This window comes from Meleagris gallopavo, chromosome 4 (assembly GCF_905368555.1).
Source record: "Meleagris gallopavo chromosome 4, MGAL_WU_HG_1.1, whole genome shotgun sequence".
NCBI lineage: Eukaryota > Metazoa > Chordata > Aves > Galliformes > Phasianidae > Meleagris > Meleagris gallopavo.
The window spans coordinates 57,024,495-57,085,442 of NC_139407.1; the positions used below are offsets into that span (position 1 = coordinate 57,024,495).

The window sequence follows — 60,948 nt, forward strand, 5'->3', positions numbered from 1 at the left end:
GTTTGCACTTTAGATCTGACATTCATTTTAAAAGACTATTTTGGAAGACATGAGTGCAACCTAACTACCTATCATTTGTCTTCTCCAGGGACTCAAGAGTTCAGTTTGGCCTGGAAATGGACCCCACCTTTCAGCAATGGCATACTAAACAGGAGACCAGAACTTCTGAGAGGACGCTGAGGAACCAAAGTGAATAGCACGGAGACAATCCTCAGCGGCTAGACTGTCTGTTTCTAGTCCTAATGCATTTAACTGGAGTGGAGAATACTCTGCTGGCCCTGAATGAATATGCATTAAGTGCCATTTTCAGTACATAACAGCTTTTTAGACAGCTGCTCACCCTTATTTTCTTGTGTGTTGCAGTTTCCTGTCCACTATCTATCCTGAAAAGTTAAATATAGCCATCTGAGATGTAGCAGTCCTGAAAAGGTACCACTTGTTGGATGTGGTATGTTCTTTTATTCTCATCAATTCCTCATTCTTTTTGAACCTGACGTATAATCCCTTGTAAATGGCTCTCTTTATCCTGCAATTTGGAACTGTTCCACTTGATAATTTATGCTATCGTCACTAGTTAGCGTGATCCCTAATCTCAGTAGCTTTTATCAAGCTTTTTTATCAGAGGTAGTGCTTTGAATTGTTTGTATTAATAATAGCTAAGAGCACTAGCTAAGAGCGGTGCTGTCTGCTGCCTCTGCCCAGCCTCTCCAGGCAGTGACCTTCTCTCCTGTACAGAGCAATGGCTAATGAAAAAGCACCTCCGCCTTTTCTTGTTTTCAGGTTCACACATCCTTGAACATATACTAGTTTAAAGTTTGTTTGACATCTTAGATCAGCTGAAGGTTGTAAGTAATTTAAAGTCATTCATCTAAGTCAGCACCTAAAATGAAAGAAGTAATGGTTCATTCCATAGGGAGTTACTTGTGAGCAGCTAAAAGTGTGTAACAGTCCATTGCACAGTGCAAAGCCGACCTCAGAAGAAAGTAGATGAAAACCTATACAGAGTTTAAAGGGCATCTACAAGTATTCATTTTACCCCAGACAGTCAGTACAGGGGCCACTTGTCTTTTTATCAACAGTATCTGATAACATGAAGAAATTAATAATTTACAGAGGGCAGGCAGTACTTTTCCATTACAAGCTGTGCGCAAAGGAAGAACTGCTGGCACACAGCACAGTGCTCCCTGCAAGGTCGTTCTGCCTCACTGCTGCAAATCTGTTTCTTTTTAACCCCTTCATAATAGTGAGAAAATACAGCTCCACAGTACATGTATATTTAGCATTTATTAAGTCCAGAAAACAACCCATAACCATTTAGGACTCCAGTCTTGGAAGCCATGCAGATCAACACCTAGCAGTTCGTTGGATGTGAGATCTCATGGAACCCTGAACGCTTTGAGACAAGCCAACGACTCCATTCAGCCCAATGGAGCTAGCAACCCAAAACCTAACAGGTTATTCAGTGGGTAAAAAAAGTGATGAAACTTGGCTTCACGCAAGATCTGCACCCTTCACCAGTCTTACCCACCAGTTTTACCCTTCCACATCAATGGACATCAATACAGTGGCTGCCAGCTCAGTGATGCACACAATGTTCATTTGACTGCTGCCAAAATGGATGTATCATAGCAATCTCCAACCATCCTTTTTCTCTGTCCCTCAGATCAAATACTGCCCTTTGTGTAACATCTGGGGTTACAGCTAGCTCTCAGCCTTCAATGGCTCTTTCCTGTTTGGATGGGAGTACTTGAGGGAGGATAGTATGGCCAAGCACAGCCACTACATAAGGACAGAGGTTTGCTGCATCCTCCTAGGAAACCAGGCTAGAACGATAAAAAAGCTCATTCGGGACATACATTAATTAAATATAATGGTGACATACTTGAAAGAGCAGGAAATGATAACATTATGATTCTCACAGAAACAGCAACGTCTGCTACATGTTCAACATACTCCTTGATTAAATCTGTTAAATCTGCAGTCTACCACACTTCTATTCATGTTGTTAAACACCATAATATACAAAAGGTACATAATTGTGGAAAAGCATTTGAACTTCTATTGTTTACAGTTAGAAAAATTAAATAGATGCTTAGAATATGCAGAGCCTGTCAGAAACATGGAGACATACTAAAATGGCATGATAATCAGTTTTATGAATACACATGATTTCTTTGTGTTCTTGGTGAAAGTATTTTTGAAAGACTGTCCTGAAAATGAGGTGAGAAGGGGAAGGAATCCAAAGAATTGCCATGCACAGCATTTTTCAACTTATTTCTTCATTTTGTTTAATTAAGTCACGCGCATCTCCAGAGGAGTTTTTAATGCAAACTTTTTTAACAGCATCATCAGGCAGCATGGGAAATCTGTGGAGATACCACCATGAGTGGGGCAGGATTCCATCAGGTTCAGTTAGAAATCTCCACTGATGCTGTCTGAAAGTTCTCAGAAGTGCAGTCACTTATAATTTTATAATTGGCCAATCAAGGTGTTTTTTTTCTTTTCTTTCGTCAATCTTCTATATTGAAATGTACTTCCCTGATTCATGGAACATTCTTTATCTGTCAAGTTTTTCCCTGATGATATATCAGGTTTCCTTGCAGGCTTTCTGTATATCCATCTTATTTTTCTCACTGTGGATAGAGGGAAGAAGGAGAATTATGAATGTACCGGGCATTGCTCCAAAGTTGAGGCTGAACTGAAGTTTGTACTTAAAGGAGTTCAGTCACTCCGTTGTGCACAGAAGTACTGCATCACCGCTAAATTTACAGTACTTACTGAGAATTTACATGTAAACCCATTAATTAAAGCTAATTGAAAATAGGTCCTTTTGCACCTTCTGTCAGGCTTTTATTTATCTCTAATGAATTCTGTTATAAAATACAGACCCTTAGTTATTCATATATCATCAAAATTCTTTGAAGCCTTTCTGCAGGACATTTTTGAAGCAATTATTTTAGGAGTTATGTCTCTTTCTGCTATTACTGCTCAGAGCTGTAAGTTTCTCATTTATCAGTGAGAGAAGGGAATGGAGCAGCAGGAGAGGTCCTCAGGAGGGCTCTCCATGGCTGCCTCCCATCTGGGGTACAGGGACCCTACAGGCAAAAATGAACCATCTCTGAGTCACACACATTGCAAGGCCTTGGTTTCCCAGGTGATCTGTATTGCTATAGAACACAGCCACCAGCTCTGATACAGCGCTGGGTTACTCCTCAAGCACCTTCTCAATCTGGTATGCTTACTGATGCTAGGTTCTGCTGCTGTATGCTAAAACAAAAGGAGAAAAGGCTTTGGAACAAATATGGTCTGAGGTAACCCTGCCACCCTGTCATCCAGTCTACTAATGATGTAAATTTCAGCCATTTCTCCCCATCCAGGCTTCTCTTCCAAGGGAAATTTAAAGACATTCTCATTTTCATTTTGAGTTTCTTTTTGTTTTCAAATTTTAGGTCCTCCCACAGAACACAGACGTGAATTTCAAAGCAGCTGTATTTAAAGTTGGTCAAGATTATAGTGCAAACAACTTTTTTTCAGTAAGAAAAGAAGAAATGATAGAAAATTAAAATACAGCCAGTGATTGTTAAAATATTAGATCATCACATACATTTGCATTAATTACACAAAAACTGAAAGTACTTCATTAAATACTCTCATAACACTGTAACCTCTTTCTGGGATAAGCAAGTAAATAATTACATACTCTCTGCCCCATGTAGTTTTATCTGACGAAGAGAGAACAGAATGTTACAGATCAAGAGCGCACTGATTTTTGATTAAAAAGAACAAGCATTTTAATAATGTTCATCAGAAAAGCTGCACATATATGAATTGTGTGTTCAAGTATTTGAGGATTTGAGTTCCTAAACTCAGTTCAGTATGGAAAAATCAAGTGTATAAATGATATATTGTTAGGAATCAGTACTGAAGGTAAGAATAAGAATGGGAATAAATCTGATTAATTTCAATCTAAATGAGCAACGTGATACTGCATGCAATTTTGAGGATGTAATTGGTCTTTGCAGGTCCCTGTTGCCAGTCATACTGACAGCTTTGTATTCTGCAAGGAATTTTATTTTAATGAATGAGTTTATACACGGTGCAGTTTCAAATTAATCTTTGTTCTTAGGAACCTTTATTACCACAGTATGTAGGCATTTCTCACTAACTAATACTCTTATCCCCATAACTATAGGCTGGCAGACAATTTTCCATATTATAAAGAAGTTACAGTTTACAGAACATTTTCATTTCTGAGTGTGAAGAAAGTCTCAAACTTGTGAAAAATCAGTCAGAGAGAGCCACTTTGGAATAAAACATAGAATAAGTTCACTGGGTACCATTAAGAAGCAGTCTGGTGGAAAGGATTCATTCCAAACATGATGAAGAAATGGGCAGGTTGTGGGAACAATTTCCCATTTCTCTGTTTATCTCAATAAAAACTGTTATTTAGCTAAACACCACCACAAGAAGTTGGGAGTGTGCAACTATCTCCAGTTTTAGACAGGACACTGAGGTGAGCAGAGAATATATGCTGGGAGCACAGATTATAGTTTTCATATGAGACTATGAAGAGTCTACAGCAAAACAAACAAAAAATGAACTGGGTCTCCCAAGTTCTGGCCATAGTTCTGGCAGTCTTTGTTCTCAGGAAAGGAAGGGAAAACATTACAGTTGCCCAGTCATTCAATAGTAACTCAATAGTCACTCAATAGTAACTTTTCTGGAGCAATACAGGAAGACTTTCGTATTTCCAAATTTCAATGGAAAACCTCTTTGGCTTTCAACCAAACAGGTTCTTCTGTCCTTCACTTCTGTATTTTAAATCAGCTTTCTGGAGTAAGGAGATGTTACTTGAAAGGATGCTTTTGAACATCTTTGTTAAGACTTAAATGGTGTTGGTTGGAGGAGTTAACTTTTAGAATGGCCATTTCAAGCACAATCTTAATGCTTTCAGTCCAGAAGGATGAGGAGTGGGAGAGAGGAAATCTGGAAATAGAATGAATGCTTTGGAAAGGGAAGGTATCAGGGTATATTTACTCTGTAGAAGCCCCTTACATATCTCAACTACAGTAGTAAACACTCAAAAAGTGTACAGCATACTTTCCGTTTTCAGTATGACTTTTAAGTCACAAACATGAATGTCATTTCATCTGTGAATCTATGATGAAATAGTAACGTACACTAGTTAGATAGAATTGCCATGCCTTGCTTAGTGACAGCACAACAGTAAACAAGAGGTGCACCTCAAGCACAGTTTCCTAATTAATGAGGATTTGAGAAATGTCAATGTGCGTCATTCACTTGTGTTACTCTTGGAGAGTTCATGTTTGCTTCTTTCCTACCTGTAAAAGATTTTTCTTTTCTTTTGGTAGTGTTTGCCCTCTCACAAACCTGGCTCACCTTTCTTGCTAAGTCTAATGATAATGACCCTGTTCTGTTAGATTTGTTATCTCTCTCTTCTAAAATACAGCAAGTAAACATTCACCTGAAAAAAATGAAATCGTAAAACTGCAGATATAGTCATCAGAGTGTTAATTAATAATTTGGCTGCTGCCTTTTTGCTCCATATCTCCACTTTAATTGTAAAACATGGTGGGAGGAAGTATCCTAGGCTCATATTTCACCTGGCCTTCCCAGGAGAGTGAGCATAAAGCATTCCTTCTGTGTCTGCATAGAATCCATGCTGCCTCTATGAGAGCAGCACAGAACTCTCCTCCAGCAGGGAAATTCTTGCCCAGTGTCCCCAGCCCATGGAGGTGTGTGAGCAGTGGACATGGTGGCAGAGGAGGTGCAAATGTCTCTTTCTCATTGCCAGCAACAATAGCAATGGTACAGAGCAAACTCTGATGTCATCTTTCTCTGTGTCCCTCTCTCTTCACCCAACTCTTTCTTCTTCCCAGCCACAATCAGGATATTCCCTTGGGTCAACTCTCATCTCTATATATTTGATTGTTGGTTTTTCATTATGTTTTATTTATTTTACATTTTTCTTGATTACTAGATAACCATCATTCATTCTAGCTTTGCAACAACCTATTAAAAGGTGGCAAATTTTTTCAAATGAGGCAATAAAGACACATTCAAACTTGTTATAATATAGCGCTTCTACTGTCATTGTAGCCATAATGTTGACTCATGCTATTTGTGTATAAAACTTGCATAACTGATGAATTAACCAATTTTTGTACAACAGTGACCAAACTATACAGACGTGAAAATTTAATGTGGTCTACCAGAAACTCTTTCCTGTTCTATGAATTAAAAGATTTGCCTGAATATATTCATTGTATTAAATCTACTCTTTGGGTTACTTTGTAAGTCCTGCGACATTTGCATCTGTTTGTTTTAATGTTATTTAGCCATTCTTATGGCAATGGAGAGAGAAACAGAGCTATGAATTTAAGCAAGTTCCCCTACATTGTTTATAAAAAGCAAAGAATGAATCTTCTTCTTAAGTGAAAATCAATGTGCTCTTAATAGCACCTCCATAGTTAAGCTTTTCTGAGTCTGATGTGCATTTAGACTATTATTTGTCATTCTGATAATATAGGGGAGATGTTGCAAAGGGGCCAGAGAGTAATGACAATAGGAGCCAGTACATGTAAATTATGTAGCTCTAAAAAAGATGTCCTCAGTTTCAAAGCTGCAACGGAAATTTTTGCTGAAGTAAAGCTAAAGAGAAACAGAAAAGTAGGAGACAGATTCTAATGAAAGAACTTGTCAGATCAGCTCTATTAATTAAGCATAAAAAAGAAGATTAACAATACTTTAGATGGTCTTAAATCCTTCTTAGACAAAACTAGTGGTCACAGAAACGTTTTTCAACAATATTGGATAGAAGTTTCTTCCAGTCTAGTACATAGATCACTCCAGAAGTAATGCCGCCTATGTATTTCCATGGAAACTACTATAGATACAAAGAGCACAACAACACTACTTGATAGAGCAAATTCTCAGCTATAAAACACTATTTTTTAATATAATCACCACCATTAGCTATGCATTTTCACCAGTGATGAACAATTGCCATGCTTGTAAAAATCTGCATGGTCATCTGGAATGTGGCTTGTCTTTCACATCACCATCACTGCTATTACACCACCCACCACCTCACTTTGCTCATATCCACTGTTCAGTCTCATAGACATTCAGCAAGTATTAATGAATGTCAGTGGGTGCCATTTTTTCCACATGGAGGAATTCAGTGTCACACCTTTGCTTCATCCATACTTCCATGTCAGGAGCCATTTTGTCAGACTGCCCCTCTGCTGCCATCTGTCACACAGCAAGAACATGTAACAGAACTTTGGTGGGAAGGTTCAGCCTCTACTGCCATACCACCAACATCCAACTCTGACACCATGGGCCAGTGTAATAAAATAGGAGGCACTGCTTTCAAAGCAATCACCGTAAATATTTCATATTCTCTAGACAGCACAGATTGTGGACTTCTGTCTATGTGTGCTTGTGAGTGAGTTTTCTAACCAAACTTTTCTGAGTGTGTAACACTCGATATACACATACAACAAGCACTCACACAATACATGTCCAATCAATATTTCATGTTTACAAAATGATTCTTTTTCACCAGTCCAACACTAAATTTGCTCTAGTCCTTCATCCTTACTGTCAAATCCCTAAAACAGAAAAGTCATCTTTAAATTAAGAAGTCATGTCTCTCTCCTCTTAGATACAGTAATAGTTTTCTAGCTGCTATGCATTACAAATGGCATGACTCAGTATGTAACCAGCCCAGCAATCAGCAAACAAGTGCCTCTCGCTCTGCTGTTGTGCAGTGACATTGCTATGCCAGCTTTGCCAAGCACCCTGTGGCTTCCTTGATCTTGGGCAGTGAACTTTTGATCAACCCTGAGGGGAAAATAATAATGGGATCTGAGATCTTCACTTGGAACAAAACCTCCTCTGGGCAGCAAAAGAAATAAACTAAAAGTAGCAGCAAAAGAAGTAGCTTCTTATCAATTCCATTACAAAGTCATATACAAAATCTTTATCTGAAATGGTAGACAGTCTTACCACTATAGAGACCATGGTAGAAATGAACATTACAAATTCAGGACAGCTGAGCCACACACACTTTGGATCAGAGGATTGCTCAGTGTGCTGTGTCACATCTTATGGCCAAATGGTTGAGTGGGTGGATGTGTTTTCAGAGAGCAAACAGGTCTCCCAGGTGCTCCTGAGGGCAGTCTAGGAACTACAAGTCCTATGGCAGTACTCGGCACCTCAAAGGCGTGGATGGAAAAGTGAGCCAAATATTTCTTCTCCTTTCAGTAGTCTGGACAAAGTGGAGGAACACACACATTCTCAGCTGTTTGGCTTTGAAACATGAGTGAAAAAGCTTCTCTTGGCAGAAATGACAAACAAAGCATATAAGGGCTTGATATTTTTTTTATGAGGATATATAATTTGTTATTTTTTTCCTTGAGCTTAACTAATAAGTGCCTGTGTTTTAAGGATCTGAAAAACTACTGACAATCTTCCAAGTGTGATATTATCCCTGGGTCTGTGGTTTCAGTATTTAGCTGTGGGTACACTGTAGCACACTGTCTTGCAAATTGACTTTTTCAGCAGTGACTTAACAGGTTAGGATGTCCATAGTGCTCCAGTAAACATTTAGTCTGACTACTTATTTGCAGTATTTTCCACCAATTCTCAATTATGATTTTTAAGAATACAATACCTGATACAAAGTCAGATTGCAATAATGCTCTTAATTTGGTTAAGGCCTCTGTTACGACTTAGAGCATCTTGCTACAGAGAGCAGCTTAAAAGCAAAACCTTTGTTTTGTGAATTTTAATGCTTAGGTTTCATCCACATTACAGTGAAAACCCAAATTCTGTAAGCAACCTCCTAAAATCACTATTTCCCTTTCTTTTTTTTCTCTTCAAACATGTCCAGAGGAAAGATCTTTAATCATAATTTTCAGTATCCACCTCATGCAGAGCCAACTATTGGTAATTACCCATTTAACTTTCGAGTGTCATGAAAAATATGCTGGCTTTAAATATGGCAGAGATAAATGAAAAATTGACAGAACTGCAGAAATCTGAGTTTGCCAAGAGGTTATATTTAATGCACCACATGAGCAGGCCATCATGAGATGGTTTTGTTAAGAATTCATTAATTTTTGATAACCTAAATCCATGGTCCTCTAATGTCAGTAAATTCATATAGCGAAAAGGGTAAACTTACTTCATGCTTTGGTGCTCAGTGTTAATCTGATACATCCAGAAATAATTAATGCCACTGAAAGGGAATTCAGAATACTTTAGACGGTTCAAAATATGTGATGTTTTTCTTGTAAAGTTACAAATACTCTTCCATTCTCATACCAGAAAAAAAAATTACCCATAAATAAAAAGTAATTTAGGTTTTTAATGATATTTTCATCCACTCCAATATACTTTTTTGTTGTAAAAATGACTTCTTTAATCTCATTTGAAGTAGGTCCATTAAACCTAATACACTTAAAATTATGCTATCAGAATAAATAGGCTCTAAAGAGCTAGACCCTCTAATGAAAAGTCATAATAAACTAAGTCATTAATTCACTGTATCATCACCCCTCAGTAGCTAAACACTTACTGTGCAGTATAAATTTCTGTTGCTTATTTTATCTGTCTTAGCTAATCTAACTGGCTCGAAAAAGGATAAGGGTGGGATAGGGTTTTTGGAAGCTCTTTACTATCTTTAAGAAATTCCTCAGAAATTGGCAAGTGATCAGTTTAACAGTTTAAAAGTAATTAAAATCTACTCTTGGGTCAAATGCCAAACTTCCATGACATCTTTCTTATATTTCTATTTGCTCTTCAAGACTGTGAAACAGTCACATTTACTGTCAGAGAATGGTGAAAATTCCTGCATAAAACAAAGCAAAATTGAAAAGGAGTCAGTAGAACTGATTTAGAGAGTATAGCTTGCCTTCCTGCAATGTTTTTGCCTGTTGATTCTCATTTGTTATGAGCTGTTGGAGCTGAAGAAACCTCGTCAGACAGATCAATATTTAAATTTATGTAATATTGTAACTACTGCAAGTGTACTAATATTCTCCTTAGAATAATTTGTTTGCATTAATGATGGTTATTGATTCATTATTGGCTGTGTCAGTGTTTTCTTCTAATGTGCATATATGTGTTGGTGTGTGCACACTAAGCATGTGCATGTATGTGTAAAATTAGTGATGCAAATATGATGGAGCCTCATCCTTCATCTTTGTATATCAAGACAGCAATGGTAGTGAAATGGCAGACAGATTAAGATGAAAGTTGATGTTCCGAGGCGATACACCTTGTTATTTGGTTGTTCCCCAGATACAATGACAATTCAATGTATTTGGTTTGGAAAGATGGTGAGTTAGACTGAGACTTAGTCTACAGGTCACTCAAATGGCAACAACTCACTCTGGAGTGGGCAGTAGATAGCATCACACATTCATTATTTGAGCTGTTGGATGACATGCTTGCTTCCTGGCAAGGCACTCAGGAAAGAAGGAAGCAGGAAGAAATTGTTAAGGTTTCCTGCTTTGTTCCTTCTCAGTGGTAACCATAAACACTGGTATTTGGGAGCATAAATCTTCTTTCAGTTGTGAAGTTGAAATAAATTGTGTAATAAATCCGGATTTGGGGAGGAATCTTTATCTTGTGTTATGTGTTTCATTGGAATTTGTACTGTCATTGTTCAGTTAGCAGCTTTGCTACACACAGCCTTGAAACTTAGGGCTACTTCTCTAAAGGCCACAGCTGTTGTGGTGCTAGCTGCTGTGGTGCCAATTTTTAGACCAACAATTGAGGAGATAAGTCTTTTCTTTTAACAAAGACAGTTAAATATTTACAGGACTTTGAGATATTGACACTGATGCTTATTTTTCCCAAGTAGAAGGGATAACCATAACATAGCCCAGTTATGTAGAATGGAGCAATGAGAACAAGAAATGTCCTTCAATTTCCTCCAATTAATACCCATCAACATTATATGGAATTATATTCAGTAAGAGAAAGAGAAGACAAGGTATGACTATGACTGTATAGGGCCCTCCCCATCACACAGAGAACCTAGATTCAAGTTTCTTCTCTGTAATTTTCCTTCTATGTAATTTTGCAATTAACATTCAGTGTCATTGAAAAACTGACCTCTGTCTGATACCAGCTATGATACCTTGTACAGGTATATAATACATTTACAGAAATAATACAAATACACTTCTGGCAGTTCCTCAGATATTGCTGTACTGGGAAACATGCATAAAAAAGACTAAATAACAACAACCAGGGGTAATTTACTGCTTTTAGTTTGACTCACATGAGCAGTGGTGAAAGGCCTGTAGAAGTCACGGTGTGAGCACTTGTCACAATTTTCTTACAGGCAAGTTTTTCTTTTCTTGAGACTGTAAAGAATGGGTGACATCAGTTTTTGTTTTCTTATGAGTTTTTTGTTTTCTGAAGAGTCAGAGCATCTGTACTTCAAACAACACCCTTCAAAAAGAAGAGTAATAGGAAGCTGTGAGCTGGTGGCAGACAAGCATTAGTGTGTGTTCAGTGGAAACCTAAGTGGTGAGCAGGATTCTTTCTGAACATAGCTGGCCCAGTTTCTATTCTCCTGCTGACAAGACAAGTGTCAGAAACTTTCAGGAAACCTGACTTCACTCGGGGAACATCAGCAGGAAATTTAGCAAATAATTAGCAATCAGAGTTTTCTGTGAAGAATCAAGTTGTGCAGACATTTTTCCATCTGAAGGTTATCAAGGCTTGATAATAAGGACTTCCAGGCTGACACAAATCTCTGCTATCTCATCACCTCTCTGTCAGTCTGAAGGTTACAACTTAAAATGTAATATTAACAATTAAAAACCTTCTTTCATTTTCCCTGGCTTGATTTTTTTTTTCCACTTTGATGAGGACTCTCAGCATGGCTACCCTAATTATTTTCTTCCCACTGTCTGTTTTTGGCAGCCAAAATAATACGTTTGTCTATATAATGGTCCACAAAAGCCACTTACTCTCTGCATCTGACAAGTTGGTTCTTTCCAGAGGGCAGCTCCGAAAGGAGGTCAGTTGAGAAGTCAAGCACCCACAGCTACCATTACGTTGTTAGCAAGATAAAGGTGTACGTTGTCTCTCAAAACAAGACTCTCTGTATGCAGCTCAAAGCTTGATACCTGAAATTCTGCCAAGTGCATCACTCTCTTAGCTAAACCTCATTAAGCGCTTAATTGCTTTCAGCATTCACCCAAATCTTACCAGAAGAAGGAAGTCACAGCTAAGTACACTTTAAGCCACATCAGAATTTTGATGTTGTTTGTAATGGAAAGACTATCCATAAACCTCGCTTGTCCAGAGAAACTAGCAGGGTGGGAAACTGTAACCAATATGACTGATGGTGATCAGCTTTAGGAATCATAGAATCATAATCATAGAATGACTTAGATTGGAATGGACTGTTAAGAACATTAGGTTCCACCCGCTTGCTATGGGCTGGTTGCCACCCTCCAGATCAGGCTTCGCAGTGACCATCCTACCTGATCTTGAATGGCTCCAGGAATGGGACATCCACAGCGTCTCTGGGCAGCCTGTGCCAATGCCTCACCACCCTTTGAGTAGAGAATTTCTGCCTGAAACCTAACCTGAATCTCCCCTCTTTTAGTTTAAAGCCATTCCACTTTGTCCTATCACTATCAGACCATATAAAAAGTTGGTCCCTCTCCTGCTTGAAAGCTCCCTTCAAGTACTGGAAAGTCACAGTGAAGTCTCCCCCGAGCCTTCTCTTCTCCAAGCTAAAGACCAATTCCCTCAGGAATGATGAGAGAAACTTATTTCTAGTAAAATCTCAATCATTTATGACAGGACAAGATTTCTGCAGATATGCTGACATAGCAGGCCCCTAAATTATAAGAAAAGATAATAATGACTGCATATATCTATTCTAGACCCTTGCCTTGGAGTTAATGGGCTAGTTATAGAGTGAATACCTATGAGCAAGGTTCATTTCCCATAAAGTTGAGAGCAGTTTGGGTTAGGTTTTGCCTAAGAGAAGGCTAGGTTTACTGGGATGGTGGGGTCACCTGGAACATGTGTTCAGTTTTGGGCCCCTCACTACAAGAAAGACATTGAGGCCTTGGAACGTGTCCAGAGAAGGGCAACAAAACTGGTGAGAGGTCTGGAGCACAAGTCTTATGAGGAGCAGCTGAGGGAGCTGGAATTGTTTAGTCTGGAGAAGAGGAGGCTCAGGGGAGACCTCATTGCACTCTACCACTTCCTGAAGGGAGGTTGTGGTGAAGAGGGGTTTGTCCTCTTCTCCCAGGCAATGAAGAGGACCCAGGGAAATGGCTGCAAGTTATACCAGAGGAGGTTTAGATTAGACACGAGGAAAAACTTTTTCTCTCAGAGTGGTCAGGCACTGGAATGGCTGCCCAGGGTGGTGGTGGAGTCACCATCCCTGGCAGTGTTCAAGAGGCGCCTGGATGAGGAGCTCCAAGATATGGTTTACTTTGTGGTAGCAGTGGTAATGAGAAGATGGTTGGACCTAGATGATCTCATAGGTTGTTTCCAACCTTGTGATTCTATAATTCTATGATTCTATGATTCTATGCTGCTCCTGTCAATATGTGTGGAGTAGAGCTATATAAAGTACAGTTTTCTGTCATTCACCTGAGGAGCTCAAGTGCTTCACAAACCTATCAGTTCTGGAAGGCTTGTTCCTTGCTTCTCTCATCCAACCTGCCGGTCTACAACCCCCACATTGTCAGTTTTCAAATATATATATGTATATATGTATATATACAATATATATATGTATTTATCTGTGTCATTTAAATATTAGTTAACTTACGTCCATGTACATAACTTCAGACTGCAAGGTCCTGCGACATCATAGATATTGTAGAAATAAGTAATCAATCTAACAATGTAAGTGATCCCTCTAGATGTGAGGAAATGAAAAGCCTGGCTCTTAGTTAACTTACTGAGTACTTAATCACACAGCCTTGTAGGCTACTTGAGCATACCCAATATAGCTGAAGCTGCAATCTGAGTCATAAATTATGGAATGCATAATGGTTATTTTTAATATTCACAAGGCCAGTCTATTCATGTTCAGAAAACCACTCTCTTTACATGAAATAGAAGTAAATGATCCTTTGGATACATGACAATTTTTATCATTAATCTAATACATTTCCCAGGCACATACTGCTGAAGCATTGAGGACCAGAGGTTTCATCCAGCAAAGTGAATGGAAAGAACTCCTACTGAATTACAGAGGATTTGAATCATGCCTGAAGCCAGGTAGGGAAACCAGGCATTGCTTGACCAGCAAAATACTGATGTTGCTTTCCAGCATCTGTCAATATTCATCATTTTTTTAAACTTTTTAAATGATGCTGACACTGCTGTAGCACCATAACAGTGTGAAATCTCCATTCACGCTTTCCATTCTAGAGTTGTTCTTACTGAGTAATGCCTGTTGCTTGAAAAGGTAATACGGAAAGAAATCATATTTGCATTAACAGAGTCAGTGTGAGCTGGTAACCATAGAAGGTGTGAATCCTGCATGCAATTTTTTTTCAGCCTATTAATTATTGATTTTTTTATGTTCCCTGCATGTATTTTTAATAAAATTCTTCAGTGCTCTTACTCTTTCTCTTGTTTGGTATCCTGCTTCTGCATGTCCTCAGGCACTTTCCTTCCTTCACTCATTATCCTTCCATTACAGAGGACACACTCTTGTTCCCTGATTCACAGTTTACAGCAGATGCACGAAATCTTTAATGAAGAATGCACATTTTCCTAGACAGTTTAATAGATCCGAGTAGATAAAGAGAGCAGAGATGCAGAATCTAACTTAGGTCATTAAGAATTTGAAAGGTATTTCTTAATCATTATTAAGGATGTGAGACTTGCATTTCACAACCTTAAATGACCATATGTAATGACCAGTATAAATCCCAAGTTGTTGGCATGGGAAAAATGAAGAAGACTCATTTGGAAAGTGGGGATAGTTGTCACAAGAAGTTATAAAAGCCAGCCATGAGACCCACCATGAAAACTCTCACGTAAAACATCTGACAGAGAGAGTGTAGATCAAAAGGCTTTAGCATATTAAATCTGCACGTAAACTTTGTTTCCTCTCTACTTGAGGTGAGGCCTCACTTATTTTGAAAATCAAAAATCCAGAGCTTTTAGAAAGCTTCTGGAATAAAATTCCATTTTCTCTGTTTTATCACATCTCAAATATATTACAGTCAGTGTTTTGTGGGTTATGGCACAAAGACGACAGAGAAAGAAACATAGGAACTCTTCTGAAAGCAAAACAAAGCATTAAGTATGAGCTGGTGGAGGTGATTTGCTCATCCTGGTAATTTTTTTGTGACTGCAGAAATGCCCCATTCTCTCCTGAGTTGAAGTTATGAAATTTCTGCTTTATTTTCTTGATTGGCAGAAAGCAAATAACTAGCCTCAAACCTGATATCCAGAATAGGATAGGAGGCAGTGTAGAGAAACATCTAGTAAATTGGAAACCTGACTTCTATTATTTTAAGCCTTTAAACCTGCTGGAACTGCAATGAAAATCTTCATTGGTCGTAGCTTTATTTCACATATCTTGTACATATTTGTCACATTGTTCATTAGCTTGTTTAGAACCTGGAGTCAACGCCTGAAGCAAATGGAAATTTCAGTAGTGACTTCAGTGAGGGCAGTGTTAGATCATTAAACCTCAATACTTTTGAAAATATATTTTAAAAGCCATCCAGAAGGGAGCCATGGAAGGAAGAAAAAAAAAAAAAAGAAAGAAAAAAATCTGATATGATTTTACATTACTTCAAAGCTCAGGAAAGAAAAGAATGCCTGTTCTTTTTCTTCTTTAAATGCAGCATCATGTACAGCTTAGAGAAAATATTTTAGGAAGTCAGAAGACTGAAATCCTGATCTGTGACTGTATTGGGTAAGATATTGGATATGTATTGGCCAGCTCTAATCAAAGGCATGTATACAATACATTCACTAACTGTTTAACTAATTTGGTGATGTCTGGTGCTCTTTAAAACTGACTCATGTTCTTCCAGTCCCGAATTTCTGAAAACCTTTCAATACCTGTTTTTATGCAAATCTACTTGCTGCTGATATTGTTCCCATTTTCTTCTAGCCTGGTGCTTGTTTGTATGGACATCCTAACCCTTTTATATCTCTGTGTGTAGAGGGCCCAAGAGCTCTTGCTGCTATCTGTCACTTCTGCCCGGTGGAACATGTTGATGCCCTCATGCAGCCAGAGACATCAACGTGTTGTTCTGTCATCTGAGCCACTCACTTTTGTAAGGAACGTGAAAAATTGTGTTACTTGCAAGTGTTATATGTGCCAGACGCTGAGCAGCAACTTCACTGGAGGAAAAACACAGAGGCCAGAGCTCACCTGGCTGTGGCAGAACTAGAGGAGGAGCAAAGCTTTGGTCTAACCATGTCCTAGTTAGGATCACCTGGGAAAAAGGAATGCTCCTTCTGCCAGTGTTCACCTGTTTCCTATTGAATGGACTCATCGGTTTGCTGCTGCGTGTCCAAAGGGAAGAGATGAAGACAAAAACATACAATTGCTTTCGCCTGCTCTCACTTAGCAGCAACACTGCTTTGGACCTGGGGGCTGCAGGCAGCCAGCCAGATCTCCAGCCTGATTTCCCTTCTGCTCTGTGCTGCAGATTTATTTATGCAAGTGCTTTCTGAAGCAGCAGCCCATCACCTTTAAGTGCTTCCTTGATCACCCGCTGATTTCTCCAGCCTGTCTTTTCTCAACAGTTAGGGCAGCTTTAGACCTGTGAGTGATTTATAAAGAAAGGAAATGCTAATGGAAGACAAATAAAGATGGAAGTATTTGGCCTATTTTCTCCCTTCTGAAACCAAAGGTCAGGCATACATTATCAGTCTGAATAACCTTCAGATAAAGAAAACTAATAGCTAGGAAAGCAAAAAAAAATAATGCCTTTAAAATACAGCATTGACACTGGCTTGAAAAATAGTGGCTGGTAAGCCTGAATGCATGTACTGCCTATGAGGAAGATTTCCACAAATTATGATGTCTGGCCTAATAAAACCTCACCTCTTCTTATATACTTTGCCTAGCAATCTGTGCATAAACAGTTGTGGTTACAGAAAGAACGTACAGAGGTGTGCATAGAAGGTTTGCCAGCTTAGCAAGTCTGCAAAATGCTATTATCTTCAAAAAGCCTTCTGTTGAGAGCCATTGGTAAGAAACAACCTGTTTGTATATGTGCATTGCTGTAGTCAGCTATGGCTTAATATTATGGCGACCAGTGTCACCCAAATATTGGGATCTAGTCTTGGGATTCAAATCAGGAGGCTCTGTATTTCTTACTGCACTACAGATATCAGAAGCAACTACCTGTGAATGCAAGACACCAGCCTGATAGACCTGGGTCTGGGACACTGCCTCCCACTGAGATAATGGTAATAAATATTGGTTGGTTTGTTTTCGCTGTTGAATACTCATTAGTCCCATTCATCTTGCTCTTCCTCTGCTGACAGGCACCAGGAGTAGCCCCCATGAGAGGCATTTCTCAGCTGCTTCAGGATCTAGATCAAAACAAGTTATAAGCATTTGTGGAACTTAACCAAGAACCTGCTTTGGATTTCTGAAATTGTAAGGATTATCATCCTCCAAGAACTGAGCAAGCACAGAGCTTTTGTCAATGACGTAAAGAGAACTCTGCACCAATGTGACATAACAGCAATGATATTTCTAGATGATTGATAATAAAAGCACTTCCCAGATGTAATTTTGGCAGGTTCCCATTAATTCTGTTCTCCAGCTGCCGCTATAACTCACAAACCTGCCATCAAGAAGGGTCCTCAAGTTGCCACCTACTCTCTCCTCAGTAGCAGGATTAAGTTTACACTTTGGTCAGACTAAACGAAGTGTGCACGTCCCTCTTTCCATACCCCCACCAAAGGGGGTTCTCTTACCAGCCTCTTCAGTTTTATTTCTCATGCTCAATTTAAATCTTCTTTGCTGCTAAATTACTCAACAGGCATAGCAAGCAGTTTGTTCTCTCTTTATAACAGTTTTTTTTTTTTTTTTGCATATTTGAAGACTGTTAACATGTCCCACATTTATCCTGCTTTCTCCAATCTGTATAAACCAAATTCTCTGAACTTATTCACAAGCAGTGATGATTGGTTCTCTGACAATTGTGTTGTTCTTTTCTCAGCTTTCCATCAACTGCCTTTTTAAAATGGACACATTTTTCCAAGCAACAATTTCTCAGGACAAATGTAAGAAAATAAATGTCTCCTTTGTCTTCTGTATGACAAACTTATAGTAAAAGTCCCATCATTTACAATGTCCAACATGTTAATGCTGATCTTCCACACTGCTTTCCCTGTCTTTCTGTTTAATCATGAGTAAAACTAAATTTTAACTTGTACCCAGCAGGCCTGTCTTAAGTCTACTGGGAAACCCCAATTAGCTCTTTGTTATGCTTACAGTCTTTGTGAAAATTACAGCAATTCTCAAAATGTCATGTGAGAAATTCTGTGTTGTGAGATTATAGGAAAATCTGTTTCTATTACCATTCTTCATCCCATCCACTAAAAGACAAGGACACTGACCTCTTCATTGAGAACTGTAGATCTCCTCCCTAGTGGCTTCTAAAGCCTCAAATGTTAACTATCGGGGCTATGACCACTGTCACTATGAAGGTGAATATCCATGTACTGGACTCTGAGTGACCTGATCGAGCAGCAGGTGTCTCTGATCATTGCAAAGGAGTTGTACTTGATGACCTTGAAGGGTCCCTTCAAATTCAAAAGAGTCTATGATTTTATGGTACTTAAGTAGCAGATGGGAAGGAAGGCACAATGAGTGTGATGTTCCTGGAAGTGGGGGTACTTCGCACTTCCCTTTCTACACCCATCCCATAATTTAGTCACCAGCTTCTTCAGTAGCAACAAACCTCACTTGGTGATGTGAGATTTGAAAGCTGGCATAAGTTGCCAAACCCCCTCTAACATTCTGAGAGACGGTTTTGCATGCAGAGTGTGGCCTATCCACCTCTATTCTGTAGTGGAAGTGGAAATTGATGCAGAGTAGCTGTATTTTTCTTAAGGTAACTTAATTTATTTATATTCCAGCTATTAGTTCATCAAGAAAGACCATCAAATGACAGTCACACAGCTTCAGTCAGAATACCAAGGGGGCAGTTCTGCTCAACTTATTGAGTTAAAGAGATTAAGACAGAGAAGTTCTGAGGTTGTTTTTCTCTTTCATCCCTTATCAAAACATCTAACAACCTAATATTTCCTCAAAGATGACGAGTGTCTGTGAAAAAGAAAACAAAACCTTGGGAAGGTGGATGAAATGGCACCACCTCTTGCCCATTTCCATCACAACACAGAAGCCAGGAACCTCCCTGGATCAGCTCCATTGAGTGTGTCTTAAAGAAGGTACTGATTTCCATTGTATCTATCCAGTTTGATGCAAGGTCATGTGCTTTTAGCTGAAGTACTTTAATTGCTTCCTAAGCGTGACCCCAGGATCTGGTTAGATGCCATTTCACCTGCTACAGACAGAACTTTTGAAGTGCTTGGTTTTCTTTATCTGGTCAGACAGTGAAAGTTACTGTTTTGTTGAAACTGTAATGAGGATGGGATTGTCTTTAGAAAGGCTTTTGTTCAGAAGAAGCTATAGATTCCCACTTTCCTTTTATTCTGCAGCAAACTCATTACTGTGGCATTGGACACAAAGCAATGTGTTATCCCTTTCATCCTATCCTTTGTCTTGTTAAGACAAAGCCCCATGTCTTTGCTATTATTCTTTCTTTTTGGCCTATGTAATTAATACCTAGGCCCTTACTAAGTCCTGTTTCTCAGAGTGCATTGGAAATAAACAGACAGAGAGACAGCCTTGGGCAGAAATCCAGATCACATCATCAACCGCCAGGCCCAAAAGAAACTTTGTTTGCTAGTTTCACCCACGGCTATGCTCGTGCTTGCTTCTTGCTGTGCAGTCAGGATTAATTCTGTTGTTCATTTTGGTTTTTCTGGCTTTCTTTCTCCAGTGGTGCCCAGTTTCCTGCACCACATATTGTTGCAGCTTTGACAAGCCTTTCTAGTCCATAAGTTTCAGACTTCCTCTTGACTAAATGTTTCCAGTTCTATCTTTGTGGAAGGTCACTTTTAGGCACTTTGCTGGTAAGAAACATGCTTAGGTTTCATGAGCTCCGCCATTATCTACAGGACTTATTCTATGGTAATTTCTCCATGTCTGAATTAGCTTCAAATGACATTTGGTGCCAGAGCTACCTGCCTGGCAGGAATATGTGAGAAAGGCAAGAAGTCATAGGGAGGTATTATAGAAACATAGAATGGCCTGGGTTGAAGAGGACTACAATGATCTTCTAGTTTCAACTCCCCTGCAGGATCTCCAACCACAAGACCAGGCTGCCTAGAGAAGTACAACAACATGAATGACTATGAACTTTGAAAATGATCTGAGATACTTGCAGTCCTTCCAGAAAAAAGATAGGGTTGCTTTAAATTTATTATTTACTATGATCAGTATATGTATTGACATATAAAAGTGAAAACTGTGATATCCAACACATTTTAAAATACACGCAGTTTCTCCACTCAAGGCAGGGAAGTTCTGATCTGAACAAGGTAAATTTCATGTGAAAAGAAGGTCAGGCTAGGCCATTATTTTATGATTTCAAACAACCTCAGCATTTCACAGTAGTAAAAAAAAAAAAAAAGCTGTATTTCCAATTTCCTCGTAAGCCATACCAATAGCATTAATCAAATATGTTTGAATAAATAGCAAAGAAATTGAGCATTTCTTTCTCAAGAGTGGTTGTAAAACTTGTATGTATATTGTGGTCTTTTCCTCTTTTTTATCAGGTGTTAAAAATAAGGAAAGTCAGATTTTAAACCTACCTTGATAATAAGGTGCAAGTAGATAAACATTTTGCGTGAAGCAAAAAGCAAAAGGAGATACTGCTCAGAATGGCACTGTAGGAGAAATTACACAAAACATGGCATAATGAATAAAATTTGTCTTGAATTATTTATTTTTAGTGCTTTGTTTTATCTCCTCTATCTTGCAAGGCCTGAAAATTGTTCTTGATGAGAGCTTTTTGAGTGTCTGAGTCTCAAATTAAAAAAGCACATTAATGTCTTCTATACAGTACAGAGGTAGGAAGATTAGAGTGGAGTGCTTAGAAATGCACTAGATTTGCCAGTTTCCACTAATGGGACCACTAGTGTGTACTGCTTTAATTTACTGCCTTAAAATATATCCATGAGATACAGTATTCTTGGATGTATGATGGCTGAATAAAATTTAATAGCTATACAAGTGGCAGAGCAGAACTAATCCTTTCCGAGGTACCAGCTCTGTCATAAACTGTATTTATTTTGGAATCTGATTAAAAACATGTCTTGCAGCATTAGCAAGACCTCAGAGAAAGGGAAATCGAACATAGCGTGGGCATAAGAGATTTCAAATGACCGGATCATCCATAATTGGAGTAATTTTTTTCTTCTTATTGAGGAAGGATTTTTTTTTTTTCATTTGGTATCAGAGCCTGTTATCCCTTTAATACATCTTCAGAGCCAAGCCTTCTTCTCTGTGGAAAACAAAGAAGCCTTCCTGCTCAAATATCTGTGCTGGGCATTACATAGCAGAGAAGCTGATGATGAGCACTCTTCAATCTAAAACACTACCACACCCTAATAGATGACAGTATCAGTAGCTTGTTTGCCCTTAGCCACACCAGGGGCTACATCAAGCTTTGCTTTTAGTGGAAAAGGGTTTAAAAAACATGTGCCATGAACCCACCTGTGAAGTGTTACTGGAGCTGATGAGGTGTAAATGTGACTTGACAAAAATTAGGTGAATTTATAATTCATTTGAGCACTTAAGTCTAATTACAGTGTACCAGTCTATGGTCAAACTAATGGATTTAATGGCGACTCTACCAAGTCTCATGTTCAAAACTAACTGCGCTCCCAAGATTACTGACCAATTATGTCACAGTAAATTCTCCAAGTACTCATTCATAATCTTTTGTTGGTAGATGAACAAACTCCATGAATGCTATGACCACCTCTAGCAGAGACTACCAGTGGGTATCTAAGCATAGAAAACATCCTCAAAAGCATGACTTGAAGTGATTTACATGATCACTGCAGAGCTATCAGTGGATAGAGTTGTAGCTCAAGATAAGAAGGTATGTGGATTTCTGGTAAGGAAAATCACACAGATCTAGGAGAATTTAGGCTCACATTTTCCAGCAAAACCAAATTGGACAGAGCCTATTTAAGAGTATATTGTTTTATAGTGTACTTCGGGGAAGTCCCATCTTGTGTTTCAGAAGAAAACGATTCCTTCTGACATTCTATGTCATGAAATAGTTTGTCTGGCTCCAAGGCAAGAAAAAAATATACGATTTTAATGGTATTTAAACCTTTAATTCCGCCTGATTTAATTCCCATTGACATAGATAGACCCTTACTGACATTTTGCAAGATATCTGAGGATACAGATACAGTTAGCTCTGCAGAGTGGAATCCTTTTCCTATCTCAGTATTTTTTGGATCACATTAGGGAACTATCTTATAAAGAGGAAGAAGGTAGGGAGAGATGTATTCATTTTCGAATGCAAAATATTTGCCAATTGTGCACAAATGCTGTCACGGCCTGAAGCAGTGATTGATCACCTGGTGGGAAGGCAGGGCCAACCCAAGGGAACTCAGGTGCATGTAATAAACCTGAGTGGATCCAGGATCCACCCCTTCTCAGACCTCATTTAAGGGTTGGCAGTGGAAGCAAGAGGATCCTGCTGGAGATCTCTGCCTGCCTGCCTTCTGAAGGTAAGCAGCTCTTTTTTGGCTACTGCATTTGGGCTCATCCTTATTGGTTGTAGCCAAAGACTTTGCCACCCTGCTTTTATCTGTCACTGCTTTTTCTCCCACACCTTACGGAAAAACTGAGAAGAAAGGTTGAGAGCATCTTTCTGATAACAAACACAGGAAGGTCACTAGAGGGGCCAGCTGAAAGCTTATGCCTGCACAAGAGGCCCAAATGAATTTGCTTCTGTAATTTCAGACACTGTTTTCTTCAACGTGTCCTTTGTTATCACTGTAAGTCCAAACACACAGAGTAAGTTGTTGATGTTCTGTAACAGTGAGCTACAGAATGTTGAGGTTTTCTCCCTTTTTTTTAATCTCTTAATCAATAAAAGCAGGTCTCTTGTATGTGAACACATCTATTATTTCAAGAACTTGAAGTACTATCTGCAGAAAAGATATTTCACTTGATTCTGTTCACCAGAAAAGGTATTTAGGAATTAGATTATACCCAGGTTTTAAATGGGACCAGAACAATGTCTGAAGCTGTGTGCTGACTGCAGGCACTGAGATGTACAGGCAGAGGGTTTAAGCAAGAAGATCTGTAAGTAGCTAAGCCATATGCCTTATGGAGCTCCAACAAGACTTTATGCTTTCTTAAAATAAATACCTATGGAAGTTTAAGGAAGAGCAGGGTGTTTTGCTCCCTAACAGCACTTGGCATTCCCAGAAAGTGCTCTGCAGTCTCCTGCAGTCTTGCAATTTTTTGTCCCCTTTGGGGCAGAGAGAGTGAGACATGGGAAGGTTTGTTCTTTGTTCAACAATGTATGGTATGTAAGCAGAGGCCTGGTGTATGTTTCTCTTGAGTTTTAACTTTTATTTCTTCTGATTAAGCTTACTTCTAATGAATGTGAAAGAAATTGTATCTTCCATGTATACTAACCTTAAACTTGTTCCTCCAAGAGCCCCCATCTTATGAAGCATAAGAGAGCAGAGCAGAAATGTAGGATACTTAGACTAGTCTCTCTCTCATGTCTCATTTTCTTATTTTTAAGATTTATGAATCACGGAGCAGCCGAACTCTTTAGGAACCTTCTCCTTAGAGGCTTTGAAATGCGTTATCTTCTTGTGGTCTTAGCTACTTACATCACTAAAGCATGTGGCAGCTGTAGAAGGATATGGGGAGGAACAGCCCACTTTCACATCAGAATCTATAATACCAGAGGAGGAAGTTTTCACTCACTCCCTGTTTGACAGAGAACTCATCTGTCCCCTTACACACTGCTCTGTCAGACACTGCTTCTTTTGTTTTTAACATACCTCATATATCGAGTTCTAATTTCAGCTTCAGTAGTAGAAAAGGAGTTCCTGCCCATAAAAGCCACATAAGATAGCTTGCCGACCTCTTAGAGGGAAACCAGTCAGACTGCAAGATGCAATAATAAGTTTCCTTCAAAATATATCTGATTACGTAACAGATTGCTGTATTAAAAATTAAATAAGGCTTGAAATATGCAGCAATTTGCAGGCACTGGGGAGTGTGCTTAATAAAGAGAGTGCATTAGCTGCTTCTGCTTTTTGAAATGCAGTCTATAAATACTGTAACATCTTACTATTTCTTTCAGTGTGGGAGGACCAGACTATGTGAACCAGCTTGTTAAAATCAGCACTGAGTTCATTTTGAATGACATTGTTTTTACCTCTGCCTTGGTATTAATATGATCTAATCAGCACCTGATGACTGATTTTTTTTTTTCACCTCTCTGGGGACACTGTACCTTGTACATGCTCTAAATGTAGTGTGAATATGGAACCTCATCCTTGCGGAAGAAGTAATGGGACTTGAGCAGGATTCCACCCCTCCCAGGGGCTGCTCAGCATTTCACCGGACTCCATAGCATGACATGAGTTTGGTAGTAGTTATGCCAATGTCTGTGTTAACCCTCTGAGCATAGTTAATGCAAATCAGATGTTTCTCAGGATTAAACAGAGTTAGCTGGAGCTGCTTTGCAATGGGAGTTGGGAACACAGAAGCACTTTAGAAAAATCCCACTAGATATCACCATCTACATCTCACAGTTCCCAAACACGCAAATCAGACCGTTAGGGGCACAGATCTGAGTGAAAGCTATACATTCTCACTAGGTGAGATATAAATTCCCAAGGACCTGATTCACAGAAGGCCCTAAATGCTTATTTTTTATGGAATATTATTCACTGGAAAGGAGAAATCGGGAGAACAGTGAGTAGACAAGTAAGCAGGGGACTCGCTTTCAGAGCAAAGCCTATCCTTATCCCGTATGTATACCTATTCAAGTATTCTGCACAAGGTAAATAGCTCTACCAAGGAAGACCTAGAGGATGTTGGCTACTGAAGATGGCACTCAATTCCCTCTTAGAGCAGGTTTTAACCTAAGAGAAGGCTCTGACCACAGAGTCAGTGGTTGAAAGAAGGCATTGCCACAGGCAGTGTCCTGCAGGGATGTCTGTTCATGTGGCAGTGGCAGAAGCCCCACAGTGACCATCAACTAGCTCAATTGATTGCACTGTACAGCATAGAGGATTGTCCAGGAAATAGAGGGATGGAGGATCTTGCATCCAGTTACTGCAGGGCTTGGTCAAAAAAATGTTTATGGAACAGTTGTGTCATTCTGGGTGTATGCTTCCACAGTATTGCTCCTCTTCAGTCATGCAAAAAGGAGTTGTCAATCCACCACCTTTCAGGAGTACTTTGCCCTTTTGTTTTTCTAAAGCTGCATGGGAAGTGCTAGGTAAAATGAATGTGTTTCAGAGAAGTTAAATGGAACGACTGTGCATTGGATTGATGCAGTTTCCTTCCTGTCACATTCAAAACGCATCAGCAGCCCCATCCAAGCACACACTGGGCTAGGTTAGCGAGCTCATCAGGCATGCTATCCTTGCCTTCTGACTTCCTCCTGCAAATAAAAACGGTGGCCCTAATGAGAATTAATTAGGGCTGGGGGTGGAGGCAGGATGGGGGGGGAGACATCATGTTTTTGTTTGTATCGTTTGTTTTCTGTAAACCTGTGATGGGAAGAAAAAAATCATATTAGTTCTCCGTGCAATATAGCAAATGTAATAAAAAAAAATGAACGCATGGTAATTAGCTTCTCCATTAAGTATACCAAGCATAGACAATAGCAGTCGCGCAGTGCTGATTACAGACATTATCCTTGCCTGGATTTTTTTTTTCAAACTATTCAATCAACAGTGCTAAATAGAAACTTCAGTGTTCAATATTATAAGACACTAGCTGGCAGTTATACAAAGATGCCTTACACAATGTCATCTGGCTGCTTGCCTGATTCTCATATTACCTTCCTGTCTTGCCTTATACACTAATACGCATGGCTGATTAGAAGAAAAATGCAGAAGCTGCTTCCTTCTCTTGTTTTTTTTTTTCCTCCAGCTTCATGCCTTGAGGGAAAAAAGGAATCACATTTGCTAATTTCACCAGCAGCGCTTAACCTGGGAACAGAGCAATTCCTTTCAATTCTGCAGTAGTTATAATTCATACATAAACACTGCCTTGCACCAGAGCTGTTGGCGAGTGTTAGATTTTGCTCTGAGAGAAATGTTTATTACTGTTGTTGTACAGAAATCCTCCAGTAGCCTCAGTAAGGAGTCTCTTGGTTCAAAATAAACATTCAGGGGCTGTACAGTATTCAGGGGTTAGATGTCTGGAAAAAGGATTTCAGACTGAAAATCCCAGCTCAAATGACTCTGGAAAACATCTAGAAACTCCTTAAGTGATTGCTTTTGGGTGGATTTGATGATAACAGCAGGCCCTGTTGGGGAGTCCTACTACAGTTTATGCCAATTTCTTCAGTAGGATAAGCTATTCTTGTAGGAGGAATATTTTTATCATGTTTTTTAAAAAAAAAAAAAGTGTTTTCTGTATTCTTGATTTCTTATGGTGAAGCTGTAACAAAGCAGGTGTTGCATATCTCAGCTTCTCTGACAAACCTTCACTTTTTCCCCCGAGATAGTTTATTCAGGTTGAATTTGAAGTCTGGTCAGATGTCCAGGATTTCCAGATGTCGAGCAGCCAAGTCAGAGCCATCTCCATGTATCTGAAAATCCTGGGTATACATATGAGCACGCTTTGTACCAGAATAATCAGTGCCAACGATGTCTCAGACAGATGTCCAAATGCAAGTCCTCTTCACAGCAGACATTACAGGTACAATAATTCCTGATGAAAGCACACTCTCAGTGCATCTTTTAGGAAAGTCATATGGAAAAAAAATGGGACCTGGGAATAAGAATCTTTTGACCTTCTCAACGGATATGGCTAGGCCTAGGTACAGATGGAAGTCTATAGGCTGAAGTCTTACCTTACAACCTAGCAATCAGTTTGGGAAACAGACTAACACAAGAAAATGTGGATCCCTAAATATGCAACCTACATTCCTATGTGGCAGTGGTCCTTTGTTACAAAAGACCTCTTCTCTAAGAACACTGCAGTTAGTCAGCAAAAACAGGCTTGAAAAATGATTTTCTCTATTTGTCACATTGCCATCACAAATATGCTTAGAATTTAATGATGGACTTTCAAATTGACACACGCTTATAGATTTTTCTTTATGCATTTATATATTGATATATAAACATTTTAAAATGTGTATGTTGCACGAATACAGAATGCTTAGATCACCCACACCCCAAATCCTTCTCCTTTTCTATAGCTTTGTGACTCCTATACATGAGCTTATGCAAATCGTACTGTATACAGGCAAAGACAAGAACTGGAAATGAAGTGTTAAATGAATTCTGATTCTCCTTGAATTGTATGTTTCTACAAAATCTGTGTCAATGGAGGTTAAGTTTCCTGTTTCCCAACAGGAGGTCTAGGATTGCCAAACACTAGAGCAATTTCAGCTCTGTGTTAACTTGCATTTGTTGGCATGGGAAATTAGGCTGGGCACACATCCGCTCACCTACAGTGACCTGAGCAAGAGCTGCTTTATATATAAAATTTATACCATTTTTTTCTACTTTACTTACACTTCAGAGGATGACACAAAATCCTGCATAGCCAAGGGTGTCTCAGTTTATTTTTGTTACCACAAGCCAAGCAATAAGAAGGGCTTCACAAGGCCCACCTGAAGCCAAACAGCTTGGTGCTCAGATAAAGTGAGCTTTAAGGGATGCCAATCTGCTTGTGTCAGTCACCAAACTCAAGTTGTTTTCTTAAGAAGAGACTGAATGAGGAAAGGAAAACTCATTAGAAAAAATGAAGTTTACAATATGGGTATGAAAGGTGTCGTTTTACTAATCTCAGCAGCTCCTCATCTTCAATGACCACATCAGTGGTCATGAGCTCTGCATGGTCCTTCATGAAGGTCACTTTCAGAATTTGGGTGTATATCAGACACCAGGCCACTTAACTACTACTCACCTTTTAACCTAGTGAGTGAAAGTCTACAGGTATCATATAGAAATGCTGCAGACCTCAAACCCAGCTGCATTTTTCCATATGGGAAAATGATCAAATACTCAGCTGTGATTATGATATATGAATATATGAGTATATTCTTGCAGAGGAAATACCTGGTACTAAAATGTATTTCAGTGCAGAAAAAAAAAACATCAGTGCCTATGGTTAAAACTAGGATGAGAAAACTCAAATTTTTACTTTGTTTAAAGTAGAAATGAAACAATCTGTTAGGGAAATCCATCTTTATCCCTCTATGTGTCTGAGCAAGATACTTTCATGAAACATATCTATTAGCAAAACACAATTTGCTGGTCACAGAGAAGGAGTAACTGAGTAATACTTTGTGATCTGTGTACTATAGGAGCCACCATGGAATCATTCTTCCTGTCCAGAAAGATTGGGTTCTGTCAGACTCAGAAACCTCAGAATAAAAATAGGGCATAAACATGTGCAGAGCATGAATAAATAAAACCACATCTTGAGAGAGACAGTCAAAGAAGAGTAACACCATTTCTGTCCCCAGGGCCCTCAGTGCAGTTCAGAGTGATTTCCACGAGACGCCTTGTATTGCGTTTGTCCTGGCGTCTTCCACACTACCGCTGTTCACTACTTGCCCATAGGCACCTTCAAGGCTAGAGAGTAACATTTCCCCCAGACATCACTAACTTGTCCAAAAATACCCTAAGAAGACCTGCGTTGAAGGTCAGCTCTCAAATTCCATAAACCACTGAGTTCACCCTTTCCAGTTCAACTGAGTTCACCCAATAGTTCAACTGAGTTCATCCTATCAAAGATCAAGCTTTTAATGCTGAATAAGCAGAGTTACTGTGCCAAACACCTATGACTTACTATGACTTAGATGTGCTGTAGATAATTGGTTTGGAGTCTTAAGTTTTAGTTCTTTCAATCTAGCAGAAAAAAAAAAAAAGAGAGAGAAAATAAAAAAGGCAGGAAATGGAAATTTTTCCTAACTAGACCATTCATCAACCTCCAAAAATTTTTATTTGTGCTTTCCTGTGCAAAACGTTAAATTTTTGCATTAGCTAATTTTTTAAGTGAATTTTTTCAAAAGGCACTTTAAATGTGCATCGGTATTTACTTCAGAAATGCATTTTGAAGTTTCTTGCAGTCTTTTCATGGTGAAGTATTCTGCTTTTGAACATCTTATAGTAATCTTATTAAATGACTTGCACTCTGATTTTTTAAGCCAATGTGTGGAACGATATGTCCTCAAATGACTTCTGACCTTCTCTATTCCCTCAAAACCACACCGAATACAGGTATGTGCATTTTACAGTAAATATTTTTTGCTATTAAATGTGGTCACAAGAAGCCAAAGGTTGCCAGCATTGCCCACGAAACCTGCATAGCAGCTGGTAAAATTATGAAAACCCAGACTGTTGCAGTCATTTTTCATCTCCTTATTTTCAAGCTAAAATAATGTTATAGCTTATAAACTACAGCCAAATAAAGTAATGAACTCAGATAACGCTCAGAGGGGAAAGAAGGCTGCCTTGGCACAAATTAAGTGTGGTCATTTAGGATTTGTAATAAAGTCTGGCATTCTGCACATTTGCCAGCTATTATGTTAAGGGTCATTTAAGCCACAATCAAAATTCTTTTGTTTGCTTTAAAGAAATAAAGAGCTACTTTGAATCCTTTAAATCATTAAATCATTGGAAGACACTTGTCTGTGTTTAAGAAAAGATTCCTTCACTAATCTGGTGTGGGTACTTTACCCTGACAGACTGTTTTCACACTGTAAAGCAGACTCTTCTGGGCAAAGATTAGCACAAGGCTGGTAATGTACCATAGCAGAGACAAAAATGCAGTGAAGTAATGTCATTGGATAACACTGAAATGTTGGTGAGAAGGAAGCCGGCTGCTGACTACGATGCTCAGAGGTACGGCATACCTCTCATCTGCCTGTTATTCCTCAGAAAGAGTCCTGCCCAGCTCCTGCAGACCTGAAGTCCAGAATGTCTCTCGAGGTGTGAGCCCAAGGAGGGGCTGGAGCACATCCATCTTCCTTGGCACATGTGTCGCTGAGGAACAGCCTGAGCGCTTTAGGCCATGGTTTTATGAACATCTGAAGGGCTCACCAGCGCCAACCCTTTCTTTTCCCACAGTCGTCTTCCCTGTTTTAATCAATTTTCTTCCTTGTCCCAACTCACTCTGAAAGATTTTGGGGATCTGGCAATTTGTGGGGGGAAAAAAAGGATATGTGGATGGTAATTCAAGCTCTGTGCCCGGCCAGAACTTCATCACTCTCAGGAAAATGGTGTAAACACAGCATTTATAACATGGAGATGCAGTTCTACAGCTGATAACAATAAAAGAGGCTTCACTGTATGAAAAGATCAAGTTTTACATCTATATAATCTAAACCGGGTTGGTTTAAATGCCAGTGCCTTCAGTTCTGCGATACATTTTTGCCTAAGTTTAATATTGACTTCATAGGGTGACCTTCAGCTTATTTCACAAGAACCTTTTCTTTGGTCTTTTGGTAAGAAAATTAAGAATGAGGTTCTTGTGTGGGAGGAATCATGTTATGAATAAGCTCGTTCAGAATGTAGTATTTAATTTTGTCCAATGTACATGAATTTCTCAGTGTTTTGGTATATGAAGCCAGAGCTGTGTGTGTATTTTAATTATATCTCAATATATATAGTACCAGCTCCCATCATTAATGTCTGGGCCACAAGTCTGATAGAAATTTACTTCATTATTGTTTTATTCTAATTAATTTGTGTCTCATCTGGTTCCTTGCTTTTTCATGAGAGGTGCTGCTTCACCAGCAGGGCTGATAAATCCTATGGCTGAAAAGCTGGAAAAAAAAACAAGTATAACATGTGTGTATTCATTTGAGAATAAGTTGATTTAATTTAATCTACTTTATCTCGTATAACTTACTTCCAAGACTTGGACTGAATAAATTAAAAAAAAAAAACAACCAGGAGTGAATTCCTTTTAATTTGTTACTCCATTTCTTATTCCTGTTCCAACTGAACTACTCTGAATCTGTCCATGTTTATTTTTATATTTTATTTTTCGTACTTATGGCTTTGGGTGCAGACATTACATTTACCCCATGACTGCTCACCTCTTATCATGTCAGGGTACTGACCTAGCAAGTATGTCATGTCATGTAAATGCAGTATTACAGTAACTGTGATTGTTCTTATTTTCATAAAGAAGCAAATGTTTTTGGCAATTTTATTCATTGGTTGTTTTTTTTTTTCCAGTCATGGTATAAAGTATTCAGATGTAAAGCTTCTCTTTACCCTGGTCATTATTCCATTGAGACATTAACAGAGACAATTCTCCTTTGGTAAGAAACCAGCTGTTAATAGGTAAACTAGAGGAAATGTAGTGCAGAGAACAGAAGCTGCTGCATGGCTAGCATCTATGGCCACACCTTGAAGAGTGAATTTTTGGTTGGACTAGATAATCCATGCAGCTTGCTGTAGCCCCAGGCTCAGTGTTTCATCTAAATCACACTGCTTTCTCAGTATTTACAGCACAGCACACATGTTGTAGATTCTCAGCAGAATTTTGCTAAGGAGCTGGCTGAACCAAGAGGTGTCAGATCAGGTCAAGGCTGAAAGGAATGAAAGTTTGTCATTTTAGCAAGGGAGTAACAAATGGCAGGATATGTCATGTGAACACACAAATATTTGGAAATATAGAATCAAAGAATCATCTAGGTTGGAAAAGATCCTCAAGATTCTCAAGTCCAACTCTAAAGTCCAACCATCAAGCTCAACCATTCCTTAGAAGCTGACAGGTGAACTGAGCATGGAAGTGGATTGCTAACTTTAATGATGGCTTAGCATGGTCAAAAGGCAACATTATTATCCTGAGTCACCATTACATTACCATTTAGTCATCACTACCCGTTGTGAGGAAAAATGACCTTGTGAGTGAGGTATTGGCCAGGAATGGAGAGCTTGGCTTCAGTTCTCAGATCTGCCGCAGGGGCTGTGTGTGACAGGATTAGATGGCAATATCCTTGTACACAATGGCAGGTCATTCTTCTGAAAGAAACAGGAAATAAACAGGTACTGAATAGCAATTTAGTGTAAGCAGGGCTGATAGGGTGTGAAATGAGATGCTGGGATAGTTGTTCAGTATATGCAAAATCAGGATTGGCCCCAAATGAACCCACATGAATATCATATATACAGCAATATTAAAAACAAGCCCTTTAGCTCTCTGCATTCTTCAGGTCTTCATTTGCAAAATAAGAATAATATCCTGCTTTGTACAATAATTATTTTGCAGAATCATAGAATCGTTAAGGTTGGAAAAGATCACTAAAATCACCTTGTCCAACCATCAGCCCATCCACACCATGACCACTAACCATTTCCATCAGTGCCCTATCTTTGTATTTCTTAACTTCTCCAGGGATGGTGACTCCACCACCACCCTGGCCACCCAGTTCCAATGCATCACCACTCTTTCTGAGAATAATTTTTTTCTTAATATCCAACCTGAATCTCCCCTGGCACAACATGAGGACATTCCCTCTTGTTCTATTGCTATTACCTGGAAGAAGAGGCTGACCTCCACCTCATTACAACCTACCATGTACCTCCTTGCTGTAGAGAGTTATAGGGTTTCCCCTGAGCCTCCTTTTCTCCAGACTAAACAATCCCAGTTCCCTCAGCCATTCCTCGTAAGACCTGTGTAGCAGACCCCTCACCAGCTTCGTTGTCCTCTGGGCACACTCCAAGGCCCTTCTTTCTTGTAGCAAGGGGCCCAAAACTGAACACAGCACTCCAGGTGTGACCTTCACCAGTGCTGAATTCAAGGGAATGATTACCTCCCTGCTCCTGCTGACTGCACTGCTTCTGATACAAGCCAGGATTCCATTGTCCTTCTTGGATACCTGGGCACACTGCTGGCTCATGTTCAGCTGGCTGCAAACTGATTCCCTCACATTGTTTTTCTCTATGCAGCTTTCCATTTCTTCTGTCTTGACAATTTGGGCAGTAAATAATTGGAGTGTATGTCTTTTCTCAGTTTGTGAGCAATGCTTATAGCCCAGAAGTCCTGACTTCACTTGGTAGCACTGCTGCCATACAGGTAGATAAGTATTTTGTCAGTCTTTGAGAGTTTATATGAATTTTGGTTTCAGAAGAGCCAAGATTAGCATTTTGCTGGGAATTATGGAGTCAAGTATGGTAAATGCAAATGAGTCTGAGAAGTAATTTTCAGATAATACAGTGCTAGGATAATCTTCAATAGTAGTGAAATAGATGAAATGCAATGAAATAAGCAGGTTTTTTAGAGCATTATTTATTTTTTACACGTCATTATTTTTTAATTCCTTAAATCAGAACCAGGATTCATCAAATTTTATTCTAATATTCTAACACAGTAAGTACTTCCTTCTTCTAATCTGATTGCTCTCTGTGAGCCTTTGTCCACTACTGAAATATAACAAGACTTTTCATAGAATTCATAATCTGGGACATAAGGGTTTTACCTGCACTCACCAACAGGGACCTTCACAAGAACTGCACAAATAAAATTATCAGTGATATAGCTGCAACTCAGAGTGAAAGTACCTGAAATCTCTGGAGAAAGATCTTTCTTCCAAAATATCCAGCCTGGCTTCCCAGAGCTGGGAGCTTCTGATGGTTTGGTTAATATTGCAGGAAGCTACTGCTTTGGGGGCATAACTGTTCAGATCCCTAAGCTCAAGAACAAGAATGTAAACATCTCCTCGTGAATACCCTGTGTTTCTTCTGCTCACAGAAAAGACAAAACCTTTTGAGATTTTTATTTAGCTTGAATTTAAATGCCAGATTTTGATCTTACTTATTTATTTATTTATTTATTTATTTATTTATTTATTTATTTGATTATCAAATGGAAACAATGTCTTCTTTCCTCACAGGAAATATTCTAAGGCTTCAGGGACTTTTTCATGATTATTACTATAATTTTATCTGAAAATTGTCAAGATCATAAGCAAATACAGAAAACTTGTGGCTTCACACATAATGATAAATAAATGGTTTTTTCTCTGCAGACTAATGAAACTTGCTCTCTAGGCTTTATCCATTAAAGTTCAAACAAACACCGTTTGGCATGTTACAAGCACTTTTACCTGCAGAATAATAACATTTCCTTTGATTAAAGCCTGGCCATCTTACAGATCATTGATTAACAGCAAAAAAGTGTGACAAGACTTTCTAGGAGGGAGTGGATATTGAATGGATTTCATATTTTGCAAAGGACTCACATTTTTCTTTCTTCATAAAGAATAGTTTCCTAGTGAAAGATGGAAATGAAATCAATTTTTTTTTTCAAATAAATGTTCTTTTAGTCGCTCTGATGTGTGTCTTTACATAAATACGAGTTTGTTTGACTCTCAGTAATTCTCCCGCTAAATCCAATATCTTTGTAAACTGGCCACAAGATTTTCATGTTAATCAGTCATTTCATAACTAAAGACATTTTCCTTTTCACCTAATCATCTTTTTTCATCATTTGCCCTACTGCATATCCATGTGCATTTGGCATTGGCTCTCAGTGATGTCCCATAGACTTCTAAGAGGTAGCCTACTTGCATGCTTAGAATTCATAGAATCATGAACCTTAGAAAAGATCTCTGAGATCATTCAGCCCAACCATCTACCTACCACCAGTATTTCCCCACTAAATCATGTCCCTTAGTACAACAACCAAAGACAGTTTAAGACTGTTCTTGAACAGTCTTTTCAGCTGACTGACAGGTGAACACCCGCTGTGCTATAACACTGACCTAGTGGCAGCAACAGAGGATGCTGGTTTTTCATCTTTTTGAATGGTTGTTTTTTATAAAACTGTGGAAAGAGAGGCTGAAGCTCCTTGCTGCTTGTACATAAACGTCCTCTTGAGAGTTAAGGGCATTTCATTTCCTCTTTGAGTTGTATATAGCCCCTCTGTACTTTTTTGTGGCTGACTAACATACACATATTTGAGTACTATAGGCACAGGAATTCTCTTAAAGTCATCTGGATCTTCGTTAAATTCAAAGCCATTAAATTGCCTGCTTTTTTTCTGTCATGGACAATTAAAGATCACTTCTACCTGTAGCCTGAAGATTTGCTGCTGACAATTCACAGGATTTTTTTTTTTTCCTATTCCTTAGGATGTTCATCAGGATTTGATGCCTCTGTAAAACAACGTGTTAATTTTTATGAACTAGGTTTATTAACTAAAAGCATATTTTATCATACATTGACATTAAGGAATTTTGAAAAGAGAAATCACACATTGTGTGACATCAACTCTGCAAACTGAGACTTCCATGTCCCACGTCACTCTGAGGCTTCCATTTCTCATTCAGATGCCACTGGCCTCACTCAGAGGTTCAAAGATATTGGGAAGTCCTACACCAGTGCATGAACTGTGGGTGTTGCACCATAAGATTTGCTGCAGATGGAACTATCCGGAGTGCCAATGGCCAAGGATCTGAGAGCAGCAAGACAAGACCCAAGACTTTGGCTGTCCTCACACTGGTAAAAGAAAGTCTGAAGTGAAATTTAATACATTTACATTTAATAAATAGATCCTTGGAGATGGGTCAGTGTGGGAAGAACAAAAGTTAGTTAATGTAGCAATGTTGACAAAAACAAAGGGTACATAGTGGTCAGAAAGAAATGCAGGATGACATCCCCGATGTGATGTTGTGCTGCAGCATCCCATCCATAGTTCACAATAGTTTCTCTTGGTGCTGTTTCCTATGTTTTCATTTGTATGTAAAATCATGTAGGTTTTTTTAGTTACCTCTGTGTGTAGCAGTCTGTGTCTTCAGATGGTTCAGGTGGCAAGTTCAAAGCATTGGGGAACTTCCTCTGCAAGGTCCTGAGTAAAAGGCAAGGTAAATCACCAGCATTTCTGCTTCTATTCAACCTCTATCATTAATTGACCCTCAGGTCCACTGAGCTGCTCTCCAGCAAGAGAAGAGCAACGGTCCCAGAGGATAACTTCCCTTTTAAAGCAAGGACCAATTTTCACCACTTTATTTATCAAATTAAATAAGCATTTGGACAGAAAATCCTCCCTGTGAAAAATATTAAAGAAAGCACACAGTGACCTGCCTCATTGCTTATGCAGTGCAGGTAAAGCTTTCTTTGGGAAGGGAATCAAGATTGCTTCTCATATTAATTCCTTTTGTTTGTTTGTTTGTTTTCTTGTTAGATCAAAAATATTTTTCCTCTCATTTGAATAATCGTGATTACTGCAGTACCACCTGTGACAGCTGTAATGATCATTTGATAAAATAGACAGAAGGCAGAAATAATATGAAACTGCTGTTGAAAGTAGAAAGAAACTGAAAGGAGGGTTTCTGAACTGGAAAAATGGGTAAAAGCATTTATTGTTTAGACTTGTAATACTCTTCATGTATATTAGAAGTGACCTTTTTTGTTCTATGGCATCCATAAAGTCTCTTTTATTGAACCAATTAAAAGGTAGACATTCAGAAGGTGATATTAAAAATAATAGATAAAGTAAAATAAAATGGGTTTATAAGCAAACATGAGAAAGCACTCAGATCCGAAATACATTTTTCTGTTGCTTGGTTAAGCAGGGTTAAAAACTCTACATATCAAAAGGAAAAGAACACATAACTGCTCTCTGCAAGTGATAAAACAGAAGCAGATTATCACAAAGCTGTTTATCATTAGGATGAAAAGGGAGAGGAAAGGAGAAAAGAAACTGGGAAATTTTTAAAAGAAAGTTTGAACTTTCTGTAATATATGTGACATTCTTAATTATCCATTTACTAAGTTCTTATTGTAATTTTTTTGGCCTGTACCTCTCATGGCAGCTGGTGGCTGCAGAAGACATTTAAGGAGTTCTGATATAAAATAACTCCCTTGTTGTGAATAAGGGAAGCTGAACACTTAAAATTAAAGCCAATCTTAAAAATGAAGCGCAACTGAAGTCCTGCTTTAACCACTGACAATGTGAAAAAGACAGTATGACGCCTTCATCTCACTGACCTTCTGTTTGATGACTATAGAAGTGCAGCAGCTTTGTAGAATCACTTGATGGCTGAACTTCATTGTCAAAGCAAAGAGCTCAATAACAAATGAAATATAGAACCACTTTTTATCTGAAAGTAATATTTGCACAATACATTACAAGATGTTAAGATTGTGTCACAGCTCTGAGTACATCTGAGATGTTTTTGGTGTTGCCTTTCTTCTGCCCACAACAAGAGCATCCTGGCTGTTAACTGCTACTTATCATAAAGCAATGTATTTCCAAGGTGTGTATATCCCCATAGGTCAAATATTATAGCTGTTATGCCTCCCAAATGCAGTCAGATCATCATGGCTTTTTAATTTAATAGCAATGGCTTAATTGGATCAGCTCATCTGCTAGAAAATTACAGTACCACAAAGTAAACACGTTAGCATAGTGGGAAGAATCCTGCTTGCAGACTCCTTGTTCTGCTTTGTTCTTGGGTTCAGTCTTCAGCCTGGCTGCATGTGCCCCTGCTTCCAGCTTACCAGGCTGTGGAGAACTGCAAAAGCAAGAGAAACTTCCTCTCACCTTCCAAGGCTCCAGAGAGCTCAGAGCTTCATAGATGATGTTTTGCTAGGTAAGCGTATAAATGAAGGTTGAAGATCTCACCTGGTGATAATGCAGCTCAGTAGCAGGCTGCTTAAAAATTGGTTATACGTACTGACATTTGTTTTGGTCATTATCTGTTTCAGACAGGTAAGTGGTTCAGCTGTTCTTGGATGTTAAAGCTTGGAGGGATTTCCATGCTCACCTAGTTGCTCTCTGCAACGTAGAAGAGGTCGGAGGTTGTCATGCAGCAATGACTGTATCGAGTCTGTAACTCCAGGTGACTGGAAAGTTTGGAAAGACATCTAGTTTTCTTTAAGCAACTCAAATGGTTGAAATTCATCTTCTGCAGGCCAGGTAGCTTGTTCAAATATGTAAAAAAAATTCTACACTGCATAGCCCAATAATGCAAGGTGCATACATGTACGTTCTAATTAACCCTGCAGAGAGGCTGAGAAAAAGAATGAGTCACAGGCTAAGTGTTTTCTTGGCCTTACTTACTAGAAGAGCAGTGATCAGAACAGACTTAGCAAACTCCAAAAAGAAAATCGCAGAGACGCAACGTATGTCAGTGCTTACATAGCAGCACACTCCTGGCTTTGGACTTTGCACTACTGCACTCACCTGCCAGACCTATCTTCAGTATCACTGTATGGCTTTGTGCTGTGTAAAGGTACTCTGAGCTGTGAACAGTAAGACATCTAATGGCTACATGAAGCTAAAATCCACCATCATTATCAAAGGATTCTATTGTTGAGTCTGGAGAGGAGGAAGCTCAGGGGAGACTTTATCACTGTCTACAACTGTGTGAAAAGAGACTGTAGCAAGGTGGAGGACCAGCCTCTTCTCCGAGGTAACAGTAATAGGACAAGAGTCAATGGCCTTAAGTTGTGGCAGAGGAGGTTCAGACTGGATATTAGGAAAAATTTCTTCGCAGAAAGAGTGGTGATGTATTGGCACAGGCTGCCCACAGAGGTGGTGGAGTCACCGTCCCTGGAGGTGTTCAAGAAATGTGGAGATGTGGCACTGAGGGATGTGGGTAGCTGGCATGGTGGGGACGGGTGTTTGGACTAGATGATCTTGGAGGTCTTTTCCAACCTTAATGATTTTATGATTCTTTGATCATCTCTATAACTTCTAACTTGTTCAATACCCACAGTTTTCATTTCTTTTTTCCGCTGAGACAATGTATACTGACATTAGGTGCTCAATCATTCCTTCTCAATAGGCAGAATGACGATCAGTTTTCTCTCCCCATTATGCAGGATTATCTTCATGTATGTGAAATTTGCTCACTTGTTCAAACATAAATGGGCAGAATACTGAACACGGTAACACAAGACGTGAAAGTTGCTAATATATTTTGTTTTCATCCATTCCCCTGTCTTCCTAAATCTTACATTTAGCATTTCACAGGTAGCAAATCTTAATTACTGGAACACATCAATCACTGGCTTTAAGTCCACTGCGAAAAGCAAATTAAGATTTCCTTGTGAATTACAAAGATCTTTCCTTTGTTTTGCAATAAAAATGGCATAGCACAGCCATGAAAAGCACAGATACAGAAAAGACTAAAGAAAAGAACTGGACTGTGAATACAAACTGCATATTTATACTGATTGACAGAACACCTTTCGAATCAGAGCATTGTTGACTTGCCACATAAAGGCATATTTTTTAGTGTGAAGGTGAATAGGTGCTAAATGCAGTTTAGGAACTGCATTCATGTACACAAGTTGGAAGGGCCAAGAATCCTCCTGTGTTAAGGTGCCGTTATGCATCAAATATAAGAATAGCGCAACCGGTGAGAAGCTAGGTTGGCAGGAGGCAGGCTTGGAGGTAACAGCTGTCATAAGGGGTAAACTGAGAAGGACTGAGAATAAGGCAAGGACAGACTATCTCCTTCTGTGATACTCTCCCAGCCACCACCTCTTCCCAGCTCAGGGGTTAAGCCTGGTTTCTGTGTAGTTGGTATCCTCTGATGCATTTTTTTTCCCATTCATATGTTCAGTTTCCCCTTGGTCCCCCCTAAATCTTCAGTGTTCACTAAATACTAAGGCAGGCAGGCAGTATTGCTGATGAATTACCTGCTGCATTAGGAATAACTCATTTCTGTTTGTTTTGAAGCTTGTTCCCTCTATCTTACTCTGATGAGCCCCAGTACTTATAGTGGAAGAGACAGTGAACAATCAACCCCTATCCATCCTCTCCAGCTCACTCCTGATTTTATAGCCCTCTAGCATGTCCCTTGTAATTTGTCTCTTTTCCAGAAAGAAGAATCTTATCTTACTTAGCTATTCCTTGCACAGAACACATCCTATATATTGATAGCCCTTGACAATCAAGGACAATTGAACCTTTTTCCAGTTCCACTATATTCTTTCTGAGATGAAAAGAGCAGAACAGTACAAAGACACAGACACGCCATGCATTTATATAAAGGCACAATGATTAACTCTGTTTTGTTCTCTATTGCTTTACCAATAGTTCCTAATATTTGTGATTCTTTTTGTTTGGTATTGAGCAGTGAGATGTCACTTTCATGCTATTAACAACGGTATCCTCAAATTCTCTCTCCAAAGAGGTAAAGGTTAGGTAAGAACCTCACAATTTACAAATGAAACTGGGACAATGTCTTCATGTATGCATTTAATTTCACCATCCATCTAGTCTGCTTAAAGCTACATTTTCACTCGTATCTATCTGCCTTTGCAGTTATATTCAGTTCATAGCAATGTATCAGTATCTACTAGGAGCACAATACACCAAAGGCTGCATACAGAAACTTGTATTGCTGTTGCTTCAAGCTGAAGTGTCCTCCTGAAACATCAGTGTGAGCAAAGCCAAGACAAAGTGCTTTGGTGGGGAAGGGAAGAAAAAAAACTGGAACAGAGAAATACATGAACAATGTTTAAAGAGCTTTCCATCAGTAAGACATTAACAAATCATCTTCTTTTGTAAATTGACACTGTAACTTTTTGGTCATTTTATAAAGGAGGTGAAATTCAGCATCTGTGTGTGTGCATGGAAATCTCATCTAAGAGCTGGAAATTAAAAAATAGGAAAGAAATTTTAAAGACTTAGGGAATCTTGTCCTTATAATGAGTCTCCTCTGGGCATATCTAGCCTGTGCCACTGCTTTCCTTGTAAACTTTGATAGTTTTTTTTATTGATATTAGGGGAAGTTCTTATTGTGCCATTATAAACTTTAAATTTCTTTGCAACCATGATAAACAAAGCCCAGAAAATCACTAGAGAAGTCCTTCTGGGGAGACACAGAACAGAGATCTTGAACTTGTTTGTACTGACTTCAGTGAAGAGACATTATCACATACAGCATCATACATTTGTATGAACTCATGGTATTTTGCCAATGTGCAGTAATGCAGTTTTGTCCTATGATCCAAATTATGACTGAAAGAGTGATATCTGGTTCTAATTTTGGGTGTTTTCTGCAAGGGTATTACCACTTATATACCTTTTTAATGCTTTCTTTGGCACACACCCATTAATTGCTCACTGAAAAATCTGAAAAGGGTATATTGAGGGTTGTTTTCCACCGTTTTACTTATCCTTGTTTTCCCTAACTTTAGGCCCCAAAGTACTTTATTTCACAATAGCATTCCATCAAACAGCTTTGTAGTAGTTTAAAGGCTGACAACTCATTCAAAGTGAATAACTTTATAACAACAGTTGCAAAACATTTTTTGTTATATGGTATAGCTATTTTAGTCAAATTCCACAGAGTTTTTCTAAACGCCTTCCTCCCTCTTTCCTGCCCCACGCATGCTTCAGAGGGCCGCAGAACATTTCATTTGTCCTGGGTTACTGTAGTGCTGCTGTCCATTGTTACAATTACTGTTTCATTTTTCTCTGCAGCTCTGCTGAGCTCTTTTATATGTTAATCCAAGTAACAACATTTGCAAAGTGCTTAGGAATCCATCTGGGCAGCACTGTGCTTGTGTGTAGGATCATTACCATTACTGATAGTTAAGAATCTTCTACATGCTCCTAGAAATGCCTGTATTTATTTTATTTAGAGCTAGTCTTCAGGAAATAAGATGGCACAATTCATCACGGTCCAAGTGTGCAATCTGTGTTCTTAAGAACATTAATTAAAAAAAAAAGGTGATGCAGACTGAGAATTCTGAGCAATGGGAATTCTGGACAGCAGGGCAGGACTTGCCAGCTGCAGTCCATCCCATCAGACAGGGTAGATAGGGAACACCCTAGAAAGTTCTTCTATCCAAGCCATCCAATCCACCAGATTCATCGAATCCATCTGATACATCCAACCAATTCAATCCATCCAAACCATCCAATCCAACAAATCAGACCGTGAGAGCTGGCAGTTGGGCAAGCTCCAGCTAGATCCATCTTTTTCTCTCCCCATCCTTCCCACCCCTACCTATTTTTAAACTCTTGGTAACCTGTACCAACAGGTCACAACACATTAATAAACCTCCTGGGGCACTGGTGGTCCAGGCTGTAACTGATGCATGACTGAGCGCTTCAACCCTGGTTGCATGTTCTGATATTTATTGTGTTTGTCATGCTACGTAAGAGCCATGATCAGCAGCTGGCCTCAGGCAAAGGGAAAGTAATCAGTCTTTTGGAGAACTTTTCCAGTGACTGCCAAGAATTTTCTGCATGAGGAAGCCTATTAACAAGCATCATGTGAGTGTTTACAGAAAGTCAGAAAATGCTGACCCAGGATAAGGAAAATGACCCTTCTACGTAGTTTCACAGCTGAATAACTCTCTAATATTTCATTGAAGGGATTTATAGATAAGAGTTACAAAAGTGTTTTTGAAACATGTTTACAATCACAACAGCCTGGTCCCACTCGCTAATTTTAGAGAGGAGATCACATCTCAAAGGAGATGTTAACTGTGGTGTAATATCTGTGCAAAGTAAAACCTCAGGGGTCAGGGCGAGCATCTGACCCTTCAGTTGTCACTCCCTGCTGCACCTTGTGACAGAGCTGCTACGATGATTGTCCTGAGAAATCCCCCGAAAGTTAACTTCATGTGTTCCTAAATGAAGTCAATAAAATCTCAGGATGTGCAATGAAAATAAACTGCGCAACTACCAATGGCAGGTATTTTATTATTTATAACCCAAAAGGAAAAGGGCATTTTTAAATCCCTTTCCAGAAGCTTTGCCAGAGGAGTGAATATTCACATTATCTATGCCTTTTAATATTGTTATAATTTTGTTTTCTCAGGCTATAAATGTATATTTAGTGCTAAAATGTGGAATTTAAGCTTTTAGGCTGACAAAATCATTTTCCTCACTAAATAACATATATCAGAAAATTCTCTCAGACAAAATATTCACTAATTATATCAACCATTTTCTTGTGTTTGCCTCTAAAATTTCTAATGACTGTAGAATCATAGAATCATTAAGGCTGAAAAAGACCACTAAGATTATCCAATCTAACCAGCAACCCACATCCACCATACCACTAAACTATGTCCCTCCATGCCACATCTACACACTTTTTGAACACCTCCAGGGATGGTGACTCCACTACTTCCCTGGGCAGCCTGTGTCACTGCCCAATCACCCTTTCTGAGAACAAGTTTTTCCTAACATCTAGCCTGAAAACTATCAAAGTGTAGCAAGTTCCCAGGTGTTCGTGAATTGCTTGCCCAAACCTGTCACCAGGGATTTACAGAGCCCTTGGTGGAGCAGTGCCAGTGCTCTGTCATGTCATGTCATATCTGTCACCTGTGTGATCGTCCCCTTGTCACTGAGCTATGGCAGGCAGCAACAGGCTTTGTGCCCCATCTTTTCCACCTGTACACAGCTGCTGAGACTTTATTAGCTGCATTTAAACCCTAAATGAAAAAAAGAGCAACCAAACCAGTTGCAACAGAAGAGATTAGTCCAACTCGTTGGCACATGACATGCCTGAGTTAATACTCAGTACTGCTGCTTTGAAATAGTGACATTTCCATTAGAAAAGCCACTAATCGAATCACCCTGACCTAACTGTCTGCCTTTGTACTGAGATTCTATCTACAATGGCATTTAGCATAAACCACACAGAAAAATGAATTTTCCTTTTATGTATTACCCTGTGCTCTTGGCAGATAAATTTCAAAAGAGTGCATGTTTTATCTCACTTCCAAACTTCTCCACCTTGTGTCCTCCTGTGCCTATGTGAGTGACGCACACACCCTTAGCTGCGTGCTTTGTGTGCCTACGCATACAGTGATGGTACTACACACAAAGTCCTGGGACAATTTATTAAACAACCTTTACCACTGCAGGTGAGCTCTGCCAGCCAGTTGTGCTCACATGATCTCACAATCTTCCATCTACCAATGGAAATCGGTATAAATTGCCTGTGCTCCACACTGGCCATGAAGATATTGAGGAGTATTTCAGCAGTGAGGCAGCCACACTACCCCAGCTCTTCCCAGAGCCATGCACACAGAAATGCCTGAGCCAAGGGGCCTCTTAGCCAGTGAAGATCAAGCTCTCGGTGAAGATGCAGCCTCCATTACCTGATGAAGGAATAAGTTAACTGAAGGGCAGGCCACATTCTGGCTCCATCGAGGAAGCACAGACCTGGGGTGCTCTGCTTAGACGCCTGAAGTGAAGCTGGGCTCCTTTTGATGGTGATATCTGTGGATTGAACGGGTGAAGAACCTTAAACCAACAGGCAGCGTGACTTTCCAGTGGGACCGTGCAGGAACATTGGGCTGCCTGCCAGAGAGCTGCTCGTGCTAAATATTAATAATTAACGCTGCTGATGATAGGGAGGAGGCCAAGGGAGTAATCCTAAATGATCTGGAGAGGTCAGAAATATTGGCAGGAAATATCAGCCACTGGTTGAAGTAGGAGAAAAAAAATGATGGATAGGCATGCTTTAAAACAAGCCTGAACGCAGAACTGCAGTGGGATGGAGAAAGCTCAAAGAGCAGCTTCAGAAATGCATCTGTGAACAGCAAAGTAGCAACAGTGAAATGGCAGCAGAAAAGGCAAAAAAAAAATCCAAGATGACATGAGTGTTTGGTGGCACTTTTTGCTTGCCCACTTCTCAAGATTTTCATGTATACAGCCCAGAAAGAAACTTTTCCCTCTGCTGCAAATACAACTTATGCTTATGCTGTGATTGGAGCATAGTAATTAATACTAAAATACTGATAAAATTTAAAGCATATCTAGAGAAAATTATTGTGAGAAGCAATTCTTACAATAACAATTTGAAATCACAACTTAAATCTTAATTTCCAAATATATTTATCTCTTTAAAAAATAAATGAAATCATAGTTCCCACATCTCTACTAGTTACATAAAAAAGAAGAAAAAGAAAAAAAAAAAAAAGAAAAAAAAGAAAAAGAAAGAGAAAGAAGAAAAGCTTTCTGTCTGTAAAAGAAAAAGTGTCTTTTCCAGGAAATATAGTTCAATCAAAATTAAAAAGTGGTTGAAAACTTATCTCATCTGATTTCCCTCTCAGGAAGTGGAGTTTTCAGGCCTCCAGTGCTGCTTTTACTGTTCTAGGTCAGACTGAGAGGTCTTGGGGCATCTGAGATTGTACCAAGGACTACTGTGCATCTTCATTACTGCAGCATTATGATCTGTTGTACGGCACAATGCTGCAGCTGTTCACCTTTTTAAATTCCCTAATATTTTCCCATTATTTAGCACATGAGAGATTAGTTCTCCAGTTGCTTGGGACCTCATCTGTTGCCAGCACACTGTGTAATCCAAATGGATTGGATCACCAAACAGAGCAAACTATACAATCTACACAACTATACAAACAATACATCTCACAACCTCAGCCATTGGTATTTCCCAGCTGCTATCTTCTCTCCTAAATGGATATTACAATTCTGTTGCTCTCTATTGCTTTTCTCATTCTGCATCAAAGTATTTTTTTTCCTTTTTACCCATCTCTCATAGAATCAAAGAAACATAGAATCATTTGAGGTGGAGGGGACCCTTAAAGGTTAGAAGGTCAGCTGGTCCAACTGCCCTGCAGTGAACAGGGACACCTACAGCTGGATCAGTTTCTCAGAGCCCCGTTCAGCCTGACCTTGATTGTCTCTAAAGACAGAGCACTCACACCTCTCTGGGCAATCTGTGCCCAGAGACACATTTCTGTCTGTACATCAATACACACAGGACAACTCAGGCTGGAAAGGACCTCAAGAAGTCTAAAGTCCAACCTCTCACTCAAAACAGGATCAGTTCTAGGATCAGACCAAACTGCTAAGGATGTGGCCCATCTGGATCTCAGCAGAGCAATGGAGGCTGCACAACCTCTCTGACAGTCTTTCTGTCCTACTGTTACCTGCCCACATAGGGAAAAAATGGATAAAATACAAGGGTTTGTAGCATCGGCTGTTTCTGAGAGGCACTCAGGCATGTATAGTCAGTAACTGAGTCCTTCTTTTCATAATGCCCTTAAAAGCCATTACCAAGCAGCTGTTTTTCACTCTCTAGACAGAGATAATGGCAGTGTGTGCAGAAACTTTTGGGAGCTGCCTGTGGACAGCTGCAGTGCTGTGACAGAACTCTGAACAGCCTATGTGCTCCCTCTGCTTAACAACTAAACAACTCCTTTTGGAAGGCAAAGCTTGGAGTCTTCTGTTGCTATAGCTATTTGTCTTTGTTGCTATAGTGATAGCAAATGAGTACAGGGATAATGGTCATCACAGGATTTTGGTGCTGAAGCAGTTAAATGAGAAGCACCAGGATCCTTCTTAACTGGACGTATACATACAAGCAGAGGCAGAGGTTTTTAGGGACAGCAACTATGACAGCAATAGCAAATTGCAGGCTACGAGGCACAATGCAGTAGGAATATTTTCTCAGCATAGGAAAAAAAGCTTAGCACTGCTCAGAAAAGCTTCCCACAACTATTTGTCACAATCTTTGCAAGACACGGCTGAGGAGGTGCACAGGAGTCTGACTGACCTTTTGCAGTTAAGACCACACAAGCCCATGCAATGCAATTACCTTGTGTTATTGTGATGAAAGAAAATTCATTTCAACTCCACACGCTGACGACAAGTGTTCTAATGTCTTTTTTTTTTTTTCCCAGGATGTCTGAGGGAAACTCTGAGTCATCTTGAGAGGGAAGAGAAGAATAATGTCCACCTTGAATTCTAGACACAGCTGAGAGCTTTCCAACCTGATGTTGAGGGAAAAAGTCTGTTCCCTTCCTAGAAAAGAAAAATGAGAGTTTATGAGAAAAAGTGGAGAGGGACGAGGCAAAAGCTGTCCCCAACCCGTCTAACTTCTGTTACTGAACAGTTATATCTTCCGGCATCTTTCAGAGCAACTGGAGTTGCAGTGTCAGAACACTGCACTAGTAAATCCTCAGCTTGATTTAGCATAGCATCCCTCTTGCATTAGAAGCATGCTGCAGGGCAGGCAGATTCATATGGATGTTGGTAATGGTTAGCAACATTTTGCTCTGTACATACTTTGCTGCAGGGTCTTGAACAAGAGCCACAAAGTAGAACCCTGTCTGATCTGTTTGCAAATATGAGGGCAATTCTGCAGGCAACTTTGCTTCATACTCTCTCTCCTACAGATTAAAAGCACTGCTATCAGGAACACATTGTTCAGCATGTAAATTCATGTTGGTTTTAGCCAAGAGTTTGCATAGAGATTTTTATTATTTAGCTTCATTCAGATTCTTAGAAGCAAGGAAAATCTCCTTAGGAAAGGTGGATTTCTCTAGTCGCTAGAGCTCAGAGTAAAGCAGGTTTGCTTGAGGACAGGTCCTTCTGTCTGTCAGGCTTAGCAGTGAATGCCTGACAGCAGCAAGTGAAACAGCAGAATTTGTTGTTATTTTTAAATGGTTGAAGACAGGATTTTCAGCACAGAGAGATTTGCCTGTGGGAAAGAACCTTGCATCATCCTAGATCAGTTGGTGCTCCTGTTTGTGTACTAAAGATCTGAAAACGTGCAGAAAGCATTTTCTGCAGGGCTTGGGCTCCTAAAAGCAGAAATAGCAAATCTGAGGAAAACAGATTCAGCAAACTCTAAAGCCTGAGGTGTTAAAGCTGGTGGAAAGGGTAAGAAAAATAATGAAGACTTCCCAAATAAAATTACAATAAATTTTGCACAGCCAAATGCAAAACTAGAAATACTAATCTTTTTTTCCCTCCATTTTAGGATCCTAAAACCAAACTCAGCCTGGGGAGCAGCTACTGGGGAGATTCTCACAGAGGGAAGGGACACCCATCAGGCAGCTGTGGGACTCTTTCAGTAGCATCACATTAAAAGCAAGTGGAAGAGTGCAAACAAAAAGAGAGGTAACCAGAAAGCTTCCATTTAGAATCTTTTTCTCCTTTCATCAGCTTAATTTCTGCAAGATCCTTGAGAAGAATATGTAAAAAATACTCAAGGCTGCATTTAAGGTTGCCTCTGTAATTCCTCCCCATTTGAAAGCCCTGAAAAGATATGATCTGGTTTATTTGGATGAGTGTATAGTTGTTGCCCAGTGGTACATCATCTGTTACTCCAATGCACGCTGCAATCTCAAACTTTACTTGAGATAGTTAGGGTGCAATGCATTCCTTATGTGATACACTGATTATACTAAAGAACCAGCCTACCAGTCCCTGGGTTAAACTGATCCAATCCAAATTACATTTAAACATATTCAAATGCATGTCTGTTGGCTGCTGTACAAATAAATAAAATTGAAATAGTGCCCAACATAAAGGCAATTGCTTGCTCATCAGCTACTTTGTCAAGGTTCTGGCTGATGCTGATTTCACCTCAAGTGTCAGACAAAAAAGTTACTTCTGTTGGGCATTTCATAACAGTAGGTCTGAATTTTGACAGCAATGAAGTACAGGCTACATCACTACTGGAGTCCAAGAACCAGCAATGTCCTGAACTTTTTAAGCACTGCTCCATCTTGAAGAAATAGTAATATTGGTTAAGCAAGCAAGAAGGGCAGAGAGTCTTTTAGATCAGTCAGTTAGAAACATCACAGAGAGGAACAGTGTCTAATTCTGGAATGGAAGCAAGCTGGAAAGGCAGTTCAAGTAGATGATGGTACAACTAAACAGAAGGAAAACTGATTCCCCCATTCCCTCTCACCCTTTGTTGGATGACAGAGACTAAAGTATGGCATTTCCTATATCAATAGGAATTGCTCTGCCTTTGGACATCCAGGCAGGCAAACAAGTCCCAGTTAGAAACCGATGATAACTCCGTTTTGTCTTTGAGAAACCCTTTGTCCTTTCCTTACTACAAAAGACAGTGGAATATGATTGACCTCTTGGTAGACGTGGATCAAAGACAAATCATTCTCATGGAAAGGTTGCAAAATTGTTGTTCAATGGTCTTTGAAGAATGAAGATAGAAAACTTAAGAAGCTGGAAAAGGCTTATACACTTGTGAAATCAGAGCAGAATTAAAGTGAATGAAGAAATTTCCTGGAAGAGCCACAGTTTTCTCCTCTAATTGCTGGATATTTTGGTTCACTTAAGCTGTGTGTTTATGTTAGTATTATTTCCTAAGTTCACCTTGGTAAAAACTAATCATCTCTGTCCTGGTACAACGGGAAACAACTGAGCAGGATAAAGCAAAAGAGAATGAACAGCGACCTTTCCTTCTGCAGAGCCCACTGCTGAGAGAGGCAGGAAGAGATCTATCTGGCCATGTTTATCTGACTAAGGCAATTTACTGGATGATAGCTTTCCCCAGAAGATCTAAGGACAAAAATGGCATAATATCAACTCACAGGGGACCCACTAATATGAGCCCTAAAATGAAGCCCTTTGTGCTGAACCAACTGTATATTTCATGTGTGAGCCACACCACTGAGTTGTTTAATGTTCCTCTGGAGAGCAATAGACCAGTGACAAGAAAAATAAACAAGAACTAAAGATGAAGATGTCCTTGAACTGAAAGTGCTTCACTTTAGGAAACCCAATAAAGTGAACAGGAAAATGTGAAGCATGATTGCATTAAAATAGGCATTATTTTTTTCTGTCTTCTGTGAGAAAACTCAGGTATTTTACATCATAAGTCTCCATCTAACTATAAGTAGAGTGTTTTCAGCTTGATGTGTACTATTTAGAAGTGGAACTCCATCTCCCAGTTCACGTCAGAGACAGCATGTGCTCTACCTACCCAAGTATCCTCACCATCAGGCGGCAGTGCCCTACTTTATCCCTCACACACACTTCCTCTGAAATTTCAGTATGTCGATAAAAGTATTACCGATTCTGACTTTGTCCTTTAGAACATTAGATTTTTAACCAACAATTGTTTCATCTGGAAAATCCTTGCAAATACCAGATGAAGTGTACTAACAATCAGGTTAATCTAATAAATACATTTCCTGTCATGCAATTCATGCCTACAGTAACCCAATAACCAATCCAGACAATAAATCCAAAGGTTTGTTGACTTTGTTTTCAAATTCCTGCCTAAATGCATCAAGCCTCTAGGTCTGGAGTAAGTATAATTAGCTGACCAGAGGTGCAAGGGTAAGGCTGGTTTCATAAGACGTGCACAAATAAATCCATACAATGGCAATGAACCTTTAAGCAGAATGCAATGGGAAGTACAAAATATTCTGATGCATAAGATAGAGTTTTGTGTAATGTCAACATTTTAGTGCAAGTGGTTTCTTTGAGGTCACTTTCAGAGAGAAAATGGAGGTTTTCAAAAAGTAAAGATTTTCCAGGAAAAGTTGTTTTTTTAATCTGAATTTTCATTTCCCCTTAGTATTCCAACAATTCCGATCCCAAATTATTAGAGATATCCAGGATGTAAGGCAAAAGATATATTTATGCTTATCCTCTTTACTTAAAAGTAAAGTAGAAATCAAAGTGTTGGAGTTGTCTGAGTGGTAGAAAATTCAAATTTTATTCTGTTCTAATTTTGAACTTGGATCTTGTGTCTGTTCTTAAAATTAAGGTATTGATCATTATTTCCAATCAGCCATTCTACAGTCCTTATTTTCAAGCCAAGGTCTTTTTTAAAGCGTGTCGAAAAGTAATCTGCACTATTACTTTCAATTACAGCTTAATAATTTATGAAATTACTTAGTATCATACCTGCAATATGTCAGTCAGGCTTCATTACATTGCAATGAACTCTGATTTAACACACTCATTATTGCTGCTGTTGAGGGTTTGTAGGGGAAAGATTCCTGTGACTGTATTAATTTTAGACATTTTGGACTAAAACAAGCAGCTACAGATAAATGATGGTATACAGTGAGGTACTTAAGCGTACCTAAGACTATGATGTCTCCTGATTGCAAATACTTGCCTCTTGGAATAGCTCCATATTTTGCTCTCAGTTTGTGAAATGCTCTTCTACTTTCACACAACAAATTGTTTTACAAGAAAGAATGAGCTATGAAAACTCATGAGGGAGGCAAGAACTCACAGAGCATTCTCTGGCAGCAAATATGCGGACAGCTGAACTGGCATAAGACTTCTGAGAAGAATTTTTAATGGCATTATCATCATACAAAGCACAGCCACAGCCATCCACGGCCCCAGGCTGACCCCCATATTGTGGTTGTGATGATTGTGGCCTTCATACATCATTCCTGATGTATGATACTGCTGCTGGCACAAGGCAAAATAATTTGCCAAACAATGAGGAAAACTTCATTTTGGTTTGAATGAACTTTGAATAACACAACTTTTGGGAAGGCAGTGTGTGAGGCTTTTTTCTTGGCATTAGTTCTGAAATTTACCTTTGTATGGCCAGAACCAATGGTCTGCCAACTTCTGTTGGACTGAGATCACAGGTTATTGCAAAGTTGGAGATTAACTTATGGAACACCAATATTTCTCTTCTGAGATTCTTGGGACATGTCCTGGTTTGTATCGAAGCACAAGATCCTACAAACATAATTCAACATAAGCTTCATGAAAGGTTTAGAAATTTGCACTAATATTTCATTAGAAATGCAAAAAGCTAATTTCTCAAGCCTCAGCTTCCTACAAATGGCAAGCAATTTTTCTGATCGTGTGTGTTATGTTACAGAAGGTGTCAGGAGGGCAGGGTCATAGGTAGGCTTAAAACAGGAAAACAAAATGAAGCTAAAATTGCTCTTCATTTATCTGGAGTTTCAACAGGGACAGAATTAAACTAAAATTTAACCCTCTCAAACAGCTGAATGCCGCCATCACTGCTAGATTAATACTTCTGATGGCAAGCCCGCAAGGCAGTATTGTCTTCAGTTTGTGTTTAATACAGCTCCAAGCACAGCATACTGAAGAAATAATCAGTATAATGCTTAGCTGCTGCTTTCAGCTCATTAGGAGGTATTTTTTTCTGACTCCAGAACCAGTGGCTGAAGCTGACTTGAGGCATAAATCGGAGGATGCTATGCTGCCCGAAGACGGGAAGGTTGGCTGAGGTCTGCGGGAGGGCGGCGGGTGTGTGTGTGGAGTTAGAGAGGAAGCTAATATAAGGAGGAAAATGAATCACAGTATTGATGTCTGGAAAGAACAATATTATGACTATATGGATTTAATGACTGCTGATATCTAGCTTGGTGACAGGTAGTCTCATCCGTAGGGACAAAAGTACACAGTGTGCTGCAAGCAGACCTGGAGGCAATCCTTCAACTCAAATCCCATGATAGGATAATGTGCTATGGTTCTTTTTATGCTGGAGGTGGCATCCTTTCTAGATCCCTTCTGAGTATGTCAGTTGATGATAACAGCATAATTTGCCTTAGAAATTTTAATTCCCCCCACACACACCCTTTTCCTTACAAAGGAGAGAAGTGTGAACATTTCCTTTGAGCTGTCCTGAATAAATACTTTAAGAATATTAAAAATGAGAAGTGGATTAAAGCTTTCTGACCGAATTCCAAACCGTGTAGGGTGCTTTGTTAATGTTAAAAGGAGAAATGCTATAACCTTCAGTGCTCACATCCTCAGCGTTAAAGCCACACAGGGTCTATCTCTGCCTTCAGCCAGATATATAACCTCTCCCGAAACAACATCTGTCTTTCTTTTTCCCTTCATGTAGGAAATTTAGGAAGAGCAGGTAAAGCAATTTGGTGACATCACGGTTGTTCTACAGGAACTCCTGGATGTCATTAGCTGTTGCACTTTGTTTCCCCTTATTTTATATGCAGCATGCATTAGCGGCTGCTTGTTTTGAAGTTCTCTAGGGTATTCTACAACGAAGTTGCCTGGTAGCAGAACAATCTGTATTCCTCAGATATGCAAGTGACTAATTTTCCATCAATCAGAGATGAGACTTAAATAAATAAAGGTACTTCATGGGGCTGCTGTGCCTAATGATAAGCAATTATATAAAGTCAAATTAAGGCAGTTCTTTGTGAAGGTCCTGTGAAATTGGTTAAGCAAAAAGAATAACTGCACCATTTCATTGATTCATCCTATTGCTCATTTCAGTGGGAGCATTATCTCAGTTAACTGATGCAATTAATATGAAAATGAGGAAATCATTGTTTAAGGAGATGAGGAGAGAGAGGGGGTCCTAATGCAGCAGTGGTGAAGAAAAAGAGTCACAGAGATGGAAATTTGCATAGGTCAATGGTAATGTAATGCATTTAGCACATATTCAAAGCTTAACTTGCATAGTAATACAGATCCATTAAATTCTCATTATGATGACCTGTGTCCAACACAATTCAATTTTTCTGAATCTTAATGATAAAAAGTTAATTACAGTAAGGTGAAAACCTTTTGTACTTGGTCTTAAAATAAAGCATTGAAAGGGCATTGAGACTATCTTTTAGATATGGCAGATAGTTTCACTTCTGCTTAATTCAATATTTTATTAAGCATGACAAGATCTGAAGTTTGGCTTCTGTGTGCACTGCAGATTTTTAATGTAGTCAGTGGCAATAAATAAGCCTTTGTCTGTACAATTACAATTTAATGCTAGTCATTTTCCACTTACAGGCTTCAGTTACAGATCACATTCTCAGTTTATCCTGCTTTTCTTATTTTTAGTAACCAGAAAGCCTATCCAAATTTGGGGAAGAGGAGAAAAAGACATCCTTTCCCTTTCATCAGCGTAAACATATTCCAGCTTCTGTTCCTTAGACATGTTTTTGAGCCAACGGCTCTTACCATGGCATAGTGCAGGGTCTCCAACAGCTGCTCCTTGTCATTACCTGATTTCACTTCTCACCACAGCTACAGGTGGAAGATAAGTGTCTGAGTGCTGCTCAGCCTCACACCATTTCCTCCCACTTATCCCACATTCGCAGATAATGGTCATTCTTTGACTTACTCATCCGAGACAGGCAGTGAATGTGTCAGGTTCCCAGTGCTCTGAATCATGCTTGAGATTAAGCTGGAGGTGCAGAGATACACTTACAAGCAGGTTCAACACAGCAGGCGGCCATGTGAGGCAGGTTGTTGTTCTCAAAAACAAGTGCCAGGCGACACTCATTGCTCCTTCACATTAAAGCCACCACACATCACTCAGGCTATGTCACGTTGTATCAAACTGTGATGAATTTGCATTTAATAGATTTGTAAGGCATCTTTAACACCTGTGCAATGTAAATTGGGCTGAGCGTGACCTAAACACAAATCCCATGCACGTTTTTCTCCTTGATAGTTTCTTTTATCTTGAAATATGCGCTATGCTCACCACAGCACGTAGCAAGTGTTTGTGGAGGTGATCCAAGGGATGACTTTAACCACCTAGCACAGAGTCAGACCTCGAGATTTGCTTGACAAAACACAGGTATCTGCAGAGCCTGTACCTGAGCTGGGCTCCCTGGGCAGGCACTGGGGACACCCAGTCCCAGCACAAAGCAGAGCCAACAGCTGTGTGTGGTCAGGAGGGCAGTCCTGCCTTGAACACAGAGCTACAAGAAGAAATATGATGCTAACTCTCTAAATCCAAGCCTGAGATCCAATCCTTGCCTCACTTTTAAGGCTGCAATTCTCAGCACTTCAAATTGCAAAGCAGTCCCCTGAACGCTCCTAAATTTTGCTTTTTGCTATTGCTAGTGTTGCCTGCATCCCTGAGGAGCTCTTTGGCCTCCCAGAGACCCAGTGCAGCAATCAGCCAGCAGAAGGCTAATCAGCCCCTGTCTGCTCGAGCCTGCACACACACACACACACACAAAGTGATTTCCCCCATGGAGCAGGCACTAGAGCTCAGAGAAGGTCCTGTGCTGGAGTTAGGCGGGGCACGGGCTCACCTCTGTCCTCTGGTCTCTCTTCTCCTATGGATCAGACTCTGAGCACCACACTCTGAGCTGCACTTTTAAAACTATTTCAGTGCCTTTAAATACAATCAGGATCAACATCTAAAAATCATTGAGCTAGGTGGCTAAATAACATAGCACGCCAGAATTTTAGTATGCAATAATCCATATCAGTAAAAGTTAAATATCTTTAATGATCCATGCTTAGGATATATATACCTCTACCAGTTTAAGCACTTGTGCTTCGAAATTCTACATCTTTATGGACATTTGTCAAACCACAGATTGATGTGATAGAAAAGGTGGAAGATGGAGGCAGAATGTAAGGCAGCATGTAAACTGCATGGCTGCATGGTTACAGAAGCATTTTTTCTGGCTGCCTTGACTGTTTTTCAACAACTTCTTTCTGTAACTTCCTGACCTCCACGAGGTGGCTCCAGGTCCATGAACAGAAGTCTAGTTGAAAAAAATGGAAAAACAGAGAGAGTATGTCACTTGTGAATAATATATAGTTATTTGTCATTTCTCAATATGAGAAATGCGAGGTGAAACTGCATGGTTATGTAGGAGTGTGTAGAGAACTATAGAAATTGTTATAAAAAAATAATGATGTTTAGACTTGTAGATGAAATAACTTGTAGACAACACTAATCTTATTTAAAGGCAGTGTATTCACCATGCTGCTTCATAAATACCCATAAATACCACTCTAATTAATAAACCTCAGCTACTGAAGATTCAGCAAATATGCTATTCATAGACAACAGGTATTATGTGAGGGAAAAGAATGGATTTTAAAATAGTTTTTTTTCCCCTCTAAATACAAATTCAGACTCTTTTTGAGAGAAGAGAAACACCAAGTAGCGACAATCCAGACGAATCATCCAATTTAAATTTCAGAAGTTTCATTGCTTATGAAGATCTTACAAAACTATTTTATCTCAATCATTGTTATTTTCTAAAAGGGGAAATTCTGATTCCAAAAATAGAGAAAATCCAACTTTGACCAGAAACACCAAATGTATATTGCTAAAACTACTTATATAAACAAATCAAGAAGGAAAAATGATACTAGGAAACCCTGATAGCTACAAATACATACAATATGTATAAAAAATACACTGTACATGTCCTGTGATATAAAATCTTTTAAATCACCTTGATTTCCTTTGTCAACTGCACAGCATGGGAAAAGTCTGGCACAGATTATATTTTGTTGGTTGTACAGGTGCTTTGCTGCGCACAGCAGCAGTTTGCCAACAAAAGAAGAAACCTTAAACATTCTCTGATTCCCTGCAGCATCTGCAAAAAGTAGCCTGAAGAAGACATTAAAATAAACCACAAAAATTATTTTCTTTGTAAGAAGAGCAGCTACATGTGACAATGCCATCATGTATTGCTGTCCAATTTCACTTGCAAGCACCCTGGAAGCCATAGCATTTGCTGATACAGATGATCCGCTGAGGTCTAAAAAGCTATGCAAAGGGTATGAGAAGACTTGTACATGTGCAACTACTTCAGTAGGCTATTTCTAACCATGATCAGGATAGAGTAGAGGAAACAAGAAAGTGAAGATTTTCCCTTACAGCTTCAAGGTTTTAGGGTTCTCCTGAGCTGGACATTGCTACTAGGATTCCAATACAAACCAAGTTCTGTTGCACTGGTCAGTGCAAGAAGTGCCTGAATCTGATCTGATTAGTCTGATCTCTCTGTGAGATGCTTTACACCTTTGGCCCTTGCAACTGAGTTCCTCAGTATCTGTATTTCAGGTTACCTAAAATTGTCTGCCTTTCCACCTCTGTTTTGGTGTTATTTCCATTTTCTTTTGCATCAAAAGTCATCCAGTTATTTTTTTCTGGTAACCACTTAGACATCGAAGTCATTCAAAGACAATAAGCTATTTCAAAATGCCAAAGCATTCTGGACAACTTCTTTGACATGTCCAAAGCAAGATGGTTGTTCAGTTTCCAGTTCCAGTTACCAGTTTTTACTCCAATCTGAAATCATTCTTACACAGACTGACATCCAGGTCCATCTCCATTTTCTACAGCTATTTTATCATCAACGACCCTGAATGGAATTTCTGAATGGAATTGTCTCTCCTAACTTCAAAGGTCTGAAATTAAGCCTTTTGTCTACAGTCCTTCTCTGTGCTCTGTCTTTTGTCAGATAGATCCCTCTAGAGGGACATTCAGATCACTTATCTCAGGCCCCAGTTTTAGAATTAGATTAATTGCTGCTTGTGAGTACCTTTCCCTCTCCATTGATGAAGTGAATGGCTCAGGCTAGATATGCAAGGTTTTGATAGCTAAACTTAAAAACAATGGCTCTTGCCTTGGGCAAAAAAAAAAAAAAAAGAAAAGAAAAAAAAAGTGAAAATACCCTATCTTGCATTTACACACCATTACAAGTTTTAGAAAATGATATAAAACAGTCGGCATGGGCCCACACTCATATATTTCCATAGCTCCTGATTCTGTAGTACTGAAATCAATATTGGCTCCATGCTGAGTTTTTTAAAGCAAAAGATGCAATATCATTGCTTATATTTCAGAACTATTAGGACAGACAAACCCCAAGAGAAGAAGTAGACCCATCCTTCTCTTCAGCAACTACTTTCTGTGACCTTAACCTCGAAGAGCATATCCAGATGCCACGAGCTTACTTCAGCCATGGAATCACATTCACATTTCAAACCTCCTCAGACCTGAAAGGTCCAAAGACTTAGACTCATCTCTGTTTTAAATGCTGTCAGTAAGCTATAGCTGAAGTGTGTTGCTTCCCATTGCCAGTCAGCAAGGTGTGCCAGCTACCCTTGTGCACCTCTGTAACCTCTCCACTGCTACCTGTTAATACACACTCTGAGTTACAATCAGCAGCTCAGGACAGTGTCTCACATGTTATAAATGGGATATCTGGATATCTAAGAAAAAAAATTGCCACTACTTAAGTCCTAGAAAATCAAGGAAGACAAAAAATGGCATCTTGCCAGGCTGTCAGTTCCCTTCTCTGTTTACTCCCGAGCCTTTGCTTTTGGCAAGAGCACATCCCTCTGCTGCAGTGATCCCTGCATAAAATTTCAGTAATCACCCTGATAGTTTACTAGACTAAATTTTGCTGGAAATGCATAGAAGAATGAGAAAAGCTATTTTAGCACAACAAAGCTTTTTCTGTTCTCACTCACCAACAGAGAGGAGGGTATAGCAAAGGAAGAAAGATACTGCTGTGGGAGAGGCAAGGGGTCTTATTATTACATTTACACAAGTATAATGCAGCTGCTTCTTTGATAGCTTTAATGCAGCTACTTCTAATTTACATTGGTGTAAGTGAAATCAAATAAAACCCATTACATCCCTGAACCCCAGTAGGCGATCAATGTAATGCAGACTTTTACAACCCCAATTTCTTTCTGTAATAGCAAAGGAACAATACGGGTTTACAGAAGGGCCAGGCTAAAGATAATACTCCCCTCCCTTCTCTTTCTTAGGCTGCAATCAGAAGAATCTAAATGGACGTTTGAGTGTGAAGATGAAGGTCAAGAAGGACAACAAAAGATCAAATGAGTGTCTGGGAGCTGAACCTGGAGATGATCTCAAAACTGAAAAAGGCTATGTGCACAGAAGACCAGCTACCAATTATGCAATGATTCAGAAAATCAGAACATTAATTAAGATTTTATTACTTTATTAGTAATGAAGTCAAATTGAGTTATAATGAGTTAGAAAGTGAACATGGTTTCTTTGTATTGTTAAATGTACTTGTTTCAATTTTACTGCTTTAAAATTGCAGTATGAAATGTATTTCAAAAGAATAATATACATTTGTATTAATTGTAGGGTAAGGGCACACTCAAAGCACTCTTTAAATAATGCACTACTCAGACTTGTTTCAGAGTCTCTTCTCTTTTCCTTTTCTTCTCTAGCTCTCCTTTTCTAGCACTGTCACTTTGAGTCATCAGAAAAATTAGAAGAAAACCCACACCATTTCTAGTGCCAAAACCTCAGCTCTGCAGTTCTGCAAGTTGAAACAGTCTGCCTGTAACTCACTATTTCAGTACTTTTCTGATCTCCTCAGAAAAAAAAAAAAAAAAAAATAGCAGTCTGGATTCTTGGCCAGGGAATCTGCAGCAGGAGTCAGGGATCTCCATAGGCTGCAATGCAACCGAGGGCCAGTATACCCCAAAAGAAATCCTGCCAATCTTAATTCTCTTTTCTTCCTCATTTCTACATTCTTTGGTCATTTTTCACTTTGCCACTCCTTTTAATGCAAAATTGTTAGGGACATTCTTTGTAGGAAATACATGATGTGACAGAAATGATATGTTAACCAGTGGAGGGAGAGACAGTGCCCTTCCTTCCCTACAAATTCCTCAGTCAGTAAAACTGGCAACATTGTACACAATATTCAGAAGTCTGCTCAGTAATGCAATAGCCATTGGCCTGTGTTAGCAGCCAGAGATCCAGCTTTCTGGGAATGACTTGTCTCACATGGCATGCACCAACTTCCAGAAACACCTTGGGATGTCCTTTTTGACCATGCAGCACAGGAGCATCCCAGATGGAGTGCTCTGCCCAGCACAACAGCCTGCAGACCAGTAAGGGGAGAAGGCAGATGTTTACATCTACATCTAGCTGTAGATGTCCCTGTTCATTGCAGAGGGGTTGGGCTAGCTGGCCTTTGAAGGTTACTTGCAACTCCAACAGTTCTATGATTCTGTGATTCTAAGGTATCTCAGATGAGGAAAGTGGCTCCTTCAGCCCGCAGTTTCACCTACAGAAACAGAGAAAATTCCAGCTCCCAAAGATAAGCCCCAATCTGCGTGAGGAAAGAAACTGCCCGATTCCCGGTCTTGAATTTCTTCTGAAATGGAATACAATCTTCTCTTAAAGTCTCCTGCTTCAGCGTTTGCATTTCATTGCAGATATTGAAATCACCATTCTGTTTTGACACTCAAAGATGCTCTAATCAATATCACTGGAAATGTCATTTAACTTTTCACTCGGACGAAAGGTGATGCTGACATTCTACTTTTCCTGCATTTCCCAAGAGAACATTTAATCTCTCTGACCTTGCAGATATTTAAGGAACCATTCACAAGATAACATTACATTGTGACAGCCAGCAGGGTGTTTCTCACAGACAGCATTTTGCCTACAGGGACCACAGAAAACATCTGGATTCAGATAGAAAATACTAATAAAAAGGAACGCATTATTATTGTTCATCAGCATTGCTCAGTGATGTATTATTATTTCTGCCTGCTGGAAACAATGCTGTCAGGTTTTTAAAGCAAAACGACTGCAATCTATGAATGTGACAATGAGAAACTACGGACATAAAAGGATATGAATAAGATTTACAAGTTGCTGAACACAGAGCGTTCTCTGCCATCAGTACCAGGTTCCTCTACATGCTTTTCATCCCTTTGAAAAGAATATGAATGCATCAATGGATGTGTTATCAGCTTCAGGGGCAACAGGAAGGGCATTCCCTGACTGCTGTATCTACAGAGTTCTGGCAAAGAACTGCAGTCTCTTTTGGAAAGCCATAGGAAGAGATACAGTGGTTAAACAGCAGAGATCGGTGGGACCCCCTTGAAGCTGCTTTGGTTGGTCAGGTGTGGGCACAGCAGAAAGCAAAATAAATTAAACTCCTCCAGCTGGAAAATAAATATGAAACAGCAAGTGAATTTGTGCACTTCATGAGTGAGTGAGCAAAGCTTAATTCTCTAATTATTACCTCTATTCCACCCACTGAGATAAAGAGCAAGTTAGGAGAGATAATCAGGTTCTAAAATACTGTGCCCTCTTGAATTCAGCCCAAATATAATAGTCAGCAGTCATTCCAAAACTGACATCGTCTCTTGAAAGATCT

General features: G+C 39.3%; 2 long non-coding RNA genes across 2 annotated transcripts; both read left to right on the plus strand.

The window, feature by feature from the left end:
* The first annotated feature begins 22,809 nt into the window (after positions 1-22,809).
* LOC104910821 (uncharacterized) lies at positions 22,810-32,881 on the plus strand. The gene is made up of 4 exons (XR_793451.3): positions 22,810-22,890; positions 26,877-27,070; positions 29,535-29,607; positions 30,268-32,881. It is a non-coding gene; the product is annotated as an uncharacterized LOC104910821 (long non-coding RNA).
* A 173-nt stretch (positions 32,882-33,054) lies between these two features.
* LOC146544522 (uncharacterized) lies at positions 33,055-60,747 on the plus strand. Its single transcript, XR_014883216.1, has 3 exons — positions 33,055-47,956; positions 48,057-48,196; positions 58,562-60,747. It is a non-coding gene; the product is annotated as an uncharacterized LOC146544522 (long non-coding RNA).
* Positions 60,748-60,948: the final 201 nt, after the last annotated feature.